Source organism: Lathyrus oleraceus, chromosome 1 (genome assembly GCF_024323335.1).
Source record: "Lathyrus oleraceus cultivar Zhongwan6 chromosome 1, CAAS_Psat_ZW6_1.0, whole genome shotgun sequence".
NCBI lineage: Eukaryota > Viridiplantae > Streptophyta > Magnoliopsida > Fabales > Fabaceae > Lathyrus > Lathyrus oleraceus.
This window is the reverse complement of record NC_066579.1, coordinates 183,277,141-183,349,229: the sequence shown is the minus strand read 5'-3', so window position 1 is coordinate 183,349,229 and position 72,089 is coordinate 183,277,141. Positions and strand designations below refer to the sequence as shown.

The 72,089-nt window shown below is 36.8% G+C and overlaps 1 protein-coding gene and 2 long non-coding RNA genes across 3 annotated transcripts; 1 reads left to right on the top strand and 2 right to left on the bottom strand.

Annotated features, from left to right (window-relative positions):
- Positions 1-22,399: 22,399 nt before the first annotated feature.
- LOC127126418 (uncharacterized) lies at positions 22,400-24,064 on the bottom strand. The gene is made up of 3 exons (XR_007804973.1): positions 23,580-24,064; positions 22,805-22,928; positions 22,400-22,657 (listed from the first exon to the last, which is right to left on the bottom strand). It is a non-coding gene; the product is annotated as an uncharacterized LOC127126418 (long non-coding RNA).
- Positions 24,065-50,525: 26,461 nt separating this feature from the next.
- Positions 50,526-56,417, bottom strand: LOC127126408 (uncharacterized). Its single transcript, XM_051055338.1, has 2 exons — positions 55,592-56,417; positions 50,526-51,517 (listed from the first exon to the last, which is right to left on the bottom strand). The coding sequence occupies exons 1-2, from the start codon at positions 56,147-56,149 to the stop codon at positions 50,810-50,812; spliced, it is 1,266 nt and encodes a 421-aa protein (XP_050911295.1). The 5' UTR covers positions 56,150-56,417; the 3' UTR covers positions 50,526-50,809.
- Positions 56,418-59,453: 3,036 nt separating this feature from the next.
- On the top strand, positions 59,454-60,903 carry LOC127126401 (uncharacterized). The gene is made up of 2 exons (XR_007804970.1): positions 59,454-60,479; positions 60,566-60,903. It is a non-coding gene; the product is annotated as an uncharacterized LOC127126401 (long non-coding RNA).
- Positions 60,904-72,089: the final 11,186 nt, after the last annotated feature.

Here is a 72,089-nt window from a genome sequence, read left to right as displayed (position 1 = left end):
ACTTCCGCCATTTCCTCTTCCCCTCAATCTCCATCAGCCATAACCTTCTTCTCAACTCACACAACATCACGCAGACACTCCAAAACACGACATCCCCATATCACCCTATTTTCTTCAACTTCCGAAAACCCTATTTTCCGCCTTCGAGGGTCCCTCCGCCGTCACCCAAACAATCGACCGCCGCACTCGCCTCTCACCTCCGAACCTCCGCCGTCACCCAAACAATCGAAGGTTGCAGCGCAAGGAGATCACTTGAATACGGTACGTTCTGCTCTAATGCTCTTCCTCTTCTTCCATCTTTTGAAGTTGTTGTGAATTCTCTGGTAACCACCATTGCTACATTGGAAGAATCAACCAATTTCCTGAAATCGAAACATACAATTTTTTTTGACAAAGCGCTTAATGTTCCTAAATTGCTCGAAACTGTTAATGATAATATGATTGTTAGTTGAGTTGATTCGATAGTTAGCTATGAAACTGTTAATTATGTGTCAGGGACTGTTAGAGATTAATTAGAACAGTTTTGTTAGTAGGACTGTTATGAAATTTGAAATGTGATTCAGTTAGTTATTTAGGAAAGTTGGTTAGTCATGTTTGAATTGGCAAATAAAGTTAGTAAGTTAGTTAATATTGAATGGACAAGGTTTATTAGTGTATTTTGAAATCAGTTATTGAAATGCTAATAGGAGTTAAAGTAGTAGTTAGTGTATCAATTTAGTAACTCATGCTAGTCTGAAAAGAACAAGCTACAAAGTTTGGTGACAGGTGAATACTAGTTAGGATGTTAAATGGATTTTGGTGAATGTTAATTGAAGTTTTAGGACTGTTGTAACAGTTAGTGTGATAATTATGGATTGCTTGAGTTAGGATTGTTTGAATTGTTATTGCATTTTAGTGATTGAGTTAGTATGCTAACTTGTTAGTGATTATTATAATTGTTATGGAATTGGATGATTATTAGCAAATGATGTTAGAGCTGTTAAACTAGTATGCAATTGTGTTAATAAATTGTTAGGTAACTAATTGTGTTAGGAGAGTTAGATTAGTAGTCAAAACAGTTAGGAAAATGTGTTATGAAAAATGTTAGTTAATAAGCTGTTAGTAATTAGAGGTGACATGAGTTAGAAGTACATTGATCATGTTAGTTGAGGTTAGTATGGAAGTTAGAAATCATTATTGTGTTGATAGACGTTGCAATGATATGCTAAAGTTAATGATGCTTTGAAATCAATTTGAATGTTCATTGAAACTACTATGGAATATGGTTGGTTTATTGATTTTGAATGTTGATGTTAATTGAATTAATTCTAATTTTATTATGGTTAACTGTTTGTTGAAAATGCTATGCTAATCGGTTAGTTGCTGGTGTTACAAATGCAATGTTTAATGATAGTTGGTGATTTGGGAGTTGTTAGTTTGTGTATGTATGTATATTGAATTGTGTATGTATATGTGTATGCAATTTGATTTTCTTTATACTTGCTTGGTATGCATGATGAATTTTGAAATGCATTGCATGTTGGGGCTGTCATGACTAGGCTTGGATTTAGATGTTCAATATTGTTCAAACTTCATGTTTCCTTAGTGATTATACTTGAAGATTGAATAGGTAGTTTTTTTTCTTTTTAACTGTGAAAGTGTTGTTCATCTCACTTTCATTCTAAAGGAACAAGATTTCTCCCATAAAATGATTGAACGAACTCTAATATAGTTATAGGTATACTTATAGGTATATTGTAATAGAAAAAGTTTGATTCTTGTAATATAAAAAATGAAAGTGATGAGGTAATTAAAGTTGGTATATTGGCGTATCGGATACGTTATTGAAGTTTATATTAACATTGGTTATGTATAGGTTTTTGAAGTTTAAAATGAATTGAACTTTATAATTGTTAGGATATTCAAAGATACTACCTTAGTTATGTATTTTCGTCTGGATTAATTGTTTACTTTAATAAGTAGGAAAACCATGGATAAAACATGGATCTGTGCCGATCGAATGACCAAAGAGTACGAGAGTGGGGTTGCGGAATTCGTTAAGTATGCTGTTCAACACGCTGAAAACCCCAGACGAATGCATTGTCCTTGCTTGCGTTGTTGTTATATTGGTAAGGTTGACGCACATGGATTGAAATCGCATTTGCTGAGGCATGGAATTGATCAAAGTTATCAGTGTTGGATATTTCATGGTGAGAAAATTAACGAGAATGTTGAATCGAGTGGAAAAAGTAATACGACCTATGCTTCATACGACAAAGACACGGAAACATACGATTGTGATCGAGTTGAAGAGATTGTAGAAGCACTGGAAGAAGATCTTCATGATTGTCCTGAAATGTTTGAGAGGATGGTAAGCGATGCAGAGAAACCGTTGTACAAAGGTTGCACTAAATTCTCAAGACTTTCTGCGGTATTAAAGTTGTACAACTTAAAGGCGGGCAATGGATGGTCGGATAAAAGTTTCACAGAGTTGTTGGCCCTTATGAGAGAAATGCTACCGGATGATAATGTTCTTCCTAATCGAACCTATGAGGCAAAAAAAATGTTGTGCTCTATTGGCATGAGCTATGATAAGATACATGCTTGTCCTAACGATTGCATTTTGTTTCGTAACGAATATGCAATGTTAACTAAGTGCCCTAAATGCGGTTTGTCTCGATATAAGAAAAGATTATCTCCCGCAAAAGTCTTATGGTATTTTCCGATAATTCCGAGATTTAGGCGCATGTTTCGTAGTGAAACCGATGCAAGACATCTTACTTGGCATGCAGATGAAAGAATTATTGATGGAAAGTATCGGCATCCGGCTGATTCACCACAGTGGTCGAAGATTGATAATGATTATCCTGAGTTTGGATCAGAAGCAAGAAACCTTCGATTGGCATTATCTACTGATGGAATGAACCCACATGGTCTTCAAAGTATCTCACATACCACATGGCCTGTGATTCTTATGATTTATAACCTACCTCCGTGGCTATGTATGAAGCGTAAGTACATGATGTTATCTATGTTAATCTCTAGGCCTAAACAACCAGGGAATGACATAGACGTATACTTGACACCTCTGATCGAAGATTTAAAGATTTTGTGGGAGAACGGTGTGGAGGTTTATGATGGATATATGAAAGAAAGTTTCAATTTGAGGGCGATGTTGTTTGGCACAATTAATGATTTTCCAGCATACGGGAATCTATCTGGGTATAGCATTAAAGGTCAACGTGCGTGTCCTGTTTGTGAAGACGGAACCGATACGATTCGATTGGAACTTTGCCAGAAGAATGTGTTTCTCGGTCATCGTAGATTCTTACATTCTAAACATCACTACCGTGGGTGGAGAAAAGCATTCAATGGAGACACCGAACATCGTAGAGCTCCACCCGCATTGTCAGGTGAACAAGTTTTTGAAAAGGTGAAAGATGTGCGTACTGAGTTTGGCAAGCCTTTTGCACATAAGATTGTGAAAGGTGGGTGGAAGAAAAGGTCGATATTTTTTGAATTGCCATATTGGAAGTCTTTGTACGTGAGACATTTTCTCGATGTTATGCATATTGAAAAAAACGTATTTGAAAGTGTTATCGGTACATTACTCAATATAAAAGGCAAGTCTAAGGATGGCCTTAAAGCAAGGGAGGACATGTTAAAAATGGGAATGAGAACTGAATTAGCACCCGTGAAGAAAGGAAGACGAACATATCTACCACCTGCTGCTTTTACTTTATCTAGAAAGGAGAAAAAAAATTTGTGTAAGTCTCTGAGTGAAGTTAAGGTTCCAGAAGGATACTCATCTGATATCAGAAGACTTGTTTCTATGAAAGTCCTCAAGTTGAAGAATTTGAAGACACATGATTGCCATGTTATAATGGAACATTTTCTACCGATAGGTATACGTTCTATTTTGCCAGAAAAAGTAAGAAGTGCCATAACTAAATTGTGTTTTTTCTTTAGGTCAATTTGTAGTAAGGTGATCGATCCCGAGATCTTACCAACACTACAAAAAGAGATTGTAATTACCTTGTGTGAGCTTGAAATGTATTTTCCTCCGTCTTTTTTTGACATAATGGTTCATTTAGTTGTTCATCTTGTGAAAGAGACACAGTTGTGTGGACCAGCTTATATGAGATGGATGTACCCTGCTGAACGGTATATGAAAATATTAAAAGGGTACGTGAAATCCCGAAGTCGACCAGAGGGTTGTATTATTGAACGATACATTGTTGAAGAAGCTGTTGAGTTTTGTACTGAATATTTGTCTAACGTTCAATCGATTGGACTCCCCAGAGCTCAGATTTTCGACAAAATGGAAGGTAAAAATTTAATTGGGAATAAAATTGTGACAATATCAAGGGATGAACGGGATCAAGTTCATTTGTATGTTCTGCACAATAATAATGAGGTTGAGCCATATGTTGAAATGCACAAGGATGTACTCCGAAGGTTAAATCCGAACAGAAATGAAAATTGGATAGTTATAGAGCACAATCAAAGTTTCATACAATGGTTGAAGGATCATATTTATTTGAAGCGCTCTTCAGATCCTTCTTCGGTAACAGAAATGTTGAGATGTTTGGCATATGGTCCAAGTTTGCATGTGTTTTCTCATAGCGCATATTCAATTAATGGATACACATTTTATACCAAAGAACAAGATGATAAGAGTACTATGCAAAATAGTGGTGTCACCGTGCTAGCTGAAGCAATGCATATATCAAGTATGAAGGACTTAAACCCCAAATATGCAAATTTGTCATATTTTGGAGTTATTGAGCACATTTGGGTATTTGATTACGAGAAGTTTCAGATTACCATCTTTGGTTGCAAGTGGGTGAATAGTAGTGGCATACGAATGGATAAGTCTGGATTTTTGCAAGTTGATCTTACTAGGGTGGGGTACAAAGATGAACCTTTTATTCTAGCATCTCAAGCTAAACAAGTGTTCTATGTGAATGACCCGAAGAGTACAAAATGGTCTATAGTGCTTTTCTCTAACAAAGTGACTGATGATAGCGGTGTCGATCAATGTGATATTGATGTTGAGAATGAGTCATGCATTAGACGGAATGAGTTGAATAGAAATGATGAAGTTGAGGATCTTATACCGGATGAGTCATATATAAGAAACGATCATAATGAGGGAATTTGGATCAATTCATCCGTACGCATTGCTAAGAAACAAGTGATTAATATTCCAACAAAGAAAAGAAAGAGATGTTAGTGACTTAGGTAAATTATCCATGGTTTCTTTATTTTTTTTTCAATTGTTTTGATTATAAGTTATATGTGATAATGCGTGATTTCATTATATTTTTGTTTTCAATTGCTTTGATTATAAGTTATATCTGATAATGCATGATTTCTTTATTTTTTTGTTTTCAATTGCTTTGATTATAAGTTATATCTGATAATGCATGATTTCGTTATATTTTTGTTTTCAATTGCTTTGATTATAAGTTATATCTGATAATGCATGATTTCTTTATTTTTTTGTTTTCAATTGCTTTGATTATAAGTTATATTTGATATTTGATGGTTTCCTTGGTTTATTACAGGTTAGACATGGCTGATGACCAACATGAGGAAGTTAGTAAAAAAGTATCCGCGGAAGAAGAAATTCGAAGAGGCATCACAGTAATGAGAAGGGTGGTCCAAGGAAGATCTCGAGGCATCATACTAGATGTCTGTTGGAACAACCAGGGACAGCTTATAGAACCTAATGGGCATACCTTAACTAGTTTTATCGGTGCACTAGTAAGGAATGAAATTCCCATTACATGTGATGATTGGAGAAACAAAGAGCTGAATGAGTCCAAAGAAAAAATTTGGAGTGAGATAAAGGTACAATCATTTGGCCCTTAATTATACGGTATCAATTATGTTTTTTCAATTACCGATACTAACTATCAATCTGTATGTTTTTCTTAGCGATGTTTTAACATCGAAGAAGAAAGAAGAGGTTTTTGTATGAAATTGGCCGGAAAGCTTCTAAGAGGGTTTCAGACATTTTTATCATCCAAGTTCCTTAAGGATGCGGATGGTAATTTTGTGGATGCGGAGCTTCCTAAAAAATATGAAAGTTTGATATCGGCTGAAGAATGGGAAGCTTTCAAATCCAAAAGACAAGACCCGGTTTTTCAAAGAATAAGTGCTACAAATCGGGAAAGAGCATCAAGTCCCGCATATCCGTACCGAAAAGGACGTGTCGGATATGGACGCTTAGAACAATCCATGGTAAGTATTTATAAATTGCGATAACAAATTTGTTCATCATATATTAGTTTTATCTGATCAAATTGTATGACTTAATGTTGAGATGACCGATATACCGACCGGAGGTGTTCGGACTGTACATATGGAGGTAGGGATTTTCGGCTTTGATCACGACCAAATGATTGGTAATGAAGACTTCATGCAAGTTTTTAGTCATGAAGAAATCGGCGTCACCGTTGTCAATACATATATTAGGTAAATCCGGTCTACTTTGTTTTATTAATTAAACAACTTATGTTAATGATGTTTACTTTATGTTAATCCGGTTTACTTTATGTTTCAAAAGAGGTGTTAATGATGTTTTTATATTAGGTTTTTGTATGACAAATTGATGCGCCCCAATGATTTGGACGAGTCATTCGGATTCTTAGCACCCGCGACCGTCAACTTAGGTTTAATCTTAAGTAGACCGGATACCGTGACGGAGTACGTTCTTCGGATCCTCAATGACAATAAAGATGCGGAGAAGTTGTTTTTTATACCGTTTAATACCGGGTTAGCATTTCATTCTAAATTCATCTATTATAATTATTTTCCAAGTTACCATCTAACATTTGCCTAATCATTACAGTGGACATTGGTTGTTGCTCGCAATCAATCCTATCCGAGAAATTGTGTATTATCTTGACTCGTTAGGAAATGATTGGACAACATACCCGGATATGAAGGTCCTAATTGACACGTAAGTGAGAATGTTCAAATTTTTTCTTAGTTTATGTGAATTGTTCTAATTGCTTCATTTTTATTTTATTAGCGTCCTACAAGCTTTTCGGGCCCAACGAGATATCCAAACCTCAAGGAGGGGCGCCAACTCCATTACATGGATTAAAGTGGCGGTATATTTTTAATTACCACATTTTTTATTATATTAGTGATGACACTTGATAAAACTTAGGATTTATAATCCATATTTTTTTTTCATATGTAGTGTCCTCAACAACGTAATCAAATAGATTGCGGGTATTTCATGTTGAGGTTTATGCGAGATACTCTTGCTTTGGGCCGATTAATGATTCCCACCGATGTATGTATTTCTAACTTATGAGTTATTTTTATATTTACACATATCTCATATAATTAAATAGTTGGAATTAATTCAAAATATGTTATATTATTATGTAGTACTTTGAGGAATTCAAGTGTGCATTTTATACAAAGGATCAAGTGGACGAAATCAAAGAGGAGTGGTGTCAATTCATGATAGAGCTCAATGTTTTTTCATAAATTTGTGTAATTAATGTGTACATTTGTAGTATATGTAATGACTTGTAAATGTGTACATAAATTTGTATATATTTTGATACATTTAAGGCAAAATTGGTTTGAATTGGTATATATATATATATATTTGTTAGCCAAAAATTGGTAGAAAAAAGGCCAAAATGGCCTATATAAAATGTGATAATTGTCTGTCAAAATCTGGTTGAAAACAGGTAGAAATTCTGGTTTATAAACCTGGAAAAAATGTGGTTTAAAACAAAAGCTTCAAAAATTTTCGTATACCTTAGACAGCGCTTTTGTAAAAAGCGCTGTCTAAGGGGGGGATTAGAAAGCGCTTTAGGCAAAAGCGCTGTCTAAGGGGGGGGGGGGGGGGGGGCTTAGACAGCGCTTTTTGAAAAGCGCTGTCTAAGGTATACCTAAAAAAATTAAAATAGGAGGGTCTTAGAAAGCGCTTTTGGCCAAAGCGCTGTCTAAGGGGGTGGGGCTTAGACAGCACTTTTCAAAAGCGCTGTCTAAGGTATACGTAAAAAATTTAAAATAAGAGGGTCTTATAAAGCGCTTTTGGCCAAAGCGCTGTCTAAGGGGGGGGGGGGGGCTTAGACAGCGCTTTTAAGATTTTAAAAAGCGCTGTCTAAACCTTTAGCAGCGGAGGTTTAGACAGCGCTTTAAAGCGCTGTCTAAGGCTAAAAAAAGCGCTGTCTAAGGTCTTGTTTGTTGTAGTGTAATTACCAAAGGATTTCTTCGGTCCAGACGACGAAGCGTTTCCTTGTGTTTCCCCTTTCTTCAGCCAGTTTTCAATCCTCCCCACCTTCTCGGCAATTGCTTTCTGCCCCAAGGCGAACTCTTGCATGACATTGGACAACTCCCTTATCATCTCTTTCAATTCGAGAAGGTCGGCGTTGGGAAGATTCGTCATTCCTGTGTCAATCAAACATGTTAGAACTGACACCTGCAAAACAGCAAACAGGTTAATATGCATGAATGCAACGTCTATCCATACGAGGAAACTTCTGTCTTTTGATCCTGGTTTCATCGAGACAGATAATATTTTGACATCCATATTTTGACATACAAGATATCTCTCAACCAGATTCCCAATCAATAATATCCCCCATATGGCTAGACGTAGGTTAGATGCAGATGAATGCAAAATGATGCAGATGTATGAATGCAATGCATTGGGTCATCCTCCAAGTCGTCTGATCATCTGCTGCACTGAAGCCTGATCTCTGAACTGATCATAACCATCTGAGGTACTGAACAATCATAAGTCCAACTCAAGGGTTCCGAAATAAACGGAACTGAAAGGTACATCATCATCATCACCTAGACAAACTCTGAGCAGATAACCACAACAATCTCTGAATCGGCCCGGGGAATCCTGAAATAAACGGATCCCCACTGATAAATATCACGGACAGCACTCCGGCATCTCAGAAAGAAATGTCCATAAATCCGACTTATAAATATGACTCTGATCAACGGAACCAATAGTCACCATCAAAGTCACCAACAGAACATGCATCTGTAAGAATCACCCTCCCCTCACAGGTAAATTCTAATCAGGTCATCCTAAGGCGGATAATAGTCTTGACAATCGGGCAGAGATACTCAATGGGTTTGCCCTTTCGGGTGTGCCATTGTAGCTCTCCTGAGACCGTCTAAACCAAAGATCCGGGAATGAACGGTCACCGAAGTCAATAGTTCAGATGAAGTGACACAACCAAAGTGGATACTCCACAAAGGAAGGGCACTATCAAATGAACCTCGTCCGGCTTGTGGTATGTCACGTTGCAACAATATGCTGATAAAGCAAATGAGGAACGTGAGACCACACTAATCCTAGGTGTATACTCGGGCCTGGGTTTTAGCCCCACTCAGAACACCCACCCCAAAATCGAAGGAACCAACCTGTACAGAGGACAGCAACATGATAGTATGATGCATGCAAATATTTATGCAAATATATACACAACATAATAATCAATGCAATAAATAAAGCGGCACAAGCAACCTAAACTATCCTAGAACGCTAGGAGAGACTCGCTTAGGGAAGATGGACCAGCACAGGTCAACTTCTGTCCCCAGCAGAGTCGCCAGCTGTCGCATCCGCGAAAAACAACCGGCGGGCTGAAACAAAACAACACAGAGCCGCCACCGTGCGTTATTTATCCCAAAAGAGGGAAAGGAAACACTCAGAGTAAACCTGGAAAGAACATGGTCTCGCGACCAGAGAGAATGGGATCGGGAGTCGGTTATGCGTAGTGTATTAGCACCCCTACGCACCCGTCGTACTCGACGGGATCCACGCTCAAAAGATAGGAAAAGGTTGCTAAAACAAACATCATACACACACACTGAAAACAACACAGGTGGGGGAATAGAGAAGAGGGCTCGCTAGGATATCGCATCCTATGCCTACGTATCTCGTATGGAACGAGAATCAGAGCTACCGTAGTTCGGCTCACGCACGCCGAAACAAAACACACGCAAAAAGGCAAACATGGAACCCGAACGCCAATCGCTGGACTTACATCGGCTTCCGAACCAAACAAACACACTCAGGATACGGACAGCCAATCACTGGTCTTACATCCATATCCTGACACACAAGAGGGAACGAACAACAACAAGTTACTAAGGAGTCAGGCCCTCGAGCCTAGCAACTGTCAAGCAAACACACACAAAAAGAAAAAAAGTGCCCGGAGAGACCTCGCACGGTCTCTTGCCTACGTACCTCATCTGGTATGAGGATCAGGGCGACGTAGTTCCCCTGAACAGGGGAGAAATTCTAACCAGATACAAAGGGAGACACACTACTAGGGAGCTGGACTCGAGCCTAGATGTTATCATGCATCATTGCCCTATGTTATGGTTTCTATCCTAACTTGCACAGGCAGCAAGCTAATCCTAAACAGGTAAAGCAGAGCATGCAAACATAAACAAAACACAGCAAACATTCGCAATTAGCACACACTATATCCAGACAAGGTGGGCTCAATCAAGGGTTAAGTTGCAAAAGCAACACAACTGTGTCAGGGTGATGTTAGCTCTTAACCTTGACATTGAGAGTCAAGGTGAAGCCAGATGAAAGGTGAGTGAAGATTAGACTTCACAGCTCTTATCCCTGGCCAGGGAGAGCTTCAGACAAAGAAGTGTGGGTCCAGAAAGTGGGAACCCTTCTACACTTATGACACTGACTCAACTGTACAACTGTACATGGATCTTGGGTTACTGTCCACAAGGCATCAACATGTGATGTGAGCCAAGGGACGACTCAACAGAATAGCAGGAGGTGGACTACACACCTCTTGTATCTGCCAATTGCCTTAATCAAGGTCTTTTCCTGCTTGGGGACAAGAATAAACAAGCACAGACATTGCCTCTTAAGGAGGACTTCAGACAGGTGCCTGGCCAAGTAACAGGCCAGGTCTTCCAGACTACATGGAGAAAAGAAATTCTACCTCAATTGGTTTATACAACCAAGCAGCAGCACAAGCGAGTTCTCAAGGAACTATTAGCAACTAATGTACCTGAAATCAATCAAATATAATCAGTATACCAATCACAAAGTCAAAACAGACAAGATAAGAACCAACAGTCAATGTATAATCAGACAATGCACTATGCAAAGCACAGTCAACTCAAGTGAGCCAAGCATCCTACAAAATAGAACAAGTTAGTTCATAACAATCAACCAAACTCAATCAACTTGCATTAATCTCCTTAAAGCATTTGCTTCCTAACCTGAAAAGCAAACTCAAACATGAGAAACAAGACCACTAGGACAAGCCTAGGGTCAAAAGGAGGTGAAAATTTCAAAACAGCAAGTGAAAGTTATCCAAAATCAAGATCAAACAATTAATAATCCAATCCAAGTGGTTCCACATTCATATCATTCATCATTATCATTTCATGAAGGAAAGAGCACAAAACAAGCAATTGGGAACCTCAAAGGACCAAACAGAATGATCACAATCAAATCAATACCAAAACATTTCAATAAATCCTCAGAAAATTCATGATCAAACAGCATCCATAACATGTCAATCATACCAAATTTCAGCTTATTTGGATCAAGGGAAGTAGGTCAATGAAATTCATAAAGTCCAGACAAGTTCAAGCAAGCTCATACATGGCATCAAAACAAGCATCAACTTCAACCAATCATAAAACAGCAATCAAACATGATAAATGAATGAGACCAAAACCATGATGCACTTCAAAGTGTCTACCATACACATGTTAAATTTCACATCCATCCAATTAATAACCAGAATTTCATAAACCAAATACAAACATGTCTCACAAATGGTCAACAAATGACTAAACAGCAAATAAAATCCCAATCAAATAGTAAATGCATTCAAAAAATCCCGAAAAAATCACATGTATTCTCAACATCCATATGTAATCTCATGCAAAAATCCAGCTCAATTCAAGTTCAACAAGCATAAAAAATAAAATCAAGAAGTTGCACACAGCATGGCATGGCACAAAATCTAACACTTCTAAAGATCATGTCATAACTCTCAATCCAGGAACTCAAAAATTACAAACCACATATCAAAATGACCAGGAACATGTCTAGAATATGCACAAAAAATTTCAAGAATTTCTAATGAAGTATCATCATTTCATGAATGAAAGAGTAAGCATGGTGCACAAAAAGACACATTCAATAAAACCCTAGCCAAATATTTATTCCACACGAGCACAATATTGTTAAAAATCATCATAAAATCCAGCACTTGACAAGGAGAATGGCACAAAAAATTGCATATAATTTGGATTAAAATTGAGTTAGATATGGATTTTTGATCATGGAAGAAAAATAAAAAAATGTGAAATGATGCAAGGCATAAACATGTGAACATGTGAGAATTAATTGGCAAGGCAAAGTGAAACTGCTGTACAGCAGGATCGAATAGAGGTCACGGTTTGAAAAGCTAGCGCGCCAAACACATTTGCTCATGAACAGTGACACGCTAATGGATCTACAAGGTAATTCTGGAAATTCTGAACAGCTTCATACATGTTCTTGACCAAAATCCAACATGAACAAACTTCAACCAAATTCAACAATCCATACACCGTTGGAAAGATCTCTCAACACACATCATGAATATCAACCTAATTTTTCCTAATTCAAACTAACAAATTCAAATCGATCAAAAGAACATTTACATGTCAAACTTCAATTCCAGATTTCTCACTCGATACTCAACGAAATTCAACGATTCAAAGTTCATGCTACTCTACAATCCACGATCTACAGGACGCATATCACAATTACGACAATTATTGAGATTGAATTCTAACCTCTTGGAGATGGCAGTGTTGGATTCGATGATTTCCAAGCTTGAATTGATGAAACAGATACGAATTAATGTCCTAGGAAGTGAATGAGGCAAGTACTTCAGCTCAATTATGCACCAGATCCAAGAATGCTCAAAATGCCATGGATGAACTTGATGATGACAGCTGCGATTTCTCAATGCTTTTGCCAATGTTTTGTGCAACAGTTCCTCACAAGTACCTGCAGAAGATGGATCAAACAAAAACCAGCACGATAGATGATGAATTTCAATGAAAATGGTGAAAAAAGTGTGAAAAAGTTTGAAGAAAATTGAGAGAATTTTGGTGATTTTCTGTTAGATCTGAGAAATGAGATTGTGATTAGGAGAAACAGTTATGATTAGATATTTATATGAAGTCTTAATCACACTGAAAATGTTAATTAAGCTTGGTTAATGGTAATTGGCAAAAATGAGGTGTTTTGACAAAACTTGAAAATTAGTGGTGCATGAAGTAATATGGACGTGAACAGTAAACAATGCATGATCAAAACAGAGTTATGTGTTGATACAAAAGCTTCTGCATCAACGCATAACTCATTTTTAACAGTATGGATCGATGCGAAATTCATATGCATCAATGCATAGCACTTTTTGCCTCGCATGCATCGATGCGAAATTCGTATGCATCAATGCGTAGCACATTTTGCCTTGCATGCATCGATGCGAAATTCGTATGCATCAATGCGTAGCACATTTTGCCTTGCACACCTGACAATGATTTGATCATAACTTCTCAACCGTTCATCAGATTCTCATGATCTTGGACTTTTTGGAAATGGGAGAGAAAGATCTACAACTTTCATGTTGGACAAAAATTCATTTGAAGCTTCTTTGAACATGTAATTTTGAGGAGAAAACCTTTCCATTTTTGGCAATTTTGAATTACAAGTCACTTTCTATTTTTGGAAAGTTTTCATCTGACCTTATTTTCTTCAATGTTGATGTTTGAAATGTCAAATGAAACTTGTTTGGACATGAATGAAGTGTCTCTAACCCTCTCCCACCTCCAAATCCATCAGTTGACTTGTGGTTGACTTTTGTTGACTGATAGATGAATTTCAGCTTGACTGTTGAACTTGAGCCTCAATCTCCTGATGAAATGGCTCAATGATGAAACCCTAGCTTCCATAAGCTCAATATAATCACATGATGATCCCCATATCCATTGTAAACCTCATCTCCTTCACAAGCCCTGATTGGCCTAATACAGATGATTCAACTGATTAGGGTTGACCAGTAGTCAAAACCCTAATCTCAAGGTATCTGATCAATCTCTTGAATCTCTGGGATGATAACAAAACCATGATGATGATGATGTATCATTGCAACCAAGATGAAGCTCAATCTCCTTGAGAATCAAAAAACCCTAATTTGAATCACACATCCTCAGATGATTAGTGATCAGTCCAATGAAAAACCCTCAGCTTGAATCTCAACCTCTTATCTTCTGACCAAGACTTAGGAGGATGACTTGCTCAATGTAGCCACATGATATGCCAAGATGCAATGACTAATGACCTAAAAAATGATATGCAATATGTTAAGCTAGTCCCAAGAGAGGAGGGCAAATTTTGAGGTGTTACACGTATCTCAATAGAGAACTCAAGGCACACGTAGTTCTGCATAGAAAATGTTTGTTTGTTGGTCGATTTTAGCGAAAACTATCTTGTATTAATCGACGAGAAACATTGTTTTACCCAAAATAGATGAGGAGCAGACATATAAGACAAATCAACATTCAGAAAAACGTCACTTATCTCAACTCAAAAATTGTGGATGAAGCATTGCTTTGCATCAACTTAAGACAAAATATCTTTCTTTTTTGAAAAAGTTTTAAAGATCGCACGACGACGAGAAAAAAAAGTTTGATTGGTTGGATGTATTTTTGGGCTTGAAAGACAAGTATTTATGACTTACAAGCTCTTACAACTTGGGTCTAATACCCGGGACTACATCTGGACCTTTGACCCAAGTAATATTTTTCTTTCAATTTTATTATGAAAAGAGTTTGAATATTTACAAGTTTTTTGAAGGGGAGACGAACACTTATGGCTTGCAAGCTCTTACAACTTGGGCCTATCACTCAGGACTACATCTGGACGTTTCACCCAGATAGTCTTTTTCTTCAAATTTAATTATGAAAATGATTTGAAGTGATTTGAGGGTAATTGAAATGCAGACAAGTAAATGCGAACACACAACGAGAAAATAACTCATTGTAAGAAGGCCCAAGAGTAAGCCACGAGACCGGAAATAAGTCGAAATCAAAAGCACATGAATTTAGCTCTAAAGCTAACTTAAAGTGGATTTCTGTGGAAATCACTTTATAAGAAACCGAACAACCGAATATATGCATCCTAATAATTTTCTAATGCTAAATTATATTTAAGCTTCCAAAATCAAAATGAAATAAAGTCGATGCAAAATAATAAATTAATTAAAATTTAATCAATTAAATAATCAATTAATTACTTATTAAACCAAAAAAAATAATAAAAATGAAATTAAAATAAAACAAGAGAAGTACACAGGCATGGCAACGGGGCGGGTCGGGGACGGTTTTTACCTTCCCCAAACCCAAACCCGAATCCCCAAACAGTCCCCGTTCCCCGCCCCAAACCCAAACGGGGATGGAGAATCAAAACCCAAACCCGTCCCAAACGGGTTCGGGTATCCCCGCCCCGCCACCATTCATTTAGTGAAATCAATTTTTTTAATAAAAATATTTGTTTTTTCCAAAATAAAATTACATTACAAATAATAAAATAAAACAATCTAAAAAAATTTCATACATATATTTCAAATATTTTAAATAATAAATTAAAATTAAAATTTCAAAATATTGACCATATATTTAATATTTTAAATATAAAAAATAAATAATAATGTACATAATGAAATAAACGGGGCGGGTTCGGGGGCGGGTTCGGGGTGGGTACTAGTGTCCCCATTACCCGACCCGTCCCCATATTTCATAATCGGGGAAAACCCAAACCCAAACCCAAACCCAAACCCAGTCAAAGCGGGTTTTCCCCGTCAACTTCGGAGCGGGTTCGGGTGGGTACCCGCGGGTACGGGTTATGTTGCCATGCCTAGAAGTACATATTAAATTGGGAAAGTGTAAAACTCAAGTGCACTCAAGTACACTATGAACTGCGTCATGCCATAAATTGTCACGTCAAAACACGTGTGAGAAGAAAACGACGACGAAATATTTCAATGTTGGAAATGCATTTAATGCGTTTATTCCCCATTATTTCTCAATTGACTCCAAGCGTTTCAGTTCTAACTCACTCCGAACTTCATCTTGGAGGCTGGCCAAAATCACTAAAGACTTCCCTGACTCACTCAGTGTCTGAAAAAACCTTGGGGGGAGACTGTTATGGGTCATCCAAAGGCCCAAATAGCTAAGACTCAAATCTTCTCATATCCACTCCACTTGACCCAAGGTATAAAAGTCAGTCCACTCAAGAAACAAGACACGTTATCTGATCTCCATTTTTCATGATACTCATCTTGAATCTTGAATTGACTTGGATGTTGAAACGCTAACCATGGAGGTACATTCTGCACCTCCGTAATGGAAATCAATACCATTGGTTCAAGAGGTTCAGTTCACCAAATGTATCCATTTTTAGTTCACAAACAGAACAAGTTTAAAAAGTCAAGTTTGAGCTTTTTAAAAAACCTATTTAAATTTGACTTGTCAAAGTCAAGTTCAAGAGGTTCCATTAAACATAATGACGCTATTCTTAAAGTATCCTTAGTCGAACTTTATTATGGTAAGATAACATTAAAGCATTGAGACTATTATATGAATGAGCTTATGATCATATCTATTGGATAATGGATAAATAGTTATCAACTTTACACATATGTATGAATATTAGGAGTAATATGTATATTGAATTGACCCTCTATGAGAATAATATGGAACCATGTTTTGCAGGTTAGTAATCAAAGAAGTCTTGAAAATGAATATGCTTTTTATGATGACAACTATATCTGCCTTATCCTGGGGCATCTTCTATTGTTGCACCTCCATTTGTGTATCCTGGGGCACCCTATGCTCCATATCAGGGTCAGTTTGGTCAGAATGTTGGTCATATGCTAAATCCGAGAATGATGTATCCTCAAGGATATCCCCAGTTTGCTTCTCCTCCAGTTATTGCTCAGGCAGCTGCTCAGGGTGTTCAACTTCCCAATCATCAAGTTAATCTTTAACCTTCTAATTAAATTGTTGTTGGTTCAGATCAGAATAGATGAGCAGACTATCGGTTACTAGATGAGAGGGTCAGAGCTATTGGAGGTTTATCTACTTATGGTATGGATGCTAATGACTTGTGCCTAGTTCCTAATGTGGTGCTTCCTCCTAAGTTCAAAGAACCAGAGCTACCAAAATACAATGGTTTAAGCTGTCCAAGAAGTCATGCCATCATGTATTGTAGGAAGATGGCATCCTACATTGATACTGATGAGCTTCTTATCCATTGCTTCCAAGACAGTTTATCTGGGGCATCTTTAGATTGGTATATGAGCTGAGAACGCAGTAAAATCAAATCTTGGAAGGACTTGTCTGAAGCCTTCTCAAGCAATACAAATATAACTTGGACATGGCTTCTACCAGATTACAGCTGCAAAATCAAGCCTGCAAGTGCAATGAAACATTCAAAGAATATGCTCAGAGATGGTGTGAGATGGCTTCTAGAGTTAAACCTGCACTGATAGATGCTGAGTTAGTTGATATCTTCATGATCACACTCCAAGGTCTGTACTATGAGAAGATGGTTGGTAGTTCATCATCCAACTTTGCCTACATAGTGACCATTGGAGAACGCATTAAAAATAGGCTGAAAACCGGGAAGATTGCCAATGTTGATAGCCAGACAGTGGCCAAGAAATCTTCGGGTTTTGCTAAGAAGAAAGAGGCTGAGGCAAGTGCTGTGATAGAAAATGTTTGCCCTCAATTTCAAGCACCTATGGATCTTGTGCCATACTACCCTTATCCATACATTTTCGCTGCTCAATATCAGCAACCTGCATACCAGCCGCAGTATCAGCAGCCTCCACGGGCTCCAGTCTCTCAGAATCAACAAGATAACAGAAACCAGAGTCAAGGTTAGCGCAGACGGCTTGATAGAAAGCGTCCTCATCATGACCTGATTCCTGTGTCATATGCTCAATTACTCCCGTATCTTATTCAGCAAGGGGCAATTGTGCCAAAGGAGATTCCATCTGCTACTTTCCCATATCATGCAAAGCACAATCCTAATGCTTCATACGCCTACCAAGTTAGGCATATAGGATATTCTACCGAGGATTGTTGGCCTCTCCAGTCAAGAGTGCAAGAGCTTATTAATCATAAGGTTTTATCATTCTCTGAGGCAGGACCCAATGTCATAACCAACTCGTTTCCAGACCACTGTCGACAAATTATGAATGCAGTTAGTGGTGAAGATTGCTCAGATTCAGTTGCTTCTTCAGAGGAGTATTAAAGCTAGCAATATCATAATTGACTCAATCATTGTCTCATTTGTAATCTTTTCTTGTTTTTTATTTGTTGTTCATTTGTAAAACTTGTCTGGTTTTCAGATGATAATAATAATGAAATAAAAGTGCATGTTTTGCTTAAGCAGTATTAAACTTGTTTGGTTTTCACTCATATTTTATTTTATCAGTATTAAACTGTTGCTCAAGCAAAACCAAAAGAGAATGATGCAAATAAAATGCGCAAGGTCGTTTCCTGTATGCTTTCTAATAAGACTGTGTTGGTGATGTAAGGCACTGTTCAATCCCTAAACATCAGAGATATAAGGAAGTTAATCCCTAGTCAACCCCTTTGGGCCTTGAAGTAGGTGTTTCTTTCTTTATACATAAAACCCTCATGCTTAACTAGGGGAAGGGTAGTCTTGAGTTAGTTTGAACTTGCATTCAAATTTCAGAAATAGAATATCCCATCAGGTGATCAATCACATCATATCCCTCCAAAGAGGATGGAATCACAAATCCAAAATGGTTATCCCTTACCCACAAAAGGAGTAAGATAGTCACGACCCGTGCAACAAATCGAGAAAGTAGTATCATAGGATTTGCTCCAATACAAAAAGAAAAGATGAAATGGAAAAAATCAAAAGCAAATAAAAATCCCGCTAAGTCAAAAGCTTGAAAACAAGATTGACTTAGGCAAGATTTAAGGTATCCCGGGGGGCTGCAGACCCAAAGGATCAGCCCAGGAAAAAATAAGGGTAAACAAAACAAAAGAATTAGAGGATCCATATCAAAATCCTCAGCTAAAGCAAATCTTTGTGACTGCAAGCAAAAGTAAAAGGCGAGTGATTGTCGCTCTAAACTCTCATTGGGTTCCTTAACCATCATTGATACTATTCAAAATCCTTTTCTGAAAGATGAACGCTTGTTTTAAACTAAATGAATGTAGGACTGGAGAACATCACGGAGAATGGATGGGTTAGAATAGGTTTTGAGCTTTGTATCCTTTCTTTCTAAAACCGTGAACCAGGCCACGTTACAACCCTCAAAAGACCTAATTGAAGCAGGTTTATTTTGAAAGCATACTATGGTAAGATCACGTTAAGCTGACTCCTAAAGATTTACTTGTCATCTGTATTGATACTGCTATGGCATTCTAATCAGTGATTCGTTCACTAGATGTCATAATTTTAGTGAACACACTTGAGTTTTCAAAACTTGCATGAGGATGACATTACAATTATCATTTTTAATGAGCATTTTTACATATGAACAATCACTTGACAATAAGGAAGCTTACGTATTGGGAAGGTAGAACAAACTCCTCATATCCCATAACTCAGATCTCTTCAAGTGCCCGTCAATCTGGGGCAACCATGTTGAGATTCGACAAATCTCTCAGAATCCGCCGGGTAGGGGCAAAGGTTACTTCAAGGCTCATATTGGGGCAAGCTACCCCGAGAGTACGAGAAGTCAATCACTCCTAAGATGGTTAATCAAGGGAATACAGTTTCAAGACGATGGGGAAAACCAATTTGAGATACTCAGATGATGAGGCTACTCCATAATCGGTAATTGGGATAGTTGGTGCAAATATTCAGTATATTGGGCCAGAGGCAGACTGCACAGGTACAAACTCTCTCCATGTTTCATATCAAGTCCAGAGGCGTGACAACAACTGTTCAGCTTGAAATAGGTATCGGAGAATCATGCCTAGATGACCTTGTCCTAGCCCAAAATTCCCACATCCCTCTATATGAGCATATGGCTTAACCATCACATAAATCATCATCATATATCAATCACGTCGCTTCACTCATGCATATCATTCATATAGCATATCTTGAAGTCGTGTGTTCAAATCTGGAGAATCAAAGCCCAATATTTTATTGGCATCTTCCAATCCCAAACTTGCCTGGAACCTTTTAAAAACCAGCTGGTTTGACGTTTCTTTCAAATCCAGCTTGCGTGGCGTCTTTTAAAGCCTAGTTTGCTTGGTATCTTTTTACAATCTTTAGGATTTATAATCCTCTTTTTCCAACCTTCGTGGTTGATGAACCTTTCTCAATCTCCAGGATTGATAACCTTTTTCCAACGTTTAGGGTTGATGATCCTTTATTTCCAACCTTTGTGGTTGGTGAACCTTTTTTCAATCTTCAGGATTGATAAACCTTTCTCCAACCTTTAGGGTTGAAGATCCTTTGTTTCTAACCTTCGTGGTTGTTGAACCTTTTTTTTAATCTTCGGGATTAATAAACCTTTTTCCAACCTTTAGGGTTGATGATCTTTGTTTCCAACCTTCGTGGTTGATGAACCTTTTCCAATCTACATGATTGATAGAATTTTTCCCAACCTTTAGGGTTAATGACATTTCTTTCTTACCAAACTTCTGTGGTTGACTTTGTTTCCAGTTTTTTTTACTGATGATTCAATTTTCAAACCCCTTGTTTGCAAGGGTATTCCAAGAACTTTTATGGGTTCCTTGATTAGCATATGTGGCTTCATGTGTCACAAAAATAATAAAACATACATACAACATGCATATCATTACCTACATTTTCCATTAATCTCGCCACAATACATCAAAAAAATCCCAGCAAATGGACCGGTAAAAGTCGAGTTGCTATCTCAATATCCCATACAGCCGTCCTCAACAGGCATATTTTCGGATACTTCAATATTTAATCCACCCATACCTCGAATACCTGAAACGCTCTCGCAATTCGACCATTCAGGTTTAAGTAGATTAAATAGGGGCAACTGTCGTACCCCAAAATTTGCCCTACCTTTTTAATCTTTTCATTCAACTTTTAAATTGAGATTCATCTGCACATAGTCATTCATATGCATTCAGGCTGACATTGGTCAATCTATAGATTCAAAGTTGGTGATTGATTCAAACTAGGGTTTTGTTTAAGGATTTGAGTATTGCTCATTATATGGAATTCAAACCCTAATTTCTTACTCTCTTGGATCTTGATTTATGGAGTTTATGTCATGACATTCATTTATGGATTCAAAACCCTAGTTCTTGACTTTGGGTATTCCTTCTGCCTTGAGTATGTATGAAACCCTAATTCATTGGGGTAGAGGCTCTTAGATTACTGGTCTTCTTGCTTGGGATGTCATCTGGTTCAAGGTTGGTCTAGACAATCATCCATATGGTGATTTCAAGACTCATGAATCTTAGATTCATGTTCGCATTAATGCATTGGCCTTTTGGGTCCTTGATTTGTCATTGGGTTTAGGGTTTAATCTTGGCCCATTCGTATGGTGCCTTTAAAATCATTAGTCCTTGGTCTTTGATTCAGGTCTTTAGTGCATTGGTCACTAGCCCATTTAACACGAGAAATCCCTAGTTTCTAGCTTACTGTTGACCAAAGTCAATCATCCATTCCTAGGTCTTTAGTGCATTGGTCACTAGCCCATTTAACACGAGAAATCCCTAGTTTCTAGCTTACTGTTGACCAAAGTCAATCATCCATTCCTAAGTCCATATTGTCTCGACTTCAGTAACATTGATCATTATCTATGCCATTTTGATTCACATCATTGTTATATCCATCATCATGGTGTTATGTTTATTTCAAGTTAACTTTGGAATTTCGATTAGATTTTTATTGATTTTCAATTTCAAATTGATTTTAATATCAAATTGATTCTAATTAATTGATTTTGATTTCAATTAAATTTTAGATTTTTCAAATAAATTTTAATATCAAATTGATTCTAATTTTAAATTAATTGATTTTGATTTCAAATGAATTTTAGATTTTTCAAGTTGACTTCAATTCCAAATTGATTTTAAACTATCTTTTATTTTAGAAATTTTTATTATATTTAAGAATCAATATCCATTTGTCCATCAATATCCATTATCAAGACCATTACACCATTTTTTAAACCTCATTTCATTAAACCCTTCAAATCTTTCCATACATGATCAATTTTTTCCAATTTCATTACAAAATTCAAATACATTTTTCATGTCCAAAACTATCATCCAACTTACAATTTCATTCAAATTACACATTTTAATCATTCAAACCAACATTACACTTCCATAAAAAAGCTTTCCATAATGCAATTTATTGCATTCAAACTTTCATTCATTACATAACCATCTTTACAACTTTCCAAATTGAAAAAAACAAGTAGCATTCAACCAAATCAATGCATATTTATAATAAAATCATAACTCCTAATTCAATCTAAAAAAAAAATCAAACTACATGCTATTTTCATCCAAGTCATATCCAAGCACAACTCCAAGATTAACATACAACCTGCAAGATATTTGTTTAACAGATCACAGCAAAACCCTGCATAAAGTTCACAACAGCCATTAAATTAGAATTTCAACAACAGCTAACCAATAACTGAATTCAGTTACTAACTCAACAGAATTTCTAATTAACTCAAACAAAATGATCCATAACATGAACTAATTCAACAAGTTTGAAATTTACCCTTAAGGTACATCCTGCATAATCATCCTGGAGCAAGTCCCTGCAGTGGCAGAATCATCAAATTTGCCGACATCACCATCCCATTCAGACCTCAGTACTTATCTCCAATTCATCCTCAGACCACCTGACAACAAAATCAAAGGAGCCAATTCAGTTTAGGCGGGCTTAGCAGTGCGGTTAAACAATAACTGAAGGAATTATGTCAACTCTAACCATAGCTAATAGTTTAATAGCCATTGCTGCAAATCAAAAACAACTAAAAAAAACTTTATCGATTACTAACCACTTTAAAACTACAAGTCATGACTAACCTAATAATCCTAACAAACTTTAACCGTTTGCAAAACTCACTCAAACTAACCGAACTAACACCTAACAGAATTTAACTCTAACAGTTTATCTAACGGTTAAGTGAATACAACTTCTGGGATTTAACAGAGTTTACACTCTGCTAAATCAAGTTGGTATTTAAACCATATTTCACTGCAGATTCAGAAACTTCTTCATTTTTTGTTTTTCAATTCAGTTTCTCACAGAAACCTTCACTCTGAATTTTCCATCTCTCTTTCTCCATTCCTCACCTAAAGCTCTCTTTGATAGCCATTGGAGCATTGGAGCTTCATGTTGAAGCTCCAAATTACGCTCGAGCTCGAGCTAAGACGTCCCTCACCGCCACACAACCACACCAACATAAGGCTCAGCGAATTCAAAGAAATTGCAATAGTTTAACGGAAAGAGAAGAAGAAGAAATCAAAAGGTTGGAGGAGAAGCATACCGGAACGGAAAGAGAAGAAGCAAAAAGCATAGTGTCGGAGCTCCGATTCCGCGTACGTAAATAACCTGATTCAACAAATCCAATCCAGTAAGTTTTCTTCTTGATTCGATTATTAATTCATACGCGGCGCTTAACCATTCCACGTGCGAGATGCGGATTTTCATAGATCTTTAGTTTCGATGTAGAATCTTGAAATACGGAGTCGATGAAGACGACGAATTCGACCGGATGATGAAGCCACATGGTGAATATGAATCTGTTTGCTGCTCATACATTTTGCACAAATCGAAGGAGAAGACGCACATGAAAACGCGGAATCCACGAACACGGTGACGATGACGCAATACACGATGTCCACGGTGTTGATGGCTCTTGAAAGCAATAATTCTGGCACAAGCGATGAACTGGATGAAGAACGCAACCTCTTGACGTGCATAAGCGCTTCTTTCATTGCCTTGTTGTTTCAGCTTTTTCATTTAAGAAGATTATAACACTTTGACTTGATCCACTCTGTTGGCTGGACGCAGATTTGGATCTGGTTTCTTGGATCTGTTTGGGCCTAAGGCCCAAACGCACCACCTTCTTCATCTATCCACACCCTTGTAACCGAGACAGCATCACTTGGCCAATGCTTGTGCTTCACATCCTGAGCCCATCCGAAGTCTCTCTCCAAGACCATTCCTCATTTCTTTTTTTTTTGGGCTCTATTGTATAATCTAATTTACATTTAGGGGTTTCTTAATTTTGATTAGTTGATATTTAGTTTAAGCTAATTAGGTAATTAATATTTGGGTAGAGATTTTGAGATTTAGGTTAATTAGTCTAATAGATTGATTAGGTTAATTTTTAGAATTAGATTTTAGAAATATTGGATTTCACTAATTTGGATTAGTTTTAGGAAATTAGTTTTAATTGGTTTTTTTAGAATTAGAGATATTTGGATTTGTTTATAATTTTAGAATTGATTTTAGATAGAATTTCCATGATTATAATTTTAACTCAATGTTAATGATTTGTGAAATGACCATTTTTCCCTTAGGGCTTAGAATCTTGATTTTTATACATGTTCCCTTAGTTTTAGGGCCTTGATCAGATTTGTCTGATTTTTGTTATTAATTAAGTAGGATATTATTGTATATAATTCAACTATTCTTTTAATCTCATCGATTAGTGTTGACCAAAGGTCACTCTGGTCAACCAAATCCTTTGTAACTATGTTGTAAGCCCCTAGCCTATTTCAAGTGATCAAAAGACCCTTGATCACTTGATATGGAAAGTTCATTACGCTCAAGCTATTGTGGATATGTTGAACCTCTGGAGCTCAAGACCTCAAAGTTCAAATACAAGGTCAAGACTTCAAGTCAACATCAGTCAAGCATAGCTAGCAAAGTGGACTACATTCTCAAGCACAACAAAGGTGTCAACACTTGACAAGTGCGATTCAAATTGTAAGCTATAAGCTTTAAGAAATTAGGAATGATGAGATAGAGTTTCTCCTACCCTTGTCTAGAGTGGCTTTGCATACGGGGCGTAGGTCCTAGCTATTCAAAGTATTCTCCCTCCTTCATAGACTTTAGCACAATACGTATCAAACAATTGTCAAGTCTCCTAAATACAACAAACAACATGCCATCATCAAGATCAATAATCAGAAACTTCTAACAACACTTGTCAATCATGATAAGAGTTACACGTTATGAGCCTTAAGTAATAAGGAATGATGAGACGGAGTTTCTCATATCCTTGTTTAGAGTGACTTTGTGTACGGGACGTAGGCACTAGCTATTCAAAGCACTCGCCCCTGTTCTTAGACTTTAGTACAATTTGAATCACACAATTGACAATTCTTCTTCAAGCAAGTATCAAGCTTTCAACACCCCAATGATGAAACATCTTTTGCTATTGGCAACTCGTGGTTGTACACCCTCTTCCAATCAACTCTTTGCCTAAAAGGTGATAAACCTTTGCACATTCCTTGCCTTGTAAGGTGATAAACCTTGGCACATTCTTTGTCTTGTGAGGTGTTAAACCTTGGCTATTCGATTCAATTCTTTTCCCTGAGAGTCATAGACTCTGGCATCTAACTCTCTTTGCCTTGTGAGGGGTTAAACCATGTCTATTCGATTTGATCTTTTCCCTGAGAGTGATAGACTCTGGCATACATATCTCTTTGCCTTGTGAGGTGTTAAACCTTGGATATTCAATTCAGTCATTTTCCTTGAGTCATGGGCTCTGGCATGGGTTTTTCTTTGCCTTATAAGGAGATAAACCTTGGCATTATTATTTTCCCTGAGAGTCATGGACTTTGGCATATGTTTCCCTTTGCCTTGTGAGGTATTAGACCTTGGTTATTCGATTCATTTTTTGCCCTGAGAGTCATGGACTCTGGCATTTGATTCTCTTTGCCCTGTAAGGTGATAAACCTTGGCAATTCAATTCCTTGACATCATCAGTTATAAGCTCTGAAGGTTGTGAACCTTGGCACTCCTTTTTCAGCCTAGAAGGGTATTGTACCTTGGCAAATCAATCTCGTTCCCTTTTGTTTCAGCCGTAGTAGGCTGAACTACGATTACTATGATTTTCTCATTGCATGATGAGAATATGTAGGCACGAGGGTTCGAATCCTCCACGAGCATACTTATTTATTACTCTTGTTTCCGCCTTAAGGCACCATTCATATTCATGATGCATCCATATTCTACCTTCATTCACTTCATGTGATACACCTTATTCTTTGAGCCAAATATACTATCCTTTGTGCTCTATCTTGTACCTCCTTGTGAACCAAGAGATGTTTGTGCTATGAAACCAAACACTTAATTTCTTTGTTTTCGATTGTTCCGATACAATGATATTATGTTATAGTCCCTCACTTGTTGGTTCATATCAGTTTTACTCTTGGGTTCATATTGAAGGTGAGAAAAACAAGAAAGGGGGGTTTGAATTGTTTGGAAAAATAAGCGCTTTTTCAAAATGAAAATCACACAAGGATTTTATACTGGTTCGCTTATAACACAAAGCTACTCCAGTCCACCCGGCCGAGGTGATTTCGCCTTCAACAAGGACTTAATCCACTAATCTTGAAAGATTGATTACAAACAACGTCTAAGAGAAAGATCTCTTAGTCCTCTCAAGTATACAGACTACACAGAGTCACTTGAGGAAATAAACAAACAATAGATAAAAGATTTATGTAATCTAGAGTGCTTCTAAGATAAGCAAATATTACAATAGTAAGAACAAAGTGTTTCACGTTATAAGCAAAAGCTTCGTGAAGATTTAGAGAGCAAGAAGATTTCTTGTGTGTTGATGTTTCAGTATAATTTTTGCTTGTTTGCTTGCTTGTGTTTCAATGTTGATTGCAGCCCATTTTATATATCAGTGAGGTAGTGGTTGAAACTGGTGGATATTAAAATGAATTTACGCCATCACTTAAATAGCTTCTGCAGGATAACTTTCTCTCCTTGAAATGACTACTTACCACATATAGTATCTACTTTATTGAAATTGGAGATTAACGTCTCTTTCTGTATTAGGAAATCCATTTGCAAACCTTTACTTGACTTTAACGTTACTCTTTCATAATTAGCAATTCCATGATCAGAGTCTTCGTGTATCTGAGAATCTTGGAACTTTTCTTCTGATGTTGATCTCTTTTGAGTTCAGATAGTTTCTTCAGACAGCGCTGATAACTTCTGGAATTTAGAAATAGCGTTGTTCAGAGTCAGAACATCTAGAGCTTACTTCTTGTTCAGATGCTTCTGATACTTTGCTGTTTTGCTCAGAGTTAGACTTTCTTGAACGTGTTTCCACTTCAGATGCTTCTGATCATTTGATAATTTGTATCTGATCTGGTTCTGTATCTGATGACGTCATCAGATTTCTTCCTTCTTTCTTTAGAATCCTGCACACTTAGAAACTTTTCGTTAGGGTGCCATTTTTGGTTTCATCCTTTGTTATCATCAAAATCAAGGAATCTGTTGTAGAACAATTTTTGTTCTTACAATCTCCCCCTTTTTGATGATGACAAAACAAACTTAATTAGCAGATGAAACATGAATAATATCAGATCAGATAGATAAGAGCTCCCCCTGAGATAGTGCTAGGGAGTTCAGAAGTTCTTACCAGAGCTTCCAAGCGATGAAATTTCTTGATACCTTCTGCAATTTCTTAAGTCTATTGTTAATTTAATTTAAGAAAATATGTTGCAGAGTGCTTAAGGTATTTAGACAGTATTTTCATCAGAGCTATTAATGACTTCTCCCCCTTTTTGTCAGAATCAAAAAGACATAGCAAAAATAAGGAATTTAAGAGAAAAACATTGTATTCAGATAAAAGCACAAAGGCAACAAGAACAAGTAAACATCAGAATCAGAGAAAGCAAAACAAAACAACAGGCAAGCAAAAAATATTCTAAGTGCCTAGGGGTTCGGAGGCGGAGGCATTCTCTGAAGCAACTGAGCAAGCATGTTCTGGATGTTGTCGTTGACAGTATCTTGCTTATCCATTCTGGCACGGAGTTCATTCTGATCTTGCTTAAGTTCTTTCAGCGTCTGGAGAACCATAGGGATAACAGAAGAAGAAGACTCCCCTTGAGTTAGAGCCTGCTGTGCTTCAGCAGCAGCCTGCGCTTCAGCTTCAGCAGCAGCTTGTGCTTCAACTTCGGCAGCAGCAGCAGCATCAGCCAGAGCTTTAGCTTCAGCTTCCTTTATCCTTAGGATTTCAGCTTCCCTTGCTCTTTCTTCCTCCAGCCTTCTGGCTTCCTCTTCAGCTTCTCTTGCTAGTCTCTCTTCCTCTAGCCTTCTGGCTTCAGCTTCTCTTGCAAGTCTTTCCTGGAGTCTTGCCTCAGCATCTCTGATGTAGCCATTTCTGACTTGTTCAGAGATGTTCTTCAGTCTAAAAGCCTCAGAGGTCATCCAGCCAATGACTCTGTTCCAGTGTGTCCTTACAGAGTCAGGATCATCACTGACTTCAGAGTTAGTGGTCAGAGACTTGACCTTTTGTACTGAAGCCCCTGCAACCAGCATGATGGCTTCCTCAAGGGTAGGTATAGAAATGTCAGGTTCAGAGGTATGAGGTGGAGATGTTGGAGGGCTGAGATTTAGAGTTAGAGGTTCTGGTTCAGTTTCTGATTCAGGTTGAGGTTCAGATCTTTGGGGTGAAGCGTAAAGAGGGTTTAAGTCTAAGGGTTCAGTTTCAGCTTCAGGTTCAGCAGAGATGTTTGGAGGGGTGATATCAGAGGTGTGGAGGTCAGAGGGTTGAGTTTCAGAGGGTTGGTCTTCAGAAGTAATGTTGGTTGTTTGTTCTGGTGGAGGTGAAGTTGCTTCAGATTGTGTTTGTGTTTGTTGTTGTGAAGCAAGGTTTTGAGCATGAATTTGGGCTAAGGTTGGAGAGTCAGGGTCAGAGTAATCTTGGTCAGAGGAGATAGAAAGGTATGGGGGTGATTCTGGTTCTGAAGATGATGAAGAGGAAGTGCTTTGGTGCATTTGTTCAGGTTCAGAAGGAGGTATGAGTGTACGGGTGATATTTAAAATTGGTGAAGGTTGTGAGGTTCTGGTGGTTGAAGGTGGGATTTCAGAGGTTGTATAAATGGGTGGTGTTGGGAGAGGATTAGAGGAAGGAGTAGAGGAAACCATCAGAGGTTCAGAGGAAATAGGAGGAACAGACGTACCAGTAGAAATTTTCAGAGGAGCTGGAGATCTGCTTCCAGAAGATTCTCCAAGTCTTGCCTTCTTAGCCTGTGATGTTATCTTCTTCTCAGAGAGACCTCTCTTGTATCTGACGAAGTCTTCTTCTGAATCTAGACAATCGTCGAGGCTGAAATCAGATATGTCAACACCTTCATCCAGCAGACGATTAAGATAGATAGCAACCGCATCTCTGGGTTCATTCTTGTAGAACCTAGCAAGACCATGAGGCAGCTTCCTCTGATCTTTCAAGGAATCCCAAGATGTGTCCAGCGTGGGTCTGACTTGAATCTTCTTTATTATTCCCATACTCTTGAGATTTCTGGCGTTTAGAGGCTTCCCAGTATCTATTGCCAGATCTAGCATCAGCTTGGCCTTCTCCAGATGATCCACCAGCCCATTGATGAAAACATCAGATAACAATCTTCCCAGAGGGATGTAGGATCTGGGCTTCATGTTGTTTCTGGTCTCCCTGACAGAATCTCTGAGATATCTGAAGAGAAGTGCAGGAAGACAGATCTTCACACCCTTCTGAATGCAATACAGAATGCACTTCTGATCTGCATTGATGTAGTCAGAGGAGTTAGAGGCTGGACGATGGTGAATAGTTCCCAGAATGATCTTGAGCCACACTCTGAGGTTCTGATGCAGCTCTTTGTTCTTTGAAGGATTTCCTTCAGTGTTGGGTTTGAAGATGGTTGGATTGATTACTTCAGCAACGCGCCTTGATCTTGGGTTGATGTTGTAAATCCTTTTTCCTCCATCTTTTTCCATGTTCAACAAGGAAGCAATAGACTCTTCAGTGATTACAATCTTTACCCCCAAAACATAGGAGACGATGAAATGGTCATCAGCATCTGCAAATCTCCAGAACTCCTTGATGAGAAGTGGGTAAACAGGGCCATAGAGCCTTTGGAAGTAGTTTCCCCAACCTTGTTTACGAAGTTGTTCAGTAAGATCAACGCCATTTCTCTTCAAGTTGTCGAAATCTACTAGCGTTTCACACAACACGTCCAGTCCTTCAAAAGGGGTTGCTAGGTTTATATGGGGTTCACGGTCAAGAACATGGGGTTCTTTGTAAACAGGGGTGATGGAGACGCCTGTAACCGTTGGAGTTGGAATGCTTGAAGTTTGACCAGTTGAGCTTGATTCCATTTGTTGAGAAAAGTTAAAGACTTCTTGTTGTTGAGCGTCCATGGTGAATAAGAAGATGAAGATTGAAGAAGATGAGGAGTTTTCAGAGAATGCTTCAGAGAGGTTTTAGGGTTTTAGAGAGGGTTTGAGAGTGAGTGAGAGTGATAAGTGTGTGAAGAGTGAGAAAAGTGTTTAAATACCCTAAGTTAAAACACATGCAAAACGACACACAATATTGCGTTAGCACAAAGCTCAAGTAAGCACGCTTGGGGGAGAAATGATTAAGGCTAATTAATGAATGTCTAATCCCAACAGTATGCACACTGCTCAAGGAGATTTCAAACGTCTGACCTTTGATTTTCTTCTGGACAGCTGTCTAGAAGTTCTAAAGTTAGACGCTAAGTGCTCCACGTGTTGATGTATCTGATCTTCAGGAATACCAAAGGATTGGTTCTTGGAGATTTCTAACTCAGATATCTTCTTAACTTGGTAGAAGTATCAGAGTCAGAGGCAGAAACACATTTGTTTATGTCAGAGTCTCATTTTATATTTTCAGAGCCACACTTCATTCTGGACAATTTTGAATGTTCAGATTTTCTAAGATAAAAAGAAATCTATCTTCAGCTAGAGGCTTAGTAAAGATATCTGCCCATTGATGATCTGTATCAATGAACTTCAATGTTACTATCCCTTTCTGAACATAGTCTCTGATAAAATGATGTTTTATTTCAATGTGTTTAGCTCTGGAATGTAGAATGGGATTCTTACTTAGACAAATGGCAGCAGTATTATCACAGAAGATAGGAATGTTACTCTCAAAAATTTGTAGATCTTCTAGCTGATGCTTCATCCAGAGCATCTGAGTTGTGCACAGTGATGCTGAGATATATTCTGCTTCTGCAGTTGATAGAGCGATAGTTGACTGTCTTTTGCTAGCCCAGGATATCAGATTGTTTCCCAGAAGCTGGCAATTTCCAGATGTGCTTTTTCGTTCTAGTCTATCTCCTGCATAATCTGCATCACAGTAACCAGAAAGTCTATACTCTGATGTTTTCTTATACATCAGGCCCAGGTTAGGAGTTCCTTTCAGATACTTAAGAATTCTCTTAACTGCTGTTAAATGAGATTCTCTAGGATCTGATTGGAATCTGGCACAGAGACAGACACTAAAGAGAATATCAGGACGAGTAGCAGTCAGATAGAGAAGAGAGCCTATCATACCTCGATAGAGCTTCTGACAAACCTTTGCGCTTACTTCTTCTTTTTCAAGAATGCATGTTGGATGCATTGGAGTTTTTGCAGAGTTGCAGTCAGTCATATCAAATTTCTTCAGAACATCTTTAATATATTTGCTTTGATGAACGTATGTAACTTCTGAAGTTTGGTTAATTTGAATTCCCAGAAAGAACTTTAGTTCTTGCATTAGGCTCATTTCAAATTCTGCCTGCATTAACTTAGAGAATTCTTGACAAACAGAGGCGTTAATTGAACCAAAAATAATATCATCAACGTATATCTGGCATATCATGAGATCATTGTTAAGGTTCTTACAGAAAAGTGTTGAGTCAACTTTCCCTCTGATAAAATTGTGTTCCAGAAGAAAATTGCTTAAACGTTCATACCAAGCTCTGGGAGCTTGTTTAAGTCCATATAAAGATTTTTTAAGTTTAAAAACATGTTCTGGAAAGTTTGGATTTTCAAAGCCTGGAGGTTGGTTGACATACACTTCTTCTGATATATAACCATTAAGGAATGCACTCTTGACATCCATTTGATATAATTTAATAGAATGGTTAATAGCAAAAGATACAAGAAGACGAATAGATTCTAACCTTGCGACTGGAGCAAAAGTTTCATTATAATCAATACCTTCTTGTTGACTATAACCTTGAGCTACCAGTCGAGCTTTGTTTCTGACGACTTCTCCTTTCTCATTCAGCTTGTTTCTGAATACCCATCTGGTTCCAATGACGTGAGTGCCTCTGGGTTTAGGAACGAGATCCCAGACATCATTCTTTGTAAATTGATCTAGTTCTTCTTGCATAGCTGCCACCCAGTCGTTATCCTGAAGTGCTTCATCACAAGACGTAGGCTCGATCAGAGAGACTAGTCCTAGAGGAGTATCTTCAGAGGTCCTGAAGGTAGATCTGGTTCTGACAGGTTCATCCTTGTTACCCAGAATCAATTCTTCAGATACGTTGATACGACTTTTGGCTTTATTTGGTATAACTGGAAAGTTAGTTTTCTCAGAGTTCTGAGTGGCATTTGCTTCTGGAGCTTTATCAGATTCTGCAAGAGTGATTTCTAAATCTGCAAATTTTTCAACTAGCTTTGACTTTTCAGGGTCAAGCTTATCATCAAATCTGACATGAATTGATTCCTCCACAATTTTGGTTTCTGTGTTGTATACTCTGTAGCCTTTAGAGCGTTCTGAGTATCCTAACATAATACCTTTATGTGCTTTGGAATCGAACTTGTTCAGATGTTCTTTAGTGTTTAAGATAAAGCAAGAACATCCAAAAGGATGAAAATATGAAATGTTTGGTTTTCTTCCTTTACACAGTTCATAGGGAGTCTTTTCCAGAATAGGTCTTATAGAGATTCTATTCTGAATGTAACACGCTGTATTTACAGCTTCTGCCCAAAAGTGCTTTGCCACATTAGTTTCATTGATCATGGTTCTAGCCATCTCTTGGAGTGTCCTATTCTTCCTCTCTACAACTCCATTTTGTTGTGGAGTTCTAGGGCAGGAGAAATCATGGGATATTCCATTAGAGTCAAATAATTCCTCAAAATCTTTGTTTTCAAATTCCCCACCATGATCACTTCTGACTCTAATAATTTTAGAGTCAAATTCTTTTTGCACTTTGGAACAGAAACTAGTGAATACAGAGTGAGACTCACTCTTGTGCTTTAGGAATTTCACCCATGTCCAGCGACTATAATCATCAACAATGACTAGTCCATACTTCTTTCCATTAACTGATGCTGTTTTCACAGGACCAAATAAGTCAATGTGAAGAAGTTCCAGAGGCTTAGAGGTAGAAACAACATTTTTCTTTTTAAAGGATGTTTTTGAAAATTTTCCTTTCTGACATGCTTCACACAGAGCATCTGAAGAGAACTTCAGTTTAGGTAGGCCTCTGACTAACTCGAGTTTAGTTAGCTGAGAAAGTTTCCTCATGCTAATGTGGCCCAAGCGTCTATGCCATACCCATTGCTCTTCATGAACTGACATCAGACATTTAACATTTTGTTCTTTTAAATCAGAAAGATTAATTTTATAAATGTTGTTTTTCCTCTTGCCTGTGAAAAGGACAGAGCCATCGTTCTGATTAATGGCTTTACATGTTTTTTGATTAAAGATTACATCATAACCGTTATCACTTAATTGACTTATGGATAACAAGTTATGCATTAATCCTTCTACGTAAAGGACATCAGATATAGAGGGAAGAGTACCATTACCAATAGTTCCGGAGCCTCTGATCCTTCCTTTCTGATCTCCTCCGAAGCCTACGAAACCAGAGTCTTTAAGTTCCAGACTTTGGAACATAGACTTTCTTCCCGTCATGTGTCGCGAGCATCCAGAGTCCAGGTACCATGACTGGTGTCTGAACTTTGCTGCATAGGATATCTGCAACATAGACAATCTTATCTTTCGGTACCCAGAATCTCTTGGGTCCTTTCAGGTTAGTTTTCCCAGAGTTTCTTATAACTTTGGGTTTTCTAGCATTTTTAAATTTTTGTTCTTGTGTGTGTGTATAGTGATATGAAAAAGGAGATTTAAGTTGGTCACTGGTAGAAGTTTTATCTTCCTTAGGATCATACCCAATTCCCTTTTTATTGTTCCGACTTACTCCATAAATCATGGATGCCATAATACTCCTATCTATCCCATTTTTCAGAAATTCTTGAAAGGCTTCTTCGTATTCATAAATTATTTTATTTGAAGTTTGTGGTGCTTGAGATAACGCTTCTTCTAATTCTAAGCTTTTTCTCTTTGATCCATCTCTTTCTAATGTTAAAGATCTGATTGTATCTTCTCGTGCTAGAATTGTCATCTCAAGTTCACTACATTCTTCAAATTTTGCTTTAAGATAGCCTTTAAGGTTTTTAATCTTTTGTTTTAATTTCTGATATGAGCTAAGAGTTTCTGACAAACATGATTCTAGATCAGATCGAGAAAGTTCAGAAAATACCTCTTCAGATTCTTCATCTGAGCTACTCCTGGATGTGGTAGCCATAAGTGCCACGTTGGCCTGTTCATCAGAGTCAGATTCTGATGATCCAGATTCACTATCATCCCAGGTAGCCATTAGTCCTTTCTTTGTTCTGAAGGTATTTTTCTTGAAGCTTTCTTTTCTAGAGTTGTCTTTCTTTAGCTTGGGACATTCATTCCTATAATGACCTGTTTCTTTACATTCATAGCAGGTAATATCTTTGTTAGTTTTACCTTTTGAAGTTGATTCTGATCGATCCCCTCTGGGTCTTGGTCTTCTGAAGTTGTTGTTCCTCTTTTTCCAGAGTTGTTTAACTCTTCTGGTCAGGAGGGACAATTCTTCTTTATCATCAGAATCCTCTGGTTCAGAGTCATCAGTATCTTCAGTTTCTGCCTGGAGAGCTTTGGTTCTGTCAGGTTTGCGTCTTTCAGATCTGGATTTTAATGCTACGGACTTGTTCTTTTTCTGAGGCTCATCTTCCTCTAGTTCTATCTCATGGCTTCTGAGGGAACTGACAAGTTCTTCAAGGCTGATATTGTTCAGATCCTTTGACAGCTTCAGAGCAGTAACCATAGGTCTCCATTTCTTTGGCAGACTTCTGACTATCTTTTTGACGTGATCTGCAGTTGTATATCCTTTGTCTAGGACCTTGAGACCTGCAATAAGAGTTTGGAATCTAGAAAACATAGCCTCTATAGCTTCGTCATCTTCCATTTTGAAGGCTTCATATTTTTGGATAAGCGCCAGAGCCTTTGTCTCTTTGACCTGAGAGTTTCCTTCATGAGTCATCTTCAGAGAGTCAAGTATATCTTTGGCTGTCTCTCTGTTGGTGATCTTTTCATATTCGTTGTACGATATAGCATTGAGAAGTATGGTTCTAGCCTTGTGGTGATTTTTGAAGACACGTTTCTGATCTTCTGACATCTTATTTCTGGGAACTTCAGCTCCATTTTCTAAGACTGGAGGTGTGTATCCATCTGTGACAATGTCCCAGAGGTCAGCATCATAACCCAGAAAGAAACTTTCGATTCTATCTTTCCAATAGTCAAATTTCTCTCCATCAAAAACAGGAGGCTTAGCGTTGTAACTATCTCTTTCATTTGTGTGGGCCATAGTTTTTCTCGTACCGGATCTCTCTACACTGTTAAGTGTTTGATTAGAAAATCAATAACAGAGCCGGAGCTCTCATACCAATTGAAGGTGAGAAAAACAAGAAAGGGGGGGTTTGAATTGTTTGGAAAAATAAGCGCTTTTTCAAAATGAAAATCACACAAGGATTTTATACTGGTTCGCTTATAACACAAAGCTACTCCAGTCCACTCGACCGAGGTGATTTCGCCTTCAACAAGGACTTAATCCACTAATCTTGAAAGATTGATTACAAACAACGTCTAAGAGAAAGATCTCTTAGTCCTCTCAAGTATACAGACTACACAGAGTCACTTGAGGAAATAAACAAACAATAGATAAAAGATTTATGTAATCTAGAGTGCTTCTAAGATAAGCAAATATTACAATAGTAAGAACAAAGTGTTTCACGTTATAAGCAAAAGCTTCGTGAAGATTTAGAGAGCAAGAAGATTTCTTGTGTGTTGATGTTTCAGTATAATTTTTGCTTGTTTGCTTGCTTGTGTTTCAATGTTGATTGCAGCCCATTTTATATATCAGTGAGGTAGTGGTTGAAACTGGTGGATATTAAAATGAATTTACGCCATCACTTAAATAGCTTCTGCAGGATAACTTTCTCTCCTTGAAATGACTACTTACCACATATAGTATCTACTTTATTGAAATTGGAGATTAACGTCTCTTTCTGTATTAGGAAATCCATTTGCAAACCTTTACTTGACTTTAACGTTACTCTTTCATAATTAGCAATTCCATGATCAGAGTCTTCGTGTATCTGAGAATCTTGGAACTTTTCTTCTGATGTTGATCTCTTTTGAGTTCAGATAGTTTCTTCAGACAGCGCTGATAACTTCTGGAATTTAGAAATAGCGTTGTTCAGAGTCAGAACATCTAGAGCTTACTTCTTGTTCAGATGCTTCTGATACTTTGCTGTTTTGCTCAGAGTTAGACTTTCTTGAACGTGTTTCCACTTCAGATGCTTCTGATCATTTGATAATTTGTATCTGATCTGGTTCTGTATCTGATGACGTCATCAGATTTCTTCCTTCTTTCTTTAGAATCCTGCACACTTAGAAACTTTTCGTTAGGGTGCCATTTTTGGTTTCATCCTTTGTTATCATCAAAATCAAGGAATCTGTTGTAGAACAATTTTTGTTCTTACACATATTTCACCCCTTGTGGAGTTCAAATCATATTATCCTTTGGTTCAGACCATACTGTTATCACAATTCTTTTCATCTCCCACCATTATTTCTTTGAACTACGGAGCTCTGAATTCCTCATTGCACTATGAGGATACATAGGCATGAGGGCCCTAATCCTCACCGAGCACTTTATCTATTTCATTTTCTTTTCCCTCATTCTTTTGCGAGTAATCTTTAGATATAACACCCATTCGAGCAAGAACGATCAAAATGGTTCCCATGGAGTACCATGGATGTAAGGGGTGTTAATACCTTCCCCTTGCATAACCGACTTCCTTACCCAACATATCTCTTTCCCTCGAGTTTTATTGATGTTTTACCTTTCCTTCGAGAATAAATAAATTTTGATGGCGACTTTGTTGTATGTTCGAGCGTGCGATACGTTCGGGTATATTTCCTCTAGCTTCAATGCAGACCATCAATGAGCTGATATCTTTACAAAACCCGTTGCTGAAGATATATTCATTTTCATTTTGAAAAACTTATTTATGGAATCTTGTCCATAATGAAAAGATGAATGTCAGAATCCTAAGCTCTCAGAACTCTAGATAAGGTTCTGATAGTTTATTTGTTGATTCTGAAACATGAGCTTTCTGAAGTGAGGAAGTTTCATGAATCATAAACGTTCTAATCAGAAGAAATCTTATCGATTTATCTTCTTGATTTTGAATAGTTGTTGCATTAGATGTTTGTCTTATCGGTTGATATCATGTGGTTCTTAGGGGTGGCAGTTGTCCCACTTTCTGAGTATGCATGATGATAGCGTGACACATTAGGTTTCACATTTCTTGGAATTAGGTTAAAATCTTTTAGATTTCCCCCCATGTCTGTGTATTTTTAACTTCTCATCATAGGAAAAAAGATCTATATAAACCCACTTCACTCACATTTTCACATTACGTGCACTATACTCCCGCACTTTCTTCTTTCAAACTTTCAAACACCCTTTTCTAAAAACTGTTCATCCTTTCCTTCAACTTCAATAAAGGTTGCTCCTCAATAATAGATTCAACAACAAAAACAATCTCCCAGTCGCTCCATGGCTGACGAAAATCATCCTGTTATGGAAGGGATCCCTGAATTAACTCTCAACATTCCTGTTGATGAGCTTATGGTTCTTTATGAGACCATCATGGACTTCAAAAATCTAAAGGATAATGGCCTCGATTTTTCTAAAACTTGGGAATTCTAAGGATGGAAGGGATTCTTCAAAAGTTTAACTGGTCCTATTTATCCAGTGCTTGTAAAGCAGTTTTGGATACATGTTGTCTCTACAAAGGACATAATCACTTCCTTCGTGATGAACAGGAAGATTGTTGTCATTGAGAAATCAATCGATGACCTAATTTCTCCCAGCGGTTATGGAAAAAGGGTTTACAACATTAAAACTGATTCAAGAAAAGAAGTTATGGTTGCATCTGTCATTTTCAAGGAAGGTACCAAGATGGATGAAGGAAAAGGTCCAAGTGCTAAATACCTTTCTGATAAATTAAGGGCGTGGTTTAAGATTATTTTGGGTTGTATTCATCACCGACCCAGTACAAACTCCTATGATTACATCAACTTTAATCAGAAGTTTATGTTGTTCTTCTTGGAGAAAGGGTTCAGAATGGCACTTCCATCTATCTTGTTCAAATTTATCAGGGATTCCATTAGAGAAACTATAATTGGAAGTACGTCCAAGAAGGGAAGGTATATTCCAAACAGAAGGCTCATTTATGACATTCTAATTAAAAATGGCCTTGTGGATGACCTTCTGATAAATGGTTTAACAAAGGAGCTTGTAAAGGATGCTGATAAGAATTTTTGGGGGAAGAATCTCAAGAGCATAGGTCTCATCTCCATGGTAGTCAGGCCATATTTCATTCCTTCAAAGGATGATATTTGTGGAATGGGGATTCTAGTTGAAAACTTTCCAATCTTCACAAAGATTTATCCTCCAGAAGTTCTTGATTATTACCTTGAGAGTTGTCTTAAGGATGGAATTGATCCATTGGTTGGCCCATTCAACCTACCAGAAACTTGCCTAGATATGCATGGGAAGAGAAAAAAATAGTCTTATGAAGAAGGATCTTCAACACCTCAGAAGAAGAGGAAGAACACTGCTACTTTTCTGGATGAAGATGAGGTGCCTCTCAATGAGCGCCAGAAAGCAATACTTATGAAGGACATGTCAGGTGTTGTCCAACAGTCTTCCAAATCTTCTGACACTCTTACTTCTGGTAAGCTTCCTAAGGCCGAAAATCTTCTTGTTTCTGATTCTAATAATTCTTAAAGGGTCTTACCAACTCAACCACCTCCCATTTCACAACCAATTCCATCTTCTTCTCAAATCATTCCAATTTCACAACCCATTCCACTTCCACCTCCCTCACAAAAACTTATCTTGGAACTTGTTACAGAAACTCCTACAGTTTCTGAAACTCAGTTACAACAACAACAGCAGCAGATACCACAAACACCACCTCCTTCACAGTTACCTTCATCGTCCATTCCATCTCCATCTCAAACTGCTTTTACTCCCCACATTGAAAATACAAATATAATAACACATAAAATATCTCCCTCAAGAGATTCTGGTAACCAAGTGTCTGAGGTTACTCTTGAAGGCATGTTCAATTTTGAACCAGAACCAGAAGTATCTGATTCAGAAACATCCAAGGTCATTCCCCCTTCTCTTCCAACTATTTATGGTCCGGATCCTCATCCAACCATAATAGATCTTTATGTAAGAATCCCTAAATAACCTAAACCAAACCTAAATATTGGTAAGATTTTGAAGAATTTTGAGTCAGACTCAAGAAGCCTCCTTCACGCATCTATGACGAGTAGTCGTTCATCAACTAATCCTGCTGAAAGTGACTCGACTTGGGAAGCCTACAAAATTTGGATAAACTCCAAAATCTCCAAGCTAAAGAACTTTGGGTACAAAGTATCTGAAAGAAACTTCTTTTTTGGGTTTGTACCCCTAATGGAAATCTGGAAGTTACAAAATACTCCATTGTGTCTTCCTACTCCAGAGGTTAAGGAAGTTGTTCCAGAATATGAGGTAGATTTTGGGCATCCATAATGTGTCATGGAAGAGGTTGTTGCTCAGCTGATTGCTTCTGAAGAACATCAGATTAAGGTTTCTCATAATCAACATTTTGCTAGAACCTCTTCCGGGGATATTCTTGAAGTGCTTCTAAAGACCATCTAGGAAATGAAGGTTGAGAATGCCCTAGTCAAAGAACGTCTGGACATGCAGGAAATGATGTTTCAGTTGATACTATCCAGACTTCCGCCTCGTCCTCAGAACCCTTAGCACTTTTTCAAAAAAATTGTATTTTTGTTTGCTTAAGTGTTTTTCTGTTTCTAATCAATTTTATTTTTTCTGCCTTTTGGCATACTTAATGAAAATCTTATCATGTTTATTTCCAATATCTTTTTATTTTGTCTTTGTATTTTTGATTGATGACAAAGGGGGAGAAACATATTTAAGGGGAAGAATCATAATTTATTTTAATATACCTATATTCTTGAATAAGAACCCAAACATTTTAATATACCTATACTTCGGATAATAGTTTGTTAATTGTTTTGCAGGGTTAAGTTTAATACATCAGAAGCTCTTGAAGTTTTTAAGATCAGAATGTAAGTTACCAGTTTCTGAAGAAATTGTCTACTATCTGAGTCTCAACCAAGAATCATAACCAAGCCTTAAGTCTTTAAGGAATTGAAAACCAGACTCTGAACTTGGTGTCAAGATTTGAGGAACTATAAATTCCATGCTAATTAGACTTGGCAATCAAGCTCTTTAAAGAAGAATTTGTAACCAGGTTCTGAAAGCTCTTTCAAAGAGATTTTTTTCCAAATGTAATCAAGCTCTAAAAGAGAATTTCAAAGAGAACCAAGCTCTAAAGCTTATTCAAAAGAATTCAACCAAGTTTCTTAAGTGAAGTTCATCAGAATGTTGAGTTTGACAACCAGTGCTCTGGATAAGTTCAAGCAAATTCTGAAGATAAACCAGATTCTGAGGGAAGATCATTCTGGTATTTTAAAAAGGTTAATCAGGAAAGTCTTCTTTCATTCTGATTTTATCGTTTTAGGATTATACATCTCAGGGGGAGCTTTGTGCTTCTCTAATATGTATCTTTTTGTGATTACCCTGTACAAAATTGTTCATCAAAATACATGTTTTTGTCATCATCAAAAAGGGGGATATTGTTAGAACAAGATTTGGTTCTTCATATATACCTTGAGTTTTGATGATAACAATGTTGTATTTGTGTGAGAAAATTTTTGGTACCCTAATGGTTTGTTATTGTGTAGCTTTAATAGCCAGTTCTGATTCTGATTATATGACGTGCAATGTCATCAGTTTCTAAATATTCTGTTCCAAATTCCGCTTTTGCGCTAATCATGAGAAGTTCTGAAAGATATCAAGTTGATGGTGTAATGTTCTTTTTGCTTCTATGTTTGATTCACTCCTGAGAAGTTTCTGAAGAGACACTAGGTTGCTGCTATAATGTTCTCTCCGCTTCTGCTTCTGGACGTGACCTTGATCATCAAGCTTATGAAGAACATCAAGCTTCTGAAGTTTTTTTACTTAGCTGAAGATTCTGAAGATCTCAAGCCAGACGGTGAGGTTATCAAGGTTCTGACTGTAGATTCAAAAGACTCTTAAGATTTTGAAGATACTGAAGATCTCAAGCCAAACTGATGATGCTGTCAAGGTTCTGATCGAAGATTCTGAAGTTTCTGAATCCAGTTATATATTTCTTCATTTCATGTTTCACCAACTTTCATTAGAAGCCAATGAACTTGAAGATAATATCAAATGGATATGTGATCAAATAGTACATAGTTCAAATCAAATATTCATTCCACTACCTGTTATCGTTGGCAAGGACAGTACTATTCATCACACTTGTCACTGAATTTATGGGTGAAGGACAGTACGTAGTATCACTCCTTTCACCTATCCAACAGTGGACAGCCACTCTATTTGGTATCCCCATTTTTCCCTCCAACAGTCTCTTTTCTTATGTTATATAAGTGGGACTTGGAGACTTGAAGAAATGTTAAAGTGCTACAACATTTAACAATTATATTTCTTTGTGAAAAGCTATCAATTTTGTATACAGTTTTTCTTTAAGTGTTTGTAATTCATTTGTGTAAAATTTGCTTGTGTAGAAGCATCTTGTAAACACATAAAAATATTATTCAAACTGTTTGTTTGATTTTCCTTAAGGAGACTAGGGTATAATCGGATCTTTGAGAAGACAAAGAAGGGTATTCTTTGTGATTATTGTAATCAGTTGATTATAGTGGATGAATTCCTTGTGTATAAGGCAGAATCACCTTGGCGGGTGGACTGGAGTAGCTTTGAGTTTCAAGTGAACCAAGATAAAATTACTTGTGTTTTTATCTCTTTGTTATTAACACTTGAGTGGTGTTCTTGAGTTGAGTAAAAGCTTTTGTTTTTAAAACCCAATTCAAACCCCTTTCCCCCTTGCCTGTGTTTTTCACACCTTCACATCTCCCATGCAGCAATAGGTTCATGGCAAGATTGATTGCATACTTGTTATCAATCATCAACTTCAGAGGCTTGTTTACCTTGATCTTCAGATCCTGCAGTAAATTCATAAGCCAAATAGCTTGACACGTAGCCACAACACCTGCAATATATTCTACTTCACATGTTGACAAAGCAACAACATGTTGCTTCTTGGAACACCAAGAAATAGGACTTCCCAGAAACTTAAACAAGTATCCAGAAGTACTTCTCTTGTCAACTTTGTCTCCACACTAATCAGAGTCTAAGTAACCTAACAACTAACCATTTAAACTGCATAGCGAATGTTAGGTCTGGTATTACACAAATACCTCAGAGAGCCAACCAACTGCTTGAAAGTTGTGGCATCTACATCATCACCTTCAGAATCACAATCCAATTTGTGATTTATTTATGACGGTGTGACAACAACCTTACAATTCAGCAACTTGAATCTCTTCAGAAGCTCAAGTTCATACTTCAGCTGATGCAAAATAACACCCTTCTCATAGTACATAAACTTCATCCCTAGGAAATATGTTATATCTCAAACTCATTCATCGACACCTTCTTGAACTTGGCTATCTCATATTCACAACTCCCTGTTAGCAATATGTCATCAACATAGAGACACACCAGAATCATATTGCCTTTAGAAGTATGTTGAACATAAACTCCATACTCCATTTCACACTTTCTGAATCCTTGGAGCCTGAAAATGAATCAATCTTCAAATTCCAAGCTCGAAGAGATTGTTTCAATCCATATAAGGCTTTATGCGACTTGTACACCATCCCTTCCTGATTCTTTTTCTCAAATCCAGGAGGTTGTGACACGTATACCTCTTCTTGTAATGGACCGTTCAGAAATGCACATTTCACATTTAAATGCATCATAGGCCAATTCTTATTAGTAGTTATCGCAATCACCAGTCTGGTTGTCTCATGTCTCTCTACAGGAGCAAACACCTCAAAGTAGTCTAACCCAGGTTTCTGTAGAAAACCTTTTGCCACTAACCTTGCTTTGTGTTTTCCAATTGATCCATTTGACACTAATGGCTTTCTTGTCATTTGTAAGCTTAGTCAACACTCAAGTCTTGTTTCTTTATATAGCCTCAAGTTCTTCTTTCATGGCCTTCAGCCACACTTTCTTCTTGAGCACTTCTTCAACACTGACTGGTTCAGAGTCTACCAACATGGAACACTGAATGAATTCTCTTTTAGAGTCTACTTCAGTGTCTTGCAACATGTCAAACTCTGCAAATCTCCTTGGAATGTTTCTGATTATTTGTGGCCTCTGAACTTGTTCAAAATCTCCTTCAGATGCTGGAACCCCAGAAGTACCACCTTCAAAGGCATTAACACCTCTAGAGTCTTAAATGTTCCTAAAGTCTGAATCTCCACCAGAGTCTGAATCACCATCAGAATTTGGATCAGAATCAGATTCACCTTCAGAGTCAGACTCGTCTTCAGAGTCACTTTTAGAAACATTTTCTAATTTTGACTCACCTTTAGAGGAAAAATCCTCTTTAGATGCAACTTCTCCTTCAGAGTCAGAAATCTCTTCAGAAGCTGACACTACACCAGAGATGGATTGAGATTAATCCCAATTCCATGCTTCTAATTCTTTCACAATTAAATCTCTGCTGAATCCAACCTTGTTAGTGACAAGACAGTAGAGATTATAAGAACTTGTATTATGGTACCATACAAGCAACATGACTCTGCTTTTGTCATCCAACTTCCTTCTCTTAGCATCTGGAACATGTTTGTAACAAACAAAACCAAATACCTTCATAAGGCTCACATTTTTCTTATCTCCAAACCACTTCTCTAAAGGAGCAATTTCCTTTAGCTTCTTGGTGGGACACCTTTTGAGCACCTAGGCTGAGGTGGCAACAACTTCTCCCACAAAGTGTGAGGTAGCTTCTTCTCCTTCAGCGTGCTCCTTCTCATATCAAGTAAAGTTTGGTTTCTTCTTTCAGCAAAACCATTGTGTTGAGGAGTGTATGGAGAGTTCATCTCATGCTAGATTCCATTCTCCTCACAGAACTTTCTAAACTCTTTAGAGTTATACTCACCTACATCATCAGTTCTGAGAATCTTCAGAGTCTGACAATTCTGATTCTCAACCTTCACTCTGAATTTCTTAAATTCTATAAACAGATCATGTTTGGACTTCATAAGGGATACCCATGTCATCCTTACAAACTCATCAACAAATGACACAAAGTATTTATTCCCTCCAAGTGAAGGTACTAGAAATGGTCCACACACATCATAATGCACCACACCCATAACATGTTTTACTCTTTGAGGCATTTCAGATGCAAATGGAAGTCTTGGTTGCTTCCCTCTCATGCACACATTGCATGACTTATTTGGCTTCTAAATTGAAGGAATTCCATGTACCAACTTCTTTGAATTCAGATGTCCTAAGCTTCTGAAGTTCAGATGACCAAATCATTTGCGCCACTTCTCACTTTCCTTCACAACACTTGTTGAGCTAAAGCATTCAGAGTCTGGTATCAGATGCTTGACCACCCTTAGAAGTTGGACCACCTTCAGAGGCTCCACCTTCTGAAGTGTTGGTGCATAATCTGAAATGGATGAAGATGGAAGAAGAGAGAGAAGAGAGAATAATAAACTTCCACTAATATGCTAAAATGGTTAAAGTAAATGGTTGCACATACGCACTGCTGCACAGACTGCTCTTACAACTATTACATTACTTAATGTCTAAGCACACTACTATTTATATACGCAAACAATAATGCCACGTAGGCGAAATAGTAAAATATTGAATTACCCTTCAACAACATACCTTAATTCAAGATTTAACTAATCAAAACTAACAACACTGATTCCATCCCTTAAGTGGATAAACTGATCAGACTTTATCGCTTTCGTCAAAACATCTTCCAGCTGCTTCTGAATGCTACATTACATAACTTCTAGCACTTCATTTTGAACCTGACGTCTCAGAAAGTGATACTTAGTCTCAATATGCTTGCTTCTCCTATGCAGTAATTGTTTATTGGCAAGATTTATTTACAGACTTGTTATCAATCATCAGCTTTAGATGCTTGTTTACCTTGATCTTCAGATCCTGCAGTAAATTCATAAGCCAAACAGTTTGACACACAGCTACAACACCTGCAATATAGTCTGCTTCACAGGTTGACAAAGCAACATCTGGTTGCTTCTTGGAACACCAAGAAATAGGACTTCCCTGAAACTTAAACAAGTATCCAGAAGTACTTCTCTTGTCAACTCTGTCTCCACACTAATCAGAGTCTGAGTAACCTATCAACTCTGAATTAGCCTTTCCTCCAGAAGGGAACAAAACTCCATACTTCTGAGTTCTCTTTATATACCTCAGAATCCTTACAGCAGATTGGTAATGGGACCACTTTGGTTTACTCATGAACCTAATAACCATTTCAACTACATAGCAAATGGCAGGTCTTGTATTACACAAATACCTCAGAAAGCCAACCAACTACTTGAAATTTGTGGCATCTACATCATCACCTTCAGAATCAGAATCCAATTTGTGATTTTCTTTTTACGGTGTGACAGAAGCCTTACAATTCAGCAACTTGAATCTCTTCATAAGCTCAAGTTGATAATTCAACTGATGTAAAATGACACCCTTTTAAGAGTACATAAACTCCATCCCTAAAAAATATGTCATCTTTTCTAGATAAGTTGTCTCAAACTCATTCATCGGCCCCTTCTTGAACTTAGTTATCTCATGTTCACAACTCCCTGTTAGCAATATGTCATCAACATAGAGACACACAAAATCATATTCCCTTCAGAAGTATTCTAAACATAAACGCCATACTCCATCTCACACTTTCTGAATCCTTGGAGCTTGAAAAATGAATCAATCTTAAGATTCTAAGCTCGAAGAGCTTGTTTCAATCCATACAAGGCTTTGTGCAACTTGTACACCATCCCTTCTTGATTCTTTTTCTCAAATCCAGGAGGTTGTGACACATATACCTCTTTTTGCAATGGACCATTTAGAAATGAAAATTTCACATCTAAATGCATCATAGGCCAATTCCTGTTAGCAGCTATTGCAATCACTAGTCTGATTTTCTCATGTCTCGCTACAGGAGCAAACACCTCAAAGTAGTCTAACCTAGGTTTCTGTAGAAAACCTCTTACCACTAACCTTTCTTTGTGTTTGCCAATTTATCCATCTGACACTAATGGATTTCTTGTCCTTTGGAAGCTTAGTCAACTCCCAAGTCTTGTTTCTTTCTATAGCCTTAAGTTCTTCTCTCATGGCCTCCAACCACACTTTCTTCTTGAGTGCTTCTTCAACACTGACTGTTTTAGAGTCTACTAACATGGAACACTAAATAACTTCTCCTTCCGAGTCTACTTCAGTGTCTTGCAACATGTCAAACTCTGTAAATCTCCTTGGAATGTTTCTTATTATTTGTGGCCTCTGAACTTGTTCAGAATCTCCTTCGAATGTTGGAACAGTATCAGATGTTGGAACCCCAGAAGTACCACCTTCAGAGGCATGAACACCTTTAGAGTCTGGAAAGTTCCCAGAGTCTGGATCACCATCAGAATATGGATCAGAATCAGATTCACCTTCAGAGTCAGACTCGTCTTTAGAGTCACTTTCAGAATAATTTTCTAATTTTGACTCACCTTCAGAGACAGAATCCTCTTCGAAGGCAGCTTCTCCTTCATAGTCAGAAATCTCTTCAGAAGTTGGCACTACACTAGAGTTGGATTGAGATCCAGTCCAATCCCATGCTTCTGATTCTTTCACAATGAAATATCTTATGAGTTCAACCTTGTTAGTGACAATACAATAGTGCTTATAAGCACTTATATTATGGTATCGTACAAGCAACATGACTCTGCTTCTGTCATCCAACTTCCTTCTTTTAGCATCGGGAACATGTTTGTAACAAACACAACCAAATACCTTTAGATGGATCACACTTTGCTTATCTCCAAACCAGTTCTCTAAAGGAAAATGTTCCTTTAGCTTCTTCGTTGGACACCTTTTGAGCACATACACTGAGGTGGCAACAACTTCTCCCCATAAAGTGAGAGGTGGCTTATTCTCCTTCACCATGCTTTTTGTCATATCAAGAAAAGTTTGGTTTCTTCTTTCAACAAGACCATTGTGTTGAGGAGTGTATGGAGAAGTCACCTCATGCTAGATTCCATTCTCCTCACAGAACTTTCTGAACTCTTTAGTGTTATAGTCACATCCACCATCAGTTTTGAGTATCTTTAAAGTCTGACCACTCTGATTCTTAACCTTCACTCTGAATTTCTTAAATTCAACAAACACATCATGTTTGGACTTTATAAGGGATACTCATGTCGTCCTTCTGAACTCATCAACAAATTACACAAAGTATTTATTCTCTCCAAGTGAAGGTACTGAAAATGGTCCACACACATCAGAGTGCACCACACCCAGAGCATGTTTTGCTCTTGGAGGCATTTCAAATGCAAATGGCAGTCTTGGTTGCTTCCCTCTCATACACACATTGCATGACTTTTCTGGCCTCTTAATTGAAGGAATTCCATGTACCAACTTCTTTGAATTCAGATCTCCTAAGCTTTTGAAGTTTAGATGACCAAATATTTTGTGCCACAGCTTGCTATGTTTGCTTCTTCTGATTTCCTTTCCTTGTTTGACCACCAATCAGCAACGAAGTGGGCAAACTTCTTACAACATTAGCACTAAAGTCTCTTCTTTCCATACTTCTCCTTCCCCTTTTGAGCACTCTTTTGCCTTTCAGAAGTTGAGGTTTCTGACTTATGAACACCATCAGATCTCTTCCTGGCTTCTGACCAAGACTACTTCTGATATTTCTTACCAGAAGTTGCTTTCAGAGCCTGCTACTCTACCTCTATTTCAGAGTTTCTCTCAGTCAGACGTCTTGTGCCTCTAGACTGCTTTGCAACTCTTCTATTCTCATGGTGCTCAGATCCTTAGAATGTTCAATTGCTACAATAATGTAATCAAACTAAGGATTAAGAGATCTAAGTACCTTCTCAATGATACTTTCTTCAGAGAGAGTTTTTCCACACGACTTCATCTCATTTGTGATCAAAATCACTCAGGAGTACCTTCTCATTGTTCTTCATGCTGAGATTCCCATACTGCTTACGTAAAGACTGAAGTTTTACCTTCTTCACTGGTGCATCACCGCCGTAGCACCATACTAGTGTGTCCCATGCAGCCTTCTCTGTCGTTGAATCAGATATTTTCTCAAACACATTCACATCCACACACCGATGGATCTATAACAACGTCTTCTGATCCTTCTTCCTCATATCACGATGAGCATTTCTCTGTGCATCCATTGCATTTTCTGGAAGTGCAACCTGAACGCATTCGTCATTGCCGAGATCAAGAATATCTTAAGCGTCAAACAACACATGCATCTGAATCATCCAACTATTCAAATTCTTGCCATCGAACACTGGAAGCTTGGTACTTAGATTATCGTTTTCGTTCATCTTCAACGTGAAACTCAGATCTCATCAAACACTAATGTTTCCCAATCCCGCACAATCAAGAAATGTGATTTTGTTATGATTTCAATCAAAAGTTCAACACGAACTCAAGAAACGAAATCAATCACACAACGCCTCACTGTTCACTCGTATTCCCCTGTAGATATGAATCGGAGCTCTAGATACCAATTATTAGTGCACAAGATGAAATGGATGAAGATGGAAGAAGAGAGAGAAAGGAGAATAACAAATTTCTACTACTCTGCTAAAACGGTTACAATAATGGTCGCACACACACACACACACACACACACACACTACTACACAGACTGCTCTTACAACTATTACATTACTTAATGACTAAACATGTTACTACTTATATACACAAACAATAATGTCACATAAGCGAAATACTAAAATATTGAATTACCCTTCAACAGATTTGACAACATACAAATGGATACACCATATTTGAAGTCGTTACACATATTAGAAATAACATTTAACAAACAAACAGTGTCACCCTACCGAAAGAACCCTCCCTTAAGTGATTTCTAGGATTTCAAATGATCCTTCTAAAAATTATGCACACTACTATTATCCATCTATTTGTTCATTGTCTGGTAGTGGTTGAGGTTTGGTCTAACATCTTTCATTTGGATAGGAGTTAACAATTTAATTTTAGTTGCTCTTTTAATATTAATGAGCATTTGTTGTTGTTAGATTTTGTTTTGCAGGGGAGGGGGGAGAGAAATAATAGGATCCTTATTTGACTAGCAGTAGTGAGAGAAATTTAGCTAATTAGAAATGACACATTGTTTAATCGTGGGATGTAAGAGAACTATAACAGTGTTCTTGTGGCGAAATTCTTAGCTTGAGACTGTATTAGTGTTATATCGAAGGGTCAATTTGGTTATTCTTAAGACAAATGGTTGTCAAAACTTATAGAGATTTTGAGTTAGTTTTTGTTGTGACCATTCTTTTATATTCGAGTTGAATATCCTTATACTTGCTTTAATGCAATTGTTTTACTTATAAAAAAATAAAAATAAAAAGATATTTTAATAGAAAGAGATATAGAGTTATATCATCTATAATTTAGGGAGGATAATGAAATAATGAGATTGATGGTGTAAAAAATATAGTGTGTGCTAAAATGCAATAATTGAAGAAAGTGAAAAAGAATAATGTGAGGGTTTGACAAAATATGAGATAGAGTAATAAATAAAGAAGGGAAGAAAAACTTTTTGGGGGTGAAGATTGGAGAATAAGCTATGTTTTAAGTGGCGTGCTCTCCGCCATAGATGTTGTTGCGAGGATGCGATCACTACAGAAGACATTTTGATGTTACATATGTTTAAGTAAGAGAAGAGTAAGAACAATAATATGATAGTGAGTGGAAAATGTGTTCCACTATCTAGACGATTTATTTGGAGAATGTTGATTCGGTTAGAGAAAAATTAGTCCAGTATAGTACTTCTAAGTGATGAGCTTGAAAGGGAAGACGTTTGCTAACGCTGATTGACATGTAACATACCATATCGTAAGCCATTGAATTTACATGGATACACTAGCATGTATATATTTTCACAGTAGCAACAATTTTAGTAATGCTTTAAACCAAAAAGAATTGATACAACAAACCAAAGACTGCATCATTCCTCTTTCGGAATGTACCAGTGCAGATATAAATAAAGGTTACAATCAAAGGTAAAATCTCGAGATCTGGGGAATATCAACAACCAAGCGACATTCATAATCCAAAATAATGCCAAAATAAATAAGATGGCTGTGTAGAGCTTTAACTAGAGTAGCCTGAGATGAGCTGTATCATTCAGCTTTTTTATCTGCCAACCAGTTCTGAGAGAGTGCTGCAACACAGTCACTGAAGAGTCTTCTATGCAGAACTTATGTGACATCAAGGGGCTACATCCAAGAAGACCCGTAAGGAGACACTTTATTGGCACAGAATGAGTAAATAGTCCTATACAAGAAACAGATGATGAAAAACTGTTGAAATTAGAATTACGCAGGGAACTTTCGTGGTTTACGTTGATAGAAGGAATGTCATCTTCGATCACATCTCCGGTAGTTGTCACAAATTGTAGCCTGCTCTTACCAGATTTTTTCCTTGAGAACGCAGGTCGATGCCTGGTGAGAGAATCCCATTGGTTTGAATGGAGAGAATTTCCATCTTGGTCATGAATTGAGTTTGTGAGAGCATGGGAATTGTGCTGAGAAAATGTGTGACTGTCATTTTGATGTGATGAGAAAACTAGTCTCAGTTTTTCATGTAATCCCAAGACAGTTTCGTTTAAAAAACGAATCATTCGGAATTCTACTTGTCTAAGTGACTCTCCAGAAGGGGCAGCAAAATCTGGCTGGAACCTGTCAATGTAGCTCATAACTTCAGGTGTGTATGTTTCTGATCGAAGACAGCCCTCCCAATTTCCTTGGCTAATCTCGGAAAGTGCATCAGAGGATTGAATTTGCTCCTCTGAAAAACTTACTTCCTGTCCATTGGAACATTAGTCATTAGAGTGGGATTTATGGCACAAAGTTCCCAGATGTAATCAATCTATTTGTCATAGGTAGTTTTGCAACCATTAGAAGTGAAACTTTAAAAGACAAATGAGGTTCGGTGTATGACAAACATGCTACTAATTCAAACAAATTTAAACACACTGCTGGCCTTATTTATACCATCTTTTATTGTGTTTTGAACTAGAAGGTCACACACTCTTAATATAGTATAGAAGGAGTTGCTACTACACCAAATTCCCTCCATAGTATTTACTACAGATCCAGGTAAATCAATTTCTTGAGATGGTTCTATAACAGAACTAGTTCAGAGGGTAGGAAGGACATTTTTAAAATAATGAAATCACTTCTAAAATTATTCAATCTATTATTACTGCATTCCAATTAATGACTGTATTTCATATCACAAATGAACAAGATTGGTAGTGTATCAATTAAATGTACTACGAATCCATAGCATACTGACAATGTGTACCTCCCACACGCCCCAACTGTGTCGGGTAGCTTAATGAATATCCATACCAAATTGAATTGTGGTGACTATGGTTGGAATTTCATTTGTGTGATATTCTCTCTAGCACTAGTTCATAGATAACCTAGATGACTAAAGAACCGTCTTTGCAAGAGTTCAGAACCTGTATCTCCCTCCATGATTCACTAACTCACCAACTCCACCCATCAATTTTATCTTTACCACTAACTATAATAGCCTAACAAATAAAATTACAAGGATAGCACACTACTAACAAGGACTACCTAAAGAATAGCCCACCTGATCCCTTGGGCCCACCCTTACTCCTTCTGTGAAACTTCCTAATTGGGGATTTGGTGCTAAGAATACAGCCCCAAAAGTTTCATACTACTAGATGGCGAGTTGGATAAAACCTTTGGGGCTGCTGACTACCAAAAGTTCTTGCAAACTTGTAGATCCAGCCTATTGATCGGCACTGCATTACTGTTAGTAGGTTCTCCAATGTCCAAAACCAAGAAAGCCAACAACTCCCACTTCCATCCTGTGGCCAAAAGCATTAAGACACATCACCCAACTTAGCCTTCAACAATTGGAAAAACATATACTTCCAGGGTTCCCTTGAGATTGGGTACCTTGTTAATTTCTTCCATTACTAGTTGTATATAATTAGAACCATTTGTAATTAATAGTGATAATGGAGTCCCTAATAGAGTCTGTACCAGTGTTATTTATGTGTTTGGGGTTCAGTTACACCATCTTGCCATTGGTTCACCTGCATTTGTCGTCGTGGGTTTCTGGCTTATGATTCATGTTTCTTGTCTTGGGTTTGTTTGTGGTTCTTGTTCCAGGTTTAACTCATGCCCAGCAGGAACATTCATGGTTTTTTATTTTTTCTGTGATTCCTGGTCTGGGCTTCTTCTCGCGACTTGTGTCTCTAAAAGCCATTTCTTCTTCTCAGTTCTCACTACTTTGGGCACCTGGATCAAGTACATACCTTGTACCTTCTACCCTAGCTTCCCAAGTCAAGCCATTCTATAAGCCTCCAGATAAAAACAGGTTCACTGGTTTCTTCATTTCTTCCCCGTGTGAAATGCATAAATGGGAAAGTATGGCTTGTTCCCCATTGGTTTTATACCATGGAGATCCCTCTGATGTTTCTGGCAGGGGTTCTTTTCCCTCTGTTTCTAGGTCTACCCATGAGCAATACCATCATAGGCCGGCTAATCAAGTGTGTCCTCCACCATACCCACTTATTCATCTTAATGTTTGTTTTACTCGTTGTGTTTGCTACCACAAAATCTGCTTCTTTTCTATAGTTAGGCTTCAAACCTTCCTCTTTGCTCCATTTTCAAGCTCCAAAAAATATAATCTCGCGGCACAGACCAAACTGTCAGGTTCAGCACCTACTTGAGTTTAGTACTGCTTGAGCACTGCCTTTCAGAAGCTTTCCCTCATTGCCTAAGCATTTGTTGTGATCCAGTGAAAGAAGATAGAGAATAGGAGAAAGAAAGGAAATGAATGTGTATTGAATAAGGTGAACTAACAATAACTTCTCAGTTACACAAAACTACAAGACACATCAGCATCAACCAATCCATTTCCTAATTACTACTCTTTTTCCAAATGTATCTCAACTGATTACTTCCTGCCAAAAAACTACTGTAAGCTCCTAAATTTTCGCTTCCTTTTTTCTGCAAGATCTACGCTCTTTCTCCTTAGTTGGGCATCCTCTGCCTTTTTTGATGATTCTAACAGGATTTATGGCCTCCTTCGATTGGTACCAATGGTTAGCACAGGCTTCCAGTACTTTGGCTACCAATGGTAAATAACTTCTATAAATTTAATTTATGCAAGTCAGCATTCAGTGCAAAGCAACAATAACAATCAGATGTGGCAACTGGTTTATTTCGTACAATGTTGAACTGCCATTAAAAGCTAATGTGGATCCATTAGTTTTTTCATTTCAATATCAAAAGGCAATAAAATAAATGAATTTAGTAAGTATCAAAAACCATTTTGGCTATTTGTCCTTATAGTGGTCCATTTTCAGCATGAGTATTAGTACTGACACATTTCAGTCAACATCTGGTGACAAGGTCTGCTAACCAACTTACTTGTATGTTTCTAATATCAGGTTTGGCCAATCAAATCATCTGTTAATTTATACCGATATAAAATTACATCAACAAATCATATAAATTGAAAGGAAATTTTTTAATCTTAGAGACTGCCGAGCTTTTCTTATTGTTTTTTTCACTTCTAGTATTGTCTGCTGTTCATTAAGCAATAAAGTCACAAAACAAATTCCAAATCCCAACATTGGACATGAGATCTATGCTAAATTTTGTGTTACAAGGGAATTGATTGAAGGCAATACAATTTGGTATATGTAAGGGATGAAAACCAACAAAATTGGGGTCAAATGATACTCTCAACAGACAACTTCAATCTCTTAAAAGTTAGCCCAGTTCTATGGAACATGATAGCACGAATGATAACCAAAAGCAGAATTGATAAAAAGCAGGTGTGGATCATCACTTCCCCCATTAAAAAATACATATGACACGTAAATGGAATCATCAATCAGGAGATTCCATTCATCAGGAGAAAAACATTCTAAGAAAATAAATCATGATAATATAGGAAAAAGTCAAACTAGAACACTCAATGTTAAGGTGAGCAATTCTTGAAAAGCAATAATAACAACATGGTTCACTTTAAAAAAGCAATCAGTTTACAAGGAAACTCCATTGACATTTTCAATTATGATCAGACAAGGAATCAGCTCTACTATTTTCCATTTCAACTATACTGTCTGATGTATTTGTAAATTGTAAATACAACAACATTACCTCATCTTCAACTTCTACCATTCAACATAGTATTGGAGTTTTAAAATGCAGTTAACAACCACAACTAAAACCACAACGTTAATCTTTTAGGAGTTTCATCAACTACGTATCCAAATTGCCCTCCCATTTATCCCTAACCTTTTACAATATTCTCAATTGTAGCTCGACCACAAGTAATACGATATAACAGATCTGATTCTTCAGAAGTAATCAACATTCTTTAGAGTTTAATATAAGTAATATCAACTATTAATGAATAAATCATCCGTTGATATTACTACATCCATATCCAAAACAAATCATGGTTGTGTTCCGGGATGTTAATTGGCGGCTACAATGTTGAGAAATTTGAACAAATCACTATTTCAGCCGCTATTGCAACAATAAAGTAGGGCTGCGTAGCGGAATCTGAACAACCCCCTATTTTAACCTATCCATGATTGACAACACTGATTAATGATTATCTTAAAATATAAATCCTGATTTTCTTATTATGAGTGAGATTACTTGCTTCATGAGAAGTACTTCTAAGTGCATATTTGGAATCACATTGAGTTTAACCAAATCATGGCAACACCATCATTTATGTAGATTTCACCAAAATTGCGGTAATACTACATTATTCTATCTAGCTCAGATTCAATCCAAACATTGCATAACATAATTCAACTCACAAACCAAATCACATCTACAAAGGCCAATGAAATTGACGAGAGAATTACCTTACACACGGAAACAGCAGTTGACCTAGCCCGATCCAACGCCGAACAATAAACAGCATTGAACCTCACTCCCTGAGACTTAAGAAAAACAGCCAAAGCCCTGGCCTGCCGTTTCCCATTCGGCGTCAACACAGCCTCAGAACACCTACCACCAACCAACTCTGGCGCCAAATTCAACTCACATTCCCCATGACAGATCAAATAAACCTCCACAACCTCATCCTCACCTCCCACGCCACTCACCGACGAAAAACTCCGTGAAAACATCCCCGCCGCCGGAGGCGGCGTCGGCGGAGCCAAAACGTTGTACGGATCCCATACCTTGATCGATGGACCGAGGCGCGGCGTTCCGAGAGAAGACAATTGCGGAGAAAGCGGAGAAGCTGACGCGTGGCATGGAAGCATTTCGGGTTCTTGTTCTAGAACCTTCTTGACTATAAGGTGGTTACGTAATTGGGACCCACTTATGTGGCCGTTAATGTTAGTTTCTTCATCTTCTTGTTCTTCTTCTTCGTCATCGCTATCTTCAACGCCTTGTGATGAGTGATTCGCACCCATTTTTATTTAATTATTATTATTGTTGTTGTTTTCTTGTAAAACGACGTCGTGGATTTGAAATGTGTTGGATAGATCTGAAGAGAGAGGTAGATCTGGGATTTGTGAAATTTGTAACGTATCGGAGGAATCTGAATGTGTGTGAATATGAAGAAGATGAAGAAAGTTGCAAAAACTACACACTAAAAGTTTTTCTTTACATTTTTAATTCAATTTCTTTTTGAGAAATATACTTGATTTAAAAAAAAAAAAAAAGTGGTGTGATATTGCCTCGACAAAAAGAAAATGTGATGTAATAATTGGGATTTAAATCCATGTCTATTTAGAGATGTCAATATACTAAAATGATATTTAGTACTAAAATAAAGCATGATTTTCCTGTATCAAATTGTTTTAAAAAAATTGTCTCACATTACTTTACAATTTTTTTTTATATTTTTCTTAATATACTCGTTACTATTTCTTTTTTCAAAATGATATTATAAAGTCATATCAAATTTATCTTTCATATAAAATTAATTATATTTCTTAATTTATATAAAATATTTAAAATATTTTATAATTTAGAACGGAGAAAGTATTTCGATTATATAGTAACTAAAATAAGTATTAAATAAAATTTATAAAAAATAAGTAAATAATAAGTTATAAACAAAAATATAAATCATTTTTTATAAATTTTTACAAATAAATAATTCACAAAATTTAATCTTTAAGTAAAAAATACTATTGAAAAACGTTCTTGCACTTTTTTTTCTTTAATCGGTCAAATTTTTTCCTGGTGCCACCATTATTTCTCTTCCAAAATCTAAATTTTTGACTTCAACATGTAGTTAAGTTGTAGTTAAGTTGTTTGGTGGTGCGTTGAGGTCTTTCCTCCACACCACACACCACTTTATTTTCTGAAAGTTTTTTTTTATATGGTTTAACTGAGTCAGATTTTGCCCTATTAATATTTTATATTATCTTTATTTTTTAATATATTAGTGGTTTATAAAAATAAAATAAAAAGTTAATATAATTCTATCTAAATAAGTAAATAAGTGTTTAATTTTATTAGTTTTAACCTAGTTAATTTTATTTTATTTTGCAATAGCTTAAATCATAAGAAAGAAGAAAACACAAAAAGCAAATGAAAATTAAAATCGAGAAACGAGTCTGCTTGAAACATCACACACACATAAAAAAATCACAAGTTTCACTCTGAGGGAGTATTTCAAATCTGGTAATAATTGAAGTTGTTTTGACTCTTAAGATTTCTCCTAATTTATATTTTGTTGTTTGTCAATTTAGTATTTTTATTTATATGTTGTAATTGAGTCTCTTTATATAGTTGTGCATTTTAGGATTGAGTGTTAAATCGTTGTTACGCATGCATAAATTGAATCAGTTGCTTAAAGTCAACGCAATATGTTTCTAGTCAATTAGTCATAATTTTGGATTAAGAAACATGTGAAAACAGGATTCAAATCGTGTTAAGTCTCAATTCAAATTAACACTTAATTTTTGTTAAAATTCGAATTTTTGAAATGTCACTACTACGGAAAATCCCTCTCAGAACGGTTGGAAAATGGATACAATCACGATAGACTAACCGTTATGAGGTAGAGTGTGGTTGTAAGTATGTTATTTTCCACCATGAACGTTTGACCGTTGTGATAAACTAGGTAGCGCACTACCTATCACAACAGTTATCATAAATAATCGATGTGATATACTTCCTTCGTCTCAAATTATAAGATGGTTTGGACATTTCACGTAGATTAAGAAACATAATCAACCAACGTTGTATGAAAAAGATAAACTATGTTTGGCTTTACAATATTGTCATTTATTTATTAGAGATGAAAGAGAAACTTAAAGAATTAGAAGAAGTAATAATAAATGATAGAGTTAAAGTTGCATTGAAATTGTAAAGTGACTTATAATTTAAGATAATTTTTTGTTGGCAAAATGACTTATAATTTGGAATAGATTGAGTATATAGGTAATTGGTTCGAAACTCAACAACAACAATTTAATTAAAGCATCTTATATATTCTAACTGTGGTAGTATATATATATATATATATATATATATATATATATATATATATATATATATATATATATATATATATATATATATATATATAAGTTTATTATAAAATATGTGGATTGCTTGTTTTTTCTTACACCTCAATAAACACATACAACCATTCAAATTGATTTAGAAGATAATAATCTGAAAAATTAAATTACTCTTAAAAAACAACTTAGACGCTCTACTGTTTTTTTAATTACATGTTGTCGCGGCGCGAAAAATCACATTGTTGCCACCATATTTTATTCATTATTAAGAAACAAGGAAAATAATGAGAAAATCCTAAAAAGTAAGAATAAGACGTTAGGGTTCGGGAGTTGGTTAAGTGAGGGGAATATGTTAACACTTCTTACTTCCATTGTACTCAATGAGAACCTCATATAGTCTTAGGGTTACTATGTTTATCTAAGGGATATTTGTCTAATTACTTATTTCCTGCTTGACACCTTAGTTTATTTATCTATAGAAAATTATTTTATTATCCTTAAAAAATATTTAATCATAATGGAAAAAAAATTGATTATTGTACTCGTTAGAGTGTCACAACTTTGTGCATATGTATCCTCAAATATAATGAAGAATCAGAGTATTATGGTTCGTCTAAAAAGGGTTGTGTATTTGTTGATTTTATTTGTGAAGAGATCTCAATGCACCAGGGCGAAGAAACGTTTGTTTGAGCAAAAGGTCTCAATGTACAAGGGCAGAGAAAATAGCATTCAGGTGTGTTTAAATTGATTTTAAGTTATTGATTGATAAGGCGTAACGTCAGCCAACCAATTTAATTTGCAAAAAAAAAAAAATTATTTTACTTCAAAAATAAAGTCATATATACGAGTCATTTTTTTTTGTCATTTTGAACATTGAATTATAAGGGGTAAGTTTGTTTTTATAAACTAAATTAGACTAATTAAAACCCAATTAAATGAGTTCATTTTAACCTTAAAATAAAAGATATAAAAGATAAAAGATTTTGTCATTTTTATTTTTTAGAAACTAAATATAAAAGAGAATTTTTTGTTTTTTTATGATTTATTAAATTATTAAATTAGATTAATTAACCTAATTAAATTAATTAATTTTAATTTATCTATCTAACCTTAAACTAAGCTAAGATAAAAGTCTAATGAACTAGGGAAAAATTTAATTAATAGCTAAAATGAAAAACATACAAATAAATAAGAGTGAAGGTGTACAATTAGTAAAACTTTATTGAGCCAAGTAATCCAAGGTGCTAAAAATAAAATGCAGAAGGCCCATAAGAAGTTAAGTCCAAGCATTGCTCAGCAGGTCCATGGAGAGAGTCAAAATATCGACTCTCTTTGGGAGAGTTGGATTGATCCAACGAGATCAAAGTAGATCTCATGAGGGGTGTTAGATCAACATATTGGTCAAAGTAAATAAAATGGAGGGCTAAGACTAAAATCCAGTAAGGGCGCATGGTGTCCGCATGTACAGGGGCTCAGTCAAAGTCATCTAATCATGTGGCCATTAGGGGGCCACGTGCTAATGAGCCAGTGTTCACCAGAGGGAGTATTTATTTGGAATTCCTTCAAAATATCCAATTTCTCGCCTCTCTTTCTCTCTCTAATCTCATTTTGCTCTTCTCTTCTCTCTCTAACTATCTGATCTCTCTGCCCCTTCTCCCTTCGGCCACCCTTAGCTCCGCCCTAGGACACCACCAGAACTACCACATTTAGTCATGTTCATCATGAACATGAAGAACATCCAACCCAGAACATGAACACTATCGTCCCTAACCGTCCTAACCACCGTCAGATCTTCGATTGAAGCTCAACCGAGATCTTCAAACCTTCATCCTATTTCCAAAACCCTTCCCTCAAATTGGATAAACCTTAACCCCAGCCTTCAAGAAGCCTAACCATAACCTTAACCCATAAGAACCCTACACATGAACCCTAACAATCTTCATCCCTAACCTTCGAACCCTAACCCTCATTTTCTAGAAACCCCCTAAAGCAAACCCAACTACAATGAAAACAACATCAAATCATAGATCATAACCTCTTAATCAAAATTTAAACATTAAAATGACAAAATCAAACCAAAATTCCCAAACCCCAAAATCCTAAATTCTTTCTGTTAAACCTAAACTGAACCCTAACCCACATCAAAACAACATAAATCAACAGCAAAGATCAACATACATTCCATCACATCTAAGCTGCAACAACAACAAAAGTAAATATCAAGGTCTACCAACCTACAGAGACAAGGGTCTCTCTAGTAAAGGTAAAATTTATAACTTTCCTCTTATTCTTTCTTTGCTTTTCTATTTCCTTCTCCTTCTCTAACTTCTTTTTTCTTTTCGATGTGAGGTACCCTGGATGGAGGTTGATGCTCAAGTCAATTAGGGTTTCAATGCAAAACTTAAATGCTTCAATTTGAGATTTGGTGGAGGTTGGAATTTTGCAGTAGTTAAGGGTTCTCAAATTTTTTCTTCGTCCTCTGCGATTTAGTCTTAGGCTATTTAAATAATAGAATTAGGTTTAAAAAATTAAGTTTGATTGATATATTTTAGGAAGAGTTCGATCTGATTGTTGTTATTTTCTATAATTTGATTTGATTTGATTTAGTTTAGGTTTCTGAATGTATTTGGTCATGTTTTGACTTGTAATCCAATGTATTAATGTGAATGAAGATTTGATTTTGTTTCTTTTTCTTCCATTTTGAGTTTAATTTGTTTTCAAAGGCACTGTAGCGCAAACTATAATTTTTGCAATTTGGACCCTTGGGCTTTGTTGACTTAAACAATGGGTTAACCAGATTCAACCTCTTAGAAAAAATAACTGAAACAATAAAACCTAAAAAGACACTAATCTTAATTAATCGAAAAATAACAGTTGTTAATTTCGTTGATTATTCTAAATAAAAAGATGTTAATATGTTTAACCTAACTATCTATTCTAATTACTCAAAAATAGTTAAATTAATAATCTAAAAAAATAATATCTAAATAATATTAATAATTGATAATAATACTTTCATATCAATAATCTATCTATATAAATAATAATGATATTTAGACATAATATATTCTAATTAGCTAATTAAAAAAAACTAATAATCTAGATACTACTATTAAAGTTCTTAACAATAATAATAAAAAGGGCAAAAATAGCAACACGAACCTTTAAATGAAAACAAACCCTTTAGAAGAGGATAAAAACTCAAATTGGTCCTCCTTTGACTTTTTAAGTCATTGGAGCTGACCAAATGACCTGCATGATGGGCTCTGATAGGTCATGACCTTGTACCATAACTCAACTAGATTAAGTATGTCCTAAAGTGTTTAGACATGCCCTAATAGAGATGGAGAAAAAAAAAGAGTGGTCAAAATTTGGGGTACAACACATGCATCTTGTAATTCATTTCTTGCTCTTTAAAAGAATTTGGTTCAATGCTCCAAGTTTTTCAAAGCAACGGTTCATTTTCTTATAGTTTATTTTGCAAAGCATCAATTTGTTGACTAATTTTGAGTCATCATCATCATTATTTTAATCGATGATGATGATTATTATGAAGAAAGTGATGAAGATGATTCAAAATTTCTCAACAAATTTGATGTTTTGCAATATAAAATAGAAGAAAATGAATCGTTGCTTTAAAAACTTGGGGCATTGAACCAAGTTTTATATGTTAAAGAACGTGAAATGAATTACAAGATGCATGCAATTCAAAAATATATTGATTGATCTAAGTTGGTTTTCAAATATAACCTAATTTTAAAATTATCATTTTCTAAATCAATTTAAATGAATGCATTTCATTGAGGGGTTAATGAAACAAGTAATTTACATACGATATAATAAATTCAATTGGAATTAAAACACGAGGCACGCATTTCATTGAGGGGTTAATGAAACAAGTAATTTACATACAATAACAACATATCAACTCATAAAATGTTTCACAAACATACTTTTTATTGAAAATACTTGTGGAGAATGAAGATAAATAAATAATCTACTTGTCTCAGAATGGCATCCACAATGAAAGGGAGGATGAAGCCGAAGTGAGAGTGGAAAACTTGTGTCTCATGATATGGGTTGTTCAGACAAGCTTTCAGCTTTCACATTAGCTTCGTCCTCCTTGTATTTTTCTTCATAGCAACACAAACAATTTGTCAACCACACCTAAAAGTCAAAATGTATATTAGCATGTTAACCTAATTTGGAAACATAAAGTAGCATGACATTGTAATCCTACAAACAACATGTTAACCTGGTTTAGAAACAACATACCAACTCATTAATTTTTTCACAAAAGTACCTTTTATTGAAAAGATTCATGGAGAATGAAGACAGAGAAATGATATACTTATCTCATAATGGTATCCACAATAAAATGAGGATGAAGCTGAAGTGAGAGCGTGTTAGTTATAATTTCGACGCTAAAAAAAGATATAAGAGGTAAAAGTATAAAACTTAAGAAAAGATTTGGAAAAATCCAAGCTGACTTCGACGGGAGTTTAGGCAAAGCTTTCGATTGGAATCTAGAAAAGAAAAATATATATTGTCGAAATAACATTATAGGACTTAGAAGTTTTGAAATGATTTGAAGATGAGTTCGACGAAGATAATTCAAAATGAGTCTAATAACCGTATTTTGGCCTTATTCGTTCCTTCGAAGGACGTGTGGAGGCCTATGAAAGGCGAAACACATGCAAGCAAGAACGTGACGTTTTCTAGAGAAAAGACTGTTTGTTACTGTTACTATTGAAGTAGTATAAATAAGAGTCTTAGCATTAGGATTCAGGGGTGTTCAATATTATATCAAACTCAAAACCACTTGAAGTACCTAAGTGTTATTGAGAAAAGAGTTTTATGAGAATATGTACGTATAAAACACCATATTTTCATTCAATGTCAATTTATTTACATTAAAGTCATTTTCATTCCATTTACATTCCTTTCTATAAATCTTCTTTGCATTACTTTTAATTTCAACATTATTGTTGAAGAACTTACTATTGAAACAAACCTTAAACAAAAAACTATACACATATGTCCTAGGATCAATCTAGTCGATCCTATAAGAAACCAAAATATCAATTTTGGAAGACTAACGCTTGTTTACCAAAATCCAAGGTAAACAAATTGGCTCGCCCAGTGGGACCGCTCTGTCTAGGTTTTTATTGTATTTGAAATAAATTATGCATTTGTACTTCATACAAATTTTTCTCAAACTTTGTTGCATGAGATTGAGAAGTGATACGGTAGCCAGAAATAACTCATCAATATAAAAAAGGAAGTACGTTAGAAAGATGGTTAATCAACCAAATAATAATGGAGAACGACCTCCTCATTCGATATAAGAGAATACAACCACAACGAATATAACCGAAGCAATGCCTTATACGACAAGCACGATGACAATATTGTCGAGCACGCAAATTGGACCAATATTATCATCCCCCGTGCAAACACAATGGCAACCAGTAACCCCAAGACCAGTAGGGACCAGTAGTTTTAGGCTTTACATGACTAGGTTTATAATGCCAATGAATGGTCGCGAACAACCATATGGCATGCCAACTTCTACGATGGCAAATTTGCATAATAGCACGTCAACATTTACTGATCCAATGGCGATTATAACTTCACCATTACAAGGGTCGGGATTGGCCGTTAACAATTTGGGTCGAAGTATGCAACCCTCAGGGGTGGGATTTTCTTCCTAATTACCCACTTTCACAACCAATTTTGCGGCGGTATTAAGGCAGTAAATGGATGAAAGCAACTAGTAGATAGTTCATATGCTTTCCCAACATATGGGGACAGTATTTAATTCTCTCATCCAAAATAATACCCAAACTAATCAGCAAAATGCTCAGACTAATAAGCAATTAGCAACGTAGGTGACACGAATTGTAGATTTCTTTGTCGCCCCTCAAGCGCTAGTTCGACAACCTTGTTGAGAATAGATGGTAGAGAACCATGGTTTGATCTTAAGATAAGACTCAACAATAAATCAGGCCCAACGGTTTTTACCCAATGGCGTCAAAGGCGACTAGGGCTAACAGGACGAACCCCGTAGGATCGAACAACAAATATCGAGGGAGAGAGAAGCCCCAAGAATAATTATGGTCAATCGAAACCAAGACACTGACGTAATCATTCATCAAGTTTAACTAGACGAAGTTGCAGAGGGTAACCATTTGACAGCCATAATCGAAAGGATTATGGCGTGAAATGGGGTAAACATAGGCATGCGTAGGCCAAACTATACATCTCATTTGTTTGGATATGTGTTGCAAAATAAACTTCCTAGGGGATGGAAAGTCCCAAAATTCATAAAATTCTCTGGTAATACCAGCGAATCTACTGTCAAACATATATCCAGGTATTTTATTGAGGCTGGGGATATTGCCAACAACGAGAACTTGATGATAAGATATTTCCCTAGTTCATTCATGAAAAATGGTTTCAATTGGATCACCACACTCCCAGCGAAGTCCAACCATGATTGGACTTGTTTAGAAAGAATGTTCCATGAATAATTCTATATGGGACAGTCTAAGATCAGTTTAAAAGAATTGGCTAATATTAAGCGTAAGTTTAGTGAACCAATAGATGATTATGTAAATAGGTTCCGATTGTTGAAGGCAAGGTGTTTCACACAAGTTCTTGAACATGAACTAGTTGAACTGAATGCAGGTGGTTTAGATTATTCCATTAGGAAGGAGAAAGACACCCAATATTTAAGAGATATGGCCCAATTAGCAGACCGAGTTCGACAGGTAGAATGTTTAAAAGTTGAAAAGACTAGGGCAAGTAAGAACAACAGAAGGGAAAGGGTAGTGTACGTCAAAATGGATGAGGATAATCATGAAATATATTGTGATCTTATAGGTTTTGACGAAAGCGAAATCAATTTGGCCGAATTGAAACAAGGGTCACCTTACTCTTACAAGGTTCTTGCACCTTCGAACGGGAAAATCCCCGTCGAAATAGAAATGAATGATAAGTTCCCTAAGAGAACATACACCTTTAACGTGATGAAGTGTGATGAGATCTTTGATTTGCTAGTCAAATATGGCCAAACGGTAGTGCCACCCGATGCTAAAACACCATTGTTAGAACAACATAAAAAAATGAGGGTTTTGCAAATATCATAAAATGTTTTAGGCCACAAAACCTCACAGTGTTTTATTTTCAGGGATCTTGTGCAGAATGCTATTAAGGACGGAAGATTGAAGTTTGGTGACAAGGGAAAGTCCCATATGAAGATTGACTCATATCCTTTGTAAGTGGTAGAGGCCCATTACATCAAACCTGCTGATGTCAATATGATCGAGGCTACTGAAGGCCTTCATAACAAGGCCCCTATGGTTGAAACTACTGAGGGTTTCAAAAAAGGTGTAGAAATGACTGAGGCTACTAAAGGTCTCAGGGTCAGATTGCAGAAAATTAGGATTGTTGATGGTCCTAACATGCAAGTCAACATGGTCGAACTAATATGGTGGGAAATGAGAAAATCACCCAACAAGGTGAAGATCAAGTGAAGGTTGCTTATCCTAAAAAGGACGAAATCTTAGTCGAATTTCTCCATCGCTGCCAGGGGAAGAAGTCTGAAGTGATGTTGTTCCCATGGTGCAGTTCTGTCTTCGACAAAGAGGCTGCTAAGAATATAGACAGAGTTCAAATTTCCCATCATAGAGGCAACTAGAAGGACACTCAGAATCAGTATTTCTTCGACAAGCGGGGAATCCCTTGAAGACAATAACAAGGAGGCCCAAATCTCCATGCGAACAGGCAAGCCTCCTTCAAGCCCACAATTGATGCCCCTAGGGACAAATGGGTGAGGCCCACTAAAAAATAGGGCCAAGGTTAGGAGAAGTGGAAAAGTTTCAAGTTTGGTCGAGGATTTGCCATTGCTTATCAAAAAGAGTTCCAGGTGACAAAACAACGGGTTTATGGATCTGGAAATTACAAATGAAAAAAATCCTATGTCAAGATCCCAATGGAGGAGACGATGGAGGAGAAATAAAGCTGAATGAGAGGCGATTGAGAAAGACATGGTGGAGTCTAGGACTAACCAACCTCAATTTAGCAATGAGGTCGAAGACAAAAATCCAGTGGGAAAAAAGCTTTTCTCTCCTAGAACGGAGAAACCCAAAGAGAAGATGTTGGAGTAACCCCTAGAAGATAATGATATGTTAACTGATGACTTCGACTCAGAATCATCTTTGAACATCAATTGCAACATGGTATATGTTTTACCTAGAGAATATGATCAAGTAATAGAGGCCGAAGAGACCGAAGAAACAGACGAAGCAAAAATGGCTAAACACATGCCAATGTGCTATTATGTGATGAATAACAATTGCGTTAAAGAGAAAAATGCATTATTCGAAAGGCCGAACGAAGGAATGAAAAACCATATAAAACCTTTGTTTATCATAGGAAAGGTGGAAGATGCTGGAGAAAACAAGATTCTAGTAGATGGTGGGGCGGAAGTTAACTTAATGTCGCATTTCATGTTAAAAAGGATTGATAAATTCGACACTGACATGAAACTGTATAATATGGTTTTATCAAAATATGAAGGAAAAATTGGCCATACTCTAGGAGTGATCCAGGTTGACCTAACAATTGGGTCTGTTACAAGGCCAACAATGTTCATGGTCATAACATTAAGGGCCAATTACAATCTACTCTTGGGTCGTGAGTGGATTCATGGGATATGAGCGGTACCATCTTCGCTCCATCAAAGGATTTAAATCTGGAGAGATAACGGCATAGTGGAAAACATTGAGGTTGACCAAAGTTATTTTATAACTAAGGTTAACCATGGGGATAAGCACCATTTTGACAAGAATTTGGACAACATTGCACCTTGCAGCCCCGCGGGTTTCCCATTCATGCCTTCTGATAAGGCATTTTACTTTCTAAATCTGCACCTAACCCATGGTTTCAACTGGGATAGAGAGATCATGAGGGAATTAGACGAAGTTGAAGGGGTGCCAAGAATCTGACCTACTAGTTAGGGAGACGAAGACAATGATTATATCTGAATCTAGCACACTGGAAAAGATTTCGGCTTACATAGCCAAAAACAGGTTAAAAACGACCTTAGAGGCCGAAGTAAAATACATGGTTGTCGAAGCCAAAGAGACTGGAGTACACCTTGAAGGGTCTAGAGTGGATTTTGAATCAGAGCCATCTGATAAACAACACGTCAAGGTGACTAGCCAGAGGCTTGATGCCATCTATGATGACAAGCATTTGGGTTTTGAGAAGGATCCCGTAGCACCCAACATCAAAATGTTGGTGCATGATCCCCTAGAAGAAATTGACTTGAGAGATGGAATAATCAAAAGGCCACGTATAACAACGCCAACCTTAGCCTAGAACTCAAGTTCGAAGTGATCCAACTCATGGAAGAGTATAAAGACCGCTTTTCTTGGTATTACAGCGAGATGCTCAGTTTGAATATGGATTTGGTGGAGTTAAAATTGTCTATAAAACCTGGAAGAAAGCCAGTCAAGCAAACTCCAAGGCGTTTCGCACCAGAAAACCTGTCGAAAATCAAAGAAGAAATCGAAAGGCTTCTCAAATGTAAGTTCATCTGTAAAACAAGGTATGTCGAATGGATTGAAAATATTTTTCCTGTTATAAAAAAGAATGGAACTTTGAGGGTTTGCATTGACTTGATAGATATGAATAACAACCCCACAGGATGAATACCTAATGTTGGTGGCAAAAATACTTTTCGATTTAGCCACAGGTTTTGAGTATCTTAGTATGCTTGATGGGTATTCTGGATATAATCAGATTTTCATTGATAACGAAGATATCCCTAAAATAATGTTTAGTTGCCCATAAGCCTTAGGCACCTATGAATGGGTGGCCATGCCCTTTGGTTTGAAAAGTGTTGGGGCAACTTATCAAAGAGCAATGAATTATATTTTTCATGATTTCATTGAGACTTTTATGCAGATTTACATTGAGGATGTTGTTGTTAAGTCTGTATCAGGAAAAAGTCATATTGACCATCTCCGACAATCATTCAAAAGAATGAGGAAACAGGGTCTGAAGATGAATCCTCTCAAGTGTGCATTTTGTGTGCAGGCATGGGATTTTTTAGGCTTTGTGGTCCATAAAAAGGGGATCGAAATAAACCAAAATAACACCAAGGCCATAATGGAAGTGAAAGTGCCATCAGCGAAGAAGGAGCGAGAGTCGTTGCTAGGAAAGATTAACTTCCTGAGAAGGTTCATCTCGAACCTATGTGGCAAAACTTAAGCCTTTTTACCTATTCTTTGATTGACAAAGGAAGGTTTCAAATGGGGACAAGCACAACAGGAAGCATTCGACAAAATCAAAGATTATCTTGTGCATCCTCCAATTCTATCTCCTCCTTATAGAAGTAAAAATATGAGGTTATATATTTCTGCATCTGATGTAACTATAGAGAGAATGCTTGCTCAAGGGGCTGAAAATGGAATTTAAAGAGCCATTTATTATCTTAGTCGAGTCCTTAATGATGCATAAACTAGGTATAGTATGGTTGAAAAATTGTGTCTGTGTTTGTACTTCTCTTGCACTAAATTAAAGCACTATATAAAGCTTGTTGACATGTATGTTTCATCTCATTTTGACACAATAAAACATATTCTTTCTAAGCCAAACTTACATAGCAGAATTGGGAAATGGGCACTTGCTTTAATTGAGTATTCTTTGACCCACATGCCTTTGAAAGATATGAAAGGGCAAGTAGTTGCAGATTTTATCGTTGATCAGGCTATGGTTGAAATGCCCCAAGCCTTTATAGAACTTGAACCTTCAAAATTATATTTCAATGTTTCTAGTCATAAAGAAGGAACTGTGATTGATGTTCTAATCGTTTCTCCTAACAAAATTCCAACAAAGTTCAAGTACAGGATAAAGGATTCTTGCTCGAACAATGAGGCTGAATATGAAAGTTTGATAGTTGGCCTCGAAATCTTGTTGGAATTTGGGGAAACTAGAGTATAAATAAGTGGTGACTCTACACTGATTGTAAAACAAATAAATAGGGAATACAAATGTGTCAAAGAAAATTTGATCATGTATTTCGTGATAGCAAATAGATTGCTGCGAAAGCTTGACTACGTGAACATTAGGCCCATCCCTCGACTCAAAAATCAAGAGGCTAATGATTTTGCCCAAATTGCTTATGGGTATAAAGTTTGAAAAGAAAAATTAGAAGATTTAATTGAAGTTCAAGGAAGAGTAATGACAACCAAGTTATATCCATCATATTTGGAAATGACAAAGTTGGGATATGCAGACGGAGAAAGTTTTAAAATATTGGCCATAAATGAATTGACTAACACATAATGGAGAAAGTCAAAGTAGATTATCTGGAAAACCCAATAACATCTACAGAGCATAAGGTCAGGTATCGTGCTTTAAGTTATACTTTTATGGGAAACGAATTATTCAAAAAGACACCTGAAGGAATTTTGCTCAAATTCCTTGGTGAAAGTGAGGCATATTTGGCTTTGTCAAATATCCATATTGGGGCATGTGGGGCTTATCAAGTTGGCCACAAAATAAAGTGTTTGTTGTTTCGACAAGGAGTGCATTGGCCTACAATGTTGAAGGACTGCATTAAGTTTGCTAAAGGGTGCCAAGAATGCCAGATACATGTAGGCATTCAACATGTTCCTACAAGCGAACTACACTCCATAGTAAAGCCCTGACCCTTTAGAGGTTAGGCATTATATTTGGTTGGTGAGATTCGACTGGCCTCATCTAATGTTTAGAGGTACATTTTAGTAGGTATTGATTACTTTACTAAATGGATTGAAGCCATACCTTTGGTGAATGTTGATCAAGAAGCAATGATTGAATTTATCCAAAGGCACATAATTTATAGGTTTGGAATCCATGAGACCATTACAACTGATCAAGGATCAGTGTTCACTGGTCAAAATATGCAAGAATTTGCTAAAGAAATAGGGATAAACTTCTAATGTCTACGCCTTTTATGCTCAGGCGAATGGTCAACTCAAAGCAGAAAACAAGGTAGTGATTGGGTTAATAAAGAAGCACGTGGGGAAAAAGCCAAAGAATTGGAATAGGACTTTAGGTCAAATTATTTGGCCTTGTCAATGTCTCCTAAGGAAGCCATGAATGTTACGCCTTATCGTTTGACTTATAGGCATGATGCAGTTTTACCAGTCGAAATCTGTCTTCAATCAACTAGAGTTAAGAGGCAATGCGAGATTCTGTTTAAGTCTTATTGGAATATGATGATTGATGAACTAGTCAACTTAGACGAAGAAAGGTTGAAAGCCTTAGAGTTATTGAGAAGAAAGAAGAAGGGAGTAGAGAAAGCATATAATAAAAAGGTCAAAATTAAAACATTTTTTACAGGAGATTTGGTATGGAAAGTAATCCTAGCTATCGATCGAAAAGATAGAACGTTGGGTAAATGGTCCTCAAATTGGGAAGGACCTTTCCAAATTATCCAAGTTTTTTTGAATAACGCTTATGAAATCGAAGAGTTAGAAAAAGATAAAAGACTCATGAGGGTAAATGGGAAATATTTGAAAAAAATATAAACCTATACTTCAGGAAATTAAGATATTAACATGATAAATACATGTGCAACATAGAAGCCAAAATGGTAAATTAAAAGGCCAAAATGGCTAACGCTGTTCATTACAAAATTACATTATCTAGGAATTCTGAAGTCACAATAAAATTGATTCAACATCCAATTAAGTGCAGAAATCAGTTGGGAAAGAAGCCTTCATTCGGTTGTATTTTGCAATTGACACTTGCAGGTGGCGTTTGATGACAGACTTGCAAAGAGTAAGTGTATCAATTTTGGTTCCCAATTATTGGGCCCGTTCGACGTGGTAGACGCCCACCTTCATCTCTTCGTCAAGCTGCTGGCGATCAAGCTTTTGGATCTCGTCCTGATGATCCTTGGCCTTTCGAATTTTAGCCTGCAGTTCTTTAATTTGTTCTTCCCAAGTAAAGATGTTGGCAACATAGCTGTCAAATTCTTCTTGATTTTGAGAGAAGGATTTATCTAGCATTTCAACCTTAGTAGTGGATTTAGTAGTTGCATCCTATTCTATTGTTTGAGTTTCTTTTTTCCTCTCAATTTTGGTTGAAGCTTATTGCTTGCGCAAGAGATCCATAAAAACTTGACCAATGAGAAACCCAAGTTCCACTACAAAATCTGCAGTTTCTGGCGAAATGCTTAGAATGTCAACCTTTTTCAGCAGATTTTTGATTCCATAATTGGCGTTTAGGTTGCCCTCCAGCACTTGGACCAGGTTGACATCGAAAGCTTGCTCTCTGATTTGTTGGAGGAGTTTCTCAGTAGTTTCAACAATAGAACGACTACCATAAGCAGTTGGAGAACTAGAGCCTTTCTTAGTGGAGCTAGCTCGTGCGCTCATCATAGCCTTCAAATATTCAGCTGACTTGTTCTTTTTCAGATTCTCCAGTTCTTCTTGAGTAAGAGGAGTGTTGGTGACATTCGAAAAGATTCTGGGTTCCTTAACAATCTCATCAAATGGGTTAGTAGCAGCTATGTTATCCATTGGGGTTTTGTGAGGACCTTCTTCGGCTTGAATTACTTCATCGACGTTGGGCATGGTTTCATCTTTGTCATTTTGCCCATCTTCGTCATGATTTGGAATTTTTGGGGAAGAGTCATCTGGTTTTGCTTGTTCATGCTCTTATGTGTCGGGAATTTCCATGTCATTGTATGTTATAGCTTCATTGTCGCTTTCAGAAACAGTTGAGTGGGTTTGTTAAGGGGATACAGGGTTTGGAGGTTTATCTTGTTGAACTTCTACAAGTTGATTAACTTTGCTAGTTGATCCTTTCT

Coding starts and splice junctions, on each gene's coding strand:
- LOC127126408 (XM_051055338.1), bottom strand. CDS start 56,149: ATGGGTGCGAATCACTCATCACAAGGCGTTGAAGATAGCGATGACGAA. Junction 51,518..55,591: donor CTGCTGTTTCCGTGTGTAAG/GTAATTCTCTCG, acceptor TCCAATGGACAG/GAAGTAAGTTTTTCAGAGGA.